Source organism: Hibiscus syriacus, unplaced genomic scaffold (assembly GCF_006381635.1).
Source record: "Hibiscus syriacus cultivar Baekdansim isolate YM2019G1 unplaced genomic scaffold, ASM638163v2 tig00111427_pilon, whole genome shotgun sequence".
Taxonomy (NCBI): Eukaryota; Viridiplantae; Streptophyta; class Magnoliopsida; order Malvales; family Malvaceae; genus Hibiscus; species Hibiscus syriacus.
This window is the reverse complement of record NW_024063088.1, coordinates 626,467-698,555: the sequence shown is the minus strand read 5'-3', so window position 1 is coordinate 698,555 and position 72,089 is coordinate 626,467. Positions and strand designations below refer to the sequence as shown.

General features: G+C 33.2%; 2 protein-coding genes and 1 pseudogene across 2 annotated transcripts; 2 read left to right on the top strand and 1 right to left on the bottom strand.

Moving 5' to 3' along the window:
- The first annotated feature begins 17,062 nt into the window (after positions 1-17,062).
- Positions 17,063-43,814, top strand: LOC120163101 (annotated as a pseudogene).
- Positions 43,815-52,355: 8,541 nt separating this feature from the next.
- Positions 52,356-58,196, top strand: LOC120163093 (calmodulin-binding protein 60 A-like). Its single transcript, XM_039173105.1, has 7 exons — positions 52,356-52,692; positions 53,521-53,599; positions 55,478-55,530; positions 55,637-56,127; positions 56,528-56,688; positions 57,260-57,466; positions 57,553-58,196. The coding sequence occupies exons 1-7, from the start codon at positions 52,595-52,597 to the stop codon at positions 58,141-58,143; spliced, it is 1,680 nt and encodes a 559-aa protein (XP_039029036.1). The 5' UTR covers positions 52,356-52,594; the 3' UTR covers positions 58,144-58,196.
- Positions 58,197-60,867: 2,671 nt separating this feature from the next.
- Positions 60,868-63,839, bottom strand: LOC120163040 (uncharacterized protein At5g50100, chloroplastic-like). Its single transcript, XM_039173067.1, has 7 exons — positions 63,569-63,839; positions 63,253-63,401; positions 63,037-63,144; positions 62,482-62,538; positions 61,780-61,845; positions 61,586-61,646; positions 60,868-61,263 (listed from the first exon to the last, which is right to left on the bottom strand). Exons 1-7 carry the CDS (start codon positions 63,723-63,725, stop codon positions 61,172-61,174), a joined length of 690 nt encoding a protein of 229 aa, XP_039028998.1. The 5' UTR covers positions 63,726-63,839; the 3' UTR covers positions 60,868-61,171.
- Positions 63,840-72,089: the final 8,250 nt, after the last annotated feature.

Sequence of the window (72,089 nt, the reverse complement as noted above, 5' to 3'; positions counted from 1 at the left end):
TACAATTTCTTTATCAAAAATTTATTTTTTTTTCTCTTTTTTTCTTGCTTTATGTTTATTTATTTATTTTATTGATGGGTTCAATTTGTCACAAAGTATGTAGCTCAACAACCATAATTGATGCATGCACTAAGGCCCATGATCATAATGGATCGATAAGGAGACAACCCAACGCACGCCTATATACTTCCAAAGAGAATTGAGTCACAAAGTCACAATTGGATCTCTTAATTAAGACAAGAACAACAATAGACTTGTGATGACTTTTTGTATGGGATCCAAGTGTTTTTTGTCAACATGTCTTCTGGAAAGATGATCGATTGTCTCTTAGCCTTTCAACGTCTCTTGAAACGCCTCAATCCGATGTCAAGAACTCAAAATATGTCAATTTTAACAAAAGCAACGCATGCACAAGTTCCTATATTGGATCATAATGAGATTTTGTAAATATTATAAATTTTTAATATTTTATTTATTATTTGTAATATAAATTAATATAGGATGATACATTATATTTTAAGATTAGATTTATTATTTTATTAGGAATTAAGATAGAGTCAAAACATTATCTTTAGGAATTAAGATAGAATTAAAACATTATATTTTAGTTTTTAATTATTTTATTCATTAGTTGCATATAACTTTGGAACTCATTCCCTATATAAAGAAGGCTTCATTCACTTGTAAAGGAACTTATTCTTGATTATTAATACAATGTGAGTACGCTTTTGCAAGTCCTGATTATCTTGTGCCTTCGAAGCTTTCTTCATCACGAAGTTCTATGACTTCAATGTGAGAGATCTTTACACTTGGGGTTGCGTTAATATTGCGGTTAGGAGGGCAGTTAAAGCCTATTATAACGGTTGTCTAGTTAATTGCGATTAGGAGGATGATTACTGCTTAGGACAAATCTTTATCAACATCATCGTTATCATCAATTCACTCTAAATACATCATACAAATCCTGGTCACGCCATCTCCATACTTACTAGAAGGAATTTTTAAATTCATTTTTTTAATATCTTTATTTATCTTTTTGTTTATCTTTTTACATATTTGTTATCTATTCATCATCATCTTTCTAACGTATATCTGCTAGTTTCATTATGTGACAGAAAGTTTTCGACTAAAACTCTAATTGTCCTGACAGGAGAAGTCATCTCATCTGCTAGGATTTGGAGAATTTGGGCTTAACTGAAGCAAGTCTGGTTTGAGTGTAAGAGGGTTAAGAGTTTCTATTTAGATTGAGCTAATCTGTAAAGCACAATCTAAGTTGTTTAATGGGATGAAGTTATTGGGTTATCTAAATAAATAAAATATTTATTTATTTGTTTTGTTATATATATATATATATATATATATATATATATTAACGTTATTTTTGGTTTGAAAAAAAAGGGAAAAAAATAGGACTTTACAATATCGTTTATATCATTAAACTTTCAATTGATTCTGTTATAGCACTGAACTTTGATTTTGGCTTCAATTATAACACAAAGTTGTCAAATTTTAATGATAAAATGATATGGATGGATTTTTGTTATTGTGATTACTTGGACAAAATTAAATCGTTTTGGTTCGGCTTTTTATGCCCAAAATAACGTCATTTTAGGAACTGAACTTTTAAGAATATATCGATTTTGCCACTAAACTTTAAAAAGATTCAATTTTTAGGCAGCAATTTTTTTGATGGCTACTAATAATGAATCATTGCACATCACCGGTTTCTATTTGCGATAAAATCAATAGGATGAGTTTATAGTGCACGTCGCACGCTGAAACATATCATTAATGTGATACATCGGTGAGCACCATTAATTAAATTATCTTTATTAAACTAAATATAAAAGGAATATAATGATCAATCCATAATTAGTTCTTTTTATTATTTAATTTAAATTTTAATAGGAATATAATTAAATTATATTTTTTATTAAAAATTATAATTATTTAGAAAAACTTTATTTATTTAAGATTGAAACACTCGACTAATATAAACTTACAAATTCATCCCAACAATAAATCATCAAAATAAACTGTCAACGACTCTATCATCGACGCCTTATGTTAATAATGGTGGTTCAATGTTCCACCGTCAACTCCTTACCAAAATCAGTGTTGTTGGTGTCCCATCCTCTTCCCGTGCTCCCTTCTCTTAGACACCCACCCCTATCCCTTCCCTGTTCCTTGAATTCTCTGGCTGCCGGTCGACTAGGTTTGTCTCAAAAATGCACCTGGGCTGGCCCAAGACCACCGTCAACACCCGACACAGTCATGTAGCTGAAGATTTCCTTCAACTCGTCTTACATACTGGCCAAGCCAGTCTTGAAAGCGTTCTAGTCTAGTTCAGGTCTAGGCTTGCGGCCCCGGTGACTACAATTTCTTGCTTCGCGAGCTTGGGAACAGAGATGAGCATGAAAAAAGTAATTAAATATTTTCAATTTGCTTTTGGAAGAGAGAGAATGAGAAGGAACAAGGAAAATTAGCTAGTGCCATGATTAGCATTCTTGGTAGATTGGGGAAAGTTGAACTTGCCAACGGTATTTTCAAGGCTGCAGTAAGAGAGGGTTATGGAAATACTATTTATGCTCTCTCAACTTTAATTAGTGCTTATGGGAGAAATGGGTATTATTCTTGGTAGATTGGGGAAAGTTGAATTTGTTGTTAAATGATTTTTACAACGGCAAGTTGGGCGATCTTTGGTGAAGAGAAAGATCAATTTCTTCTTGGTATAGCTTTCGACGGTAGTGCATGTTGAATAACACCATTTTTTTGGCCATGAATATAATTGTTCGCAGTTAGATTTAATGGTTGCTGTTGGGATAAATATGTAAATTTTTATAAATTAAGTGTTTATCCTAAATAGATAAAAGTTTCTAAAATAATTATAATTTTAATAAAAATATAATTTAATTATATTTCTACCATAATTTAAACTAAATAATAATAATAAAAGATTAATTGTGGATAAGTCGTTATATTTTTTATATTTATTTAATAAGAACAATTTAGTCAGTGATGTGTATTAGTGCGTAATATTAGTGGTGTGTTTCGGTGTGCGACGTACATTCTAGAAATTTCCATCAAAATGTTCATATTTCACTCATATTTCTTTGCATCGGATTAGTTTTCTGGGAAACTCACTCAAAATCAACGAAATTACATCTAAATGTTTAATGTGCTAATACTCTAATATCTTTCGATGATCGTCTGATGAGGACAGTTTTGGAGGTATATTATTTTTCTTCTTGAAATAATACTTCTCATCATTCAATTTTTTGAACAAACACCCCCTAAAACTCTCAATTTTAAGAAATTCCTAAATCCCTAAAATTGGTGAATTTTTTATTTAATTTTATCATTTTTGAGTAGATTTTATAAAAATAAATCTTAGAAGAAAAAGAAAGATGAGTGAAATATAAACGTTTTGATATAATGAGGCCACGAATGACAATCGGTGACGAGATGCGATTTTCTACCAACGATGGTAAAAAAAATATAATCCCTAAAAATATTCCTTTTAAAAGTTTAATGGTAAAATTAATACACTTCTAAAAGTTCAATGACTAAAACCACATTGATTATATATATTTTTAGATAAAAGTTTCATTTAAGTATTTAAAATAAAAAATATAATTAAAATATTTATTTATCATTTAAGCAAAAGATAATTGATGAAAGTTGAGGTATAAAATTGGAGTGTTTCTTGTGTTTTTATCAGTTCATCAAACTATTCCTTTCCCACTTCTATTTTTATCATCAGTTCCGTTTTATGGATATGGAATCATCTTTTCCAAATACCAACTGATTGGACATCAGTCACAATATCTGATTTTATATCCATATATGGACGACTCATTTTTAGTTCTTTACGTAGACGATTGTAATTATTATAACTTTTGATATTTTCCATTTTTCGTTCTGTATTTGTAAAAAGGTACGGAAGAGAAGTGGTATGCTCGATTAAGATTGTAAATTAGACATAAATCGTGATTATTTAAGTTTGATTAAGTTAAAGTTTGGTTAATACTTAAATTGAATAGACTTGACTCGAGTTGAAGCGAGCTTAATGATACCCTACACGAAAAACCCGCTACCAACTTAAAAATATAGTATTTTTTAAATACAATATAAGACTTTCATATATTTAAAGTTTATGTTCAAATTCGAGTTCTACCTTAAATCAACCTTAAATTTGAGCTTCAATTGAGTTAAATCTTTTCGAACTTGAATCAAGTTTCAATTTTTTATTTAAAATTAAACATAAAAATTTTAAACTCAAGAGCTTTTAAATCAAATCGAGCTTAAATTTTTTATTTTGAATTTACGTCTAGCTTAACAACTAAAGTCACAAACTTTTGAATCAAATCACATTCAATTTTCAAATTAAGTGGAAGACGAACGTCTCGTTTATATAACCATGCTTGATTACAATCGTGTAAGGTGGGGTCTTTCTTCTAAAAGTTGGAACAAATCCCTACCCCACTTTGTTACGTGTATTTTTTCAAAATGATTTTTTTAACTTTTTCTTATTTTATGTTAAATCTTGATTCTTTGAAGTTTTATTATTAGGGATAATATGGTTGAGTTGTGTCGGATTCTTAGTTATCTAATTCGACTTAAAAATTATATATCATTCATCAGGTTTAAAAAATATACATCTTTTACTCGATTTAAATTTGATCTATTTTTTTAGATAAAATTTAAACTTGACCTGACCAGAATCGAAATAATATATTTATAAAAAAATATTTTTATTTAATAAAAATAGGAAATTTAATTAAAATAATAATATATAGAGCGATACAATTATCTCTAAATTTATAAAATAAAATTATATTTTTCGGATCGAGTAAAAATAAATATTTTTTATCATAAACTCGAATCTGTCTCGATCCAAACATAACCTCTAAAAAAACTTAACTCAACCCAATTTTTTTATAGAAAAACTGATCTAATAAAATTGAATCAAGTCGAACTTTGTGGAGTTCAAATCTCGTGTCGATCTCTATTTGTACCTCAAAACCGGGGGAACATAAAACAAATACAAGGAAAGTGAAACCACATTTTCTTACCAAAACTCTTCCCAGTTGACGCCTTGAAGAAAATCGGATCTATTTATTTATCAACTTACAAATAGACATCATGATCTAATATAATCTTATGTTTGACACTAACATCAACGATTACTATAAAATCATTCAATCAAGATTAAAAAAGGAAAGTGAAACCACATTTTCTTCTCTCATCCTCTTTTAACATTTTACAGAGATAATGAATTTGGACATCGACCAATTGTCATATTACCACCTACTATGATTCTTCGTTTAAATTAAAAAAAAAATCGTTAACAATAGATATAGTTACCTTGTCCCATCAACATGACCGACCTAACTGAATATAGAGAAATTTGATGCTCGTGTCTCTTGGATCGAAGCTGGGGGTTTCTCAATCGAATAGCAGTGGCAGGCAAACTACATTGCTAGAAACCATCCCATGTCCACGTTTAGGGTGTGAGTTTATGAAGTTCAATTATTTGCAAAACAGACCTTTGGTTGTTCGCATTGCGATCAAAGGTTAAGGTTACGGGTGAATATCGATCAAGTCGAGTCAAGTAAATTTTTTTAAGTTATTCAAGTTCACGAATCCTATTTTATCATTTAAATTTTATTTGAAACTTTTTCAAGTCGAATCAAATTTATAAAATTCGAATCAAATTTATATAAATTTACTTGTAAATATTTATAATATTATAATACTGTTTGATTCTTATTTAAACGGTTTTCTATAACCATATTGTCATAACCATTTTTTTGATAAAACAATTAAATATTATTTTAAAATTTTTATTTTGAAAAATTGGTGATTTGGAATTGATTTGGATGAAATTGGATAGGAGTCGCCATCGACCTTTGGGTTAGGTAGGTCAAATACCTAAAAACGTCTTTTAAAAACAATTTTAAGAAAAATCGTTTTTAAGACAAAAAACTGGTATGCGATTATGAAGATTCGATGTAACAGGTCCGAGAGTCTGTTACATGTGGGGAAGGATAAGCACCTCACAACGCTCAAAATTGGTATTGTGTCTACACATTGTCGAAAATGATAGAAATCATAAATCGAATATAAAGTTAAATTATGATCAATTTATTGAAGTGTGATTAATTTGCTTCGAATCAATTAATTTAGAGAAAATTCTTTAATTTGAAAAGAAATCTTGAGATTCACAATCCTCCTTTGGGAAAGCTATTTCGACTATTTCTTATCTATAAAGAATATTCCCTCTTTGATAAAAACACGAATCGAATATAAATTAAAAATCGACATTTGTGTAAAATGGTAAATTAATAAAAAAACACATTGAATCACTCACATAAACATATTCAAATAATAAAATAAACTAGATTTATTTCAAGTCTCATTTCGTTCGAACGTCGTATCGGATTGTAACACTTCGATCAGGTGATACTTTCCACACACGTTCTACAAATATGCGTTCTTGAAATATTCGAATAAAATACATTTATGGTGCAAAGGTGACTAATAATATTCATTCAATTTATATACACATACATATACATGAAACTATAAATTGTAAAAACTGATAATAAACAAGGTACAAATTCGAACTTAAAAAATATATCTACAAATGTGACGAGTTAAAAAATAAAACTATTCATGCTTAATAAAAAGATTAAAATATAAACATAAAAAATTTGAGTCCACAACAAAAATATACAAGATTTCATATATGACAGCCTCAAGTACTAAAACAAAATGAAATAAAAATACAAACCCCATTATGTAATAATTTCAAGAATTAAAACTTATTATGATCAAAACACAAGGATTAAACTTGAAATAAAATAAAGATGAAAAAAATAACATCAAGTCAAAATCAGTGATTAAAATGTGTTCATACAAACATGATAGGCTAAAGTGCAAATAATATCTAACAGGGGTACTACATCAAAAATAACACCAAAGTAACATGTAGGACTAAAACGAAAAAAAAAAATTAAAAATAAAACCTTATACCAACAGCACCAATTGAATCAAAACATAATGATAATGAAAAGTGACCAGAATGAACTAATAAGAACTTATATTACCTAAATATAAATGAGTTAAGATGCAGTGGCCAAAGCATGAATATAACCGAAGATATATATAAGGGAATAGGGGTAAAATGAAATATAAACAAATAAAAAGCCTACAACGAAAGAAAACAAAAGTTTCATTAATGACAAAAGTGTAAGTATTACAAATGAAGAGGACCTAGTAAGCAATAAACCCAAAACATATCATACAATAATTTAAAAAAATAAAAAATGATAAGGATTAAGTGGATAATAAACCCTAAACATTAAGCACTAGGATAATGACTAAAATGACCTCAATCACAAATCAGGGCTCAAACCAAAGTATTTACCTTAAACATATTAGTGAACAAATAGTGATCAAAACGAAATATGAATAAATATTGTATCAACAATGAAGCAAACAAAAACATAATGTGATGACCAAAACGAATATTACACAATATTAACAACCAAAATCCAAATATTTAAACATATAAAATACTAATATAAATAGGATTAAAATGAAATATGGAACAGACACAGAGCCATAAATGAAAAGATAAAATTTCATTAAGATGATCATATTACAACCATTACAAAACTATTAGGACTTAAACTACGATTTGCCCCAAAAAATGAAAAACACGGTGATATATCAAAAAGGCAAGGACTAACAAGCTATTTTCTCTTTTCTCAAAACAAGCTATTTGTTTCATTTTTCACTCAGCTAAAGAGAGAGAGAGAGAGAAGAAAATCTCTTAACCTCTCCCTCCCCTTTCATTCGCCTCATCACCGTAAGGGAAAACAGAAAGGCCATGGCCACCGTGAAGCGACGACGATGGCATAGGAAACCGACCCCATAATATCCCTCAGCCTCCCTCTCTCTTCTCCCTATGAAAACCAACCTTTAGACTACCCAAGACCGAGCCCCACCAAACCTTATCAAAAGCCTAGATCTAACAAACACAGTGAGGATTTACTTTCGGTGGTAAACTCTCTTAACTCCGATGGTACTACCGACGACTGAAGCTCGATAAAAGGTGAGTAGGCTTAAACCCGAATCTCTCATCTCTCTCTTTCTTATATATATTTCTTTTTTCTTCTATTTTGGGTTTTAATATCTCTGATTTTTTCTGGTTTCTTTCTTTTATCCCTGAATGCCTGATATTTCCTCTCCTTTCTTCCTTTATGGTTACATATAATTGGTCTTGTGTGGTTCTCGATTCTTAGGGTATGAGTGCCACTATTTTGGTTACTCTGATATGGTAGATATCCTTGAGATATCTGTGTACTTGCCTTTAATTGATTGATTTTTTTAATTTTTTACTATTGATATGATTCGGTCACTGTTGGTATGGTTCGAGGACGACGACGGCTCGAGAAGTATTCGGCGGCAGCTCACGCGGCTGGGGCCACGAGCGGTGGAGTGCACGCGTCGACTAGAAGCTATGTAGTCACTGATATTTTAGGGTTTTAAAACCCTAATTAAACTGGGTCATTGAGTTGGGTCGTTGGGCTTCAGTCGGGTTTGTAGTTTGTTGAGTTAGGTCGGGTTGTTGGGTTGGCTGCTTGGTCTAATGTTGTAGTTGGGCTTGTAACCCGGACTCCTGGTGGGTTGTTGTAATTGGGCTCGAGTTTAAGCTCGCAAAATATGTAATATTAATAACAATAACAATAATAATAATAATATATAATAATATTATAATTAATAATTTTTTTGTAGACCTTGACAAAAACGGGTGTCTACAGCTTCCCCTCTTTGCACATTCTTGTGTTAACAAGAATAGGGCAAAGATGAAAAAAGTAATGAGTTTTTGTTCTGTTTATTTTTTTTGTTTTGGAAACTTGATAGTGTTTGGTGTTGGGGGATAACATGGCTTATACGTGATGACGAGGTCTAGCCATCTTTAGGAAGGGTGATAACACGATTCCTACGTGATGATGACGGCTGGTTATCTAGGGGTGACACGGCTCCTACGTGATGAGGAGGTCTAGTCGGGGGATGACACAGTTCCTATGCAATGAGGATGGCAGGCCATCTTTAGGGATGATAACACGATTCCTACGTGATGAGGACTGTTGGTTATCTGGGGGTGACACAGCTCTACATGATAAGGAGGTCTGGTAGGGGATGACACGGTTCCTACGCGATGAGGATGACATGTCATCTTTAGGGATAATGGTTTCAAGGGAAATCGACTCAAAGATGATTCTTCAAGAGAAGCTGTCTAAAGGGAGACCAAATTTGTTTCAAGGGAAATGACTCAAAGATAGGTGTGTTGTTTCAAGGGAAACATAAGCAAATATGGTTTTGTTTCAAAAGAAACATACTCAAAGATTTTGTTTCTCAAAAGAAATTTTCTCAAGAGAGACAAAAATTTGTTTTCAGAGAAACAGACTCAAAGATTTTTTTAAAAGAAACTATCTTGAGATACAAAATTTGTTTCAATAGAAACAACTCAAAGGATTTTTCAAAAGAAATTATCTCAATAGATAAAACTTTGTTTCAAGGAAACAGACTCAAAGATTTTTTTTTCAAGTGAAACAGACTCAAAGTTTTCTCAAGAAAACTTTCTCAAGGGAGACAAGATTTGTTTCAAGAGAAACAGACTCAAATATTATAAACTTTGTTTCCCGTAAAACAATTTCAGAATTTGTTTTTGAGGAAAGACTGTCTCAAGTGAGGCGAATTTGTTTTGAAAATCTCAAGTGAGATCAACTTTGTTTCAAGTGAAACAAACTCGAAATTTTTATCTCAAAGGAAAAATGTCTCAAGCGAAACGAAATTTGTTTTAAGAGAAAACTATCTCAAGCGAAACAACACTTGTTTTTAAGAAAACTGACTCTAGCGAGACAACACTTTGTTTTGTTCTTTTTTAATCAAAAAATCTCGAAAGCTCATAGTCTGTCTATCGGTTCCTGCATATTGAGGAAATATCTTCAGAAGATCCGATTGTTGACTTCAGGAAGTCAAATCTGTGAATGCATTGTTCTTTCAGGTTGAAGACATTTGGTCACTTCCAAGCTTTTATTTCATGAAAGATCGAAATGATGTATCATTGAATGCATATCTTGGATGTTACGATGGATGCCAATATGAAATTTATTTGATGTTTGATTTGATGAATTATTGAGTTTGTCCTCAAGAGAGGAGAAAAATGTCTTTGATGCACATGATGATGAATGCAAAAATGCAAATTTCATGTGTCATGTATATATGTGTTGATGTATATATATGTTGATATGTGAGGAGAATGGTTGCATGAGCAGTCTTCATTCTATCATTGATTCAGTTTGTATTCATTTCCAATGTGTGTACTCTTGTAAACTTCGGCCTGAGACCATTTGTTTTCCATGCCCCATCAAATTTTGTCCAAAAAATTGGCTTCCCTTTCCCCCCATTCGATCTTGAAATTCGTAGAGATATTAGTTGAATTCCAAGATACTTTCGGAGAACTTATCTTGTTTGAAAATGTTTTTCTTCCTTTGGATTTTCAAAATTTTGAAAAATATCAAAAGAGTTTTGAAAAAAATATTGCCTCATTCTAAGTTTCATAATTGAAACAAATCATAAACAGGAGTTCATTGGATATCAAAAGAATCAAATGCTCTTTTAATCTTTGATAACTGCAAATCTTTGATTAATATAGAGATTGAAAGGTTGGTTTCGAGGTTAGCTACCTAAACTCTAAGGCTCGTTTCATAGATTCGGTCGCCTTGAAGATCATGGCATGCCCCTCTGATAACTCCATAAAAAGACTCAATTTCTAGTCTTTTCACTTAAGTTATTGCTCGTCTAAACAAAGAATGCACATTATTTTAGTTGTATTTAAGTTATATTTGTTTGTGGTGGATAAGTTTTGCTTCGGCAAAATTTATTTAGTTTGACTGATGCTGTTGAGGATAAAGGGTTTGTGTGGATTGTGTATGTGCATGAAATTTACAGAGAAAGAACATTTCAGTCACGACAACATAATTTGTAAGGGCCAATGGAACTGAGAAGTTAAAGAACACGAGGAGCAGATTTATCTCGCCGAGACAAGGTTTATCTGGAAAGTCTGAAGCGGATATGACTAAATCGCCTATGTCACATGCAAGTTGGACAACTTCTCTCACGTGCAAGCAAGCCCTCAAGATTCTGATAACCGCCAGCCGACTTTCCTTTTTTAGCCTGGACAAGACAATAATGGGTATGTAGAGAATCTTCACTTATGTGAAACCCTAGGAGATCTCCCTCTATAAATACCAAACCATAGCCGCCAAAGAGAGGAGGCAAGGAAGTTAGAAGAGCATTACTGAAAGTATGAGAAAGCAACTGTAGTGCTTCCCTAACGTTTACCAACCGACCTTCCTTGGTGTTGTCCATAGCCAGACTGTAGAAGAATGGTGGTCAGGTCTCGAGAGAGGTTAATCGCCAAGGCAAGCTCGTTGTTGATCAGAATTGTCACGGCATAGCCCCTAGTTTTGGGAGTCGTTCTTCCTTTGTTCTTAATTTCTTTACGTATTGGGGTTGTATTAAAACGATGATACTTGGATGAATATTTTATAGCACCATGAACTGTCTTACTTGCTGTTAGTCTTTGTTTTGCCTAAACAATTATTTTATGCTTTATGAATGATAAATTATAATTCCACTCATGATTGTTTTGTTCATTGTTTGAATATTTTACCTTGACATTGCAAGAGCTTCGAGAGATTGACTGGGGTCTTAGTGAAACATGTCTTGGCAATGTAAGATCATCGAGAGATTGCCTTTTGTCTAGATATTGATTCTTAGATTCGAGAGAATTAAGATAGATCAACGTGAACAATGGAATGGATCTAGGATGGTGATGTTCTAACTTGTCTACCTTAGAGATAAGGAGTGGGTTTTAATTGACTAAAAGGGATAGAAACGAAAGTAGGATAAACAACGACTATAGTTTACGCTGAGAGGTATTACTACAACAACAGTCTGACAAACCTAGTGTTGTAGTTAATGCTGCGGAGTATTGCCATAGCAACCATCTAAGAATACTTAGTAATCCTTTCGGGCAGTTTAAGCATGTCATAACAATTCATTATGGACTTAGAAAAATTGTTTGTCAATACAAAAGATTAGCATGAGTGCTCTGTGATAAGTCTGAATATGTGAGGTTATTTTGAATATATTTGAATCAATGTTTGTCCTTGTTTTGTTTATTTTATTTCGATAGTTTGCATATTTATTTTGTCTCGACCAAACTTTTCTGTAATCATACTTTACAGTATTTTCTTATTATATTAATGATAGTTTTCTAGTTTGACAAGATAATAAGAATTAGCTTGTGACAACTAGTTCTGGTTGTGGTGAAGCTTAAGAACTTTCGACCAATCCCTGAGGAGACGATAACTCACTTACCCCATATTACTTGATTCGATTGTGTATACTTGCACAAAATTAGTTGCCTTAGCATATACATTTACAAGCGATCAAGTTTTTGGTGCCGTTGTCGGGGATTGGCAACTGACGAAATTTTTATTTTTCGCCATAACAAGTTTTTCTTGTCACCTTATATTTACTTAGTTTAACGTATTTTATTATTTTCTTTTGTAGGTTTTTATTATTACATGACCCTGAGATCTGCTGGTAAACCATTGGAACCATTCAACCTTGAAATTGAACACTCGTTCAGACAGAGGCGAAGTAACCCACGAACCAGAGAGTATATAAACCAACTACAAGTACAAGGCAACAACATGTGAGATCCTGATACAACAATTAATCTTCACGTTGCAAGACCACGAGCAATACGAGCTCATTTGAATCCAATTCTTGATGATCTCAATCCAGGCATTATGGCACCTGAAATACAAGCAACTCATTTTGATCTTAAACTGGTGATGTTTAACATGTTAAATTCTATTGGTCAATTTGGTGGTTCACCTAATGAGGATGCAAGACAACATATTCATGCATTCCTTGAAGTGTGTGATTTATTCTGACAACAAGGAGTGCATGAAAATGTGCTAAAACTAAAACTTTTCCCTTATTCCCTACGCAATTGTCCGCTCGGTATGAGTACTAAATATGAGTGCGGATATATGTGCAAGTATACACAATCGAACAAGTAATACAATGATAAGTGAGTATCGTCTCCACGGGGATTAGAGGAAGTCGAATAAGTTCTATCAAAGCGCTTTACTTTGTCACCTAAGTAAAGTTAGTGATCGTATGTACAAATGATAATGTTGTGGAAAAATGAGATGGATGTTGTGGAAATGGAATGGTGGTATGTTAGCAAATGGATATATCATGGCAAAGTGGATGTAAATGTCGTGGCAAATTAAATTATGTGAGTACAAACAAATGGAAATGTTAAGGCAAAATGAAATCTAAATATACGATTTGATTAATAGGACTTTGTCTTTCTCGCACGACAAGCTACTATATGAATGAGTGATGGGAGTCACTCTGGAAAACCTAAGTTTACTTCTCGGAATGATCTTATCTCTATGCCTCTTCTGCCCGACAGAATATACTAAGGTGCCCTATACTATCTCTAGTAAGAGACTCGACAGATTGAAGATGCCCTGGCAAAATCGGTTGGCGTAAACCCATACAGTGGTCCTATTAGTCCAGATAACAGGATATGTCTCGGCAATACCTTTTTGCGGCAGCATTAACATCTAACCTATCGTTTATGCACAACTTCTTTTAGTCGAATGAAATCCTAGACTTATCTCTAAGGTGGATTAGGCCTAGTTAGTACCTAGAACCCCTTGTTTATGTAGTTCCTCCCTAGTTTCTCTCGGACACTAAGGATGTGTTATCTCGGTATTCTCTCGAACCCAAAAAATCTCCTAAGGAATGGCTACTCTCGTAGCTCCTACAACCTTAAGGCACTAAGTCTCATAAATAAAACATAATATAACATAGAAAAGCAACCATTCATTGAAATAAAACTTAAACATCCAAGTGAACTCCCACCAAATAGGTTTAGTTCATGGTGGGGTTCGAAATAAACAAGCACAAAGCAAGTTTCATACGTTCCTTACAACCCAATAACAAAATATAAAAGTAAAAAACTAAGGGAAGGAGAAAAATCCTTCGACGTGCACTTTCAGAGCTTCCCTCGGCCACCACAAACTGCTCCCAATGAACTAGCTCTCCTCGGATGTCTAGAACGCCACTCACTCAAGCTTGTCATGGAGAAATGCCACAACAAGTAGGATTGACGGAGAAAGATGAGACCTTCTCTCTCTAACCCTTTGAAGCTCAAATCTAGGTGGAACCAAAGTCCTCTTCCATATGGCTTCATCCTCTATTTATAGGGGAAAATAAATCCTAGGACTTGATATTAACTTTCCTAGAAAACCCCAAAAACCATGGTTAAGTGCTTAAGAGTTGAGTAAAATAGGCTATGATGCAGCCTGGGTAGCTGACTGATGGACCGGCCAAATCCCATTGCAGGCGCCCAAGGACAGACAGGATCTACAGGGTCAGACGGCGTCATCAGCAGAATTAGCGGTTACAGCACCGATCCCTCTAGGCGGATCTTCAAGGTGGATTTCTCGGGCAGAGGACACGGAGAGTTGGGGATAACTGGCTAGAAAATATATTCTTTCACCTTGTGAGCTCTCAAAATTCCAGTCGAACTTGGCATTTTTATTTAGCTCAACAATCTCCTTATGTCATGTCATTTTCATTCCTTTTTTTCTTGCACTCAATACCTGCACATCATCAGACAAGTACCTTTCCCATAAGGCAGCACCGCTATAAAAATAAAATGCCACGGCAAATCGAAATCCACTACATGCAACTAAATGCTTCTAAATGTATCTACATGGTCCTAAATGAGCCTTTATACATTCAATAACTTAAGTAAAAAGGTCCTAAAATGTGGCCTTTTACAGAGTTATCAGCGATACAGTGAGAGCTTGGCTCAGTGGAGTTCCTTCAGGCTCAATGGAATCTTGGGCATATTTATGCAAGAGTTTCCTACTTTGATACAATCCACCCAATATGAATACACAGCTTCGTAATGATATTGAAAGTTTTCACCAAGGAGACGATGAATCAATGTACGAATATTGAGATAGGTATAAATGCTTACTTCGCAAATGTGTCAACCATGGATTTCATGACTGAACTTAATTAGTGATGTTTTACAACGGAGTTAATGCACCAACTCGAATGATGTTAGATGCAGCAAATGGCACCTTACTTGACAAATCACCCGAGGAAGTCTTTGATATCCTCGATAGGATAGCAATTAATGACTATCAATTCCTGAATACAAGATTAGGAACCAATAGAAAAACATATAGAGCATATGAATTAGAGGGTAAAGATTCAGTAACTTCTTAACTTTCTACCATAACTAATATGTTGAAAAATTTCCAGCGTCCTAATGAGGTAAGAGAAGTCAAGGCAACCAATAACTCATTCATATTTTGTCACGGCAATCATCATGAGAGTGAATGTCCAAAAAACCATGAGTCTACCAATTTTGTAGGCAACTACAACCGAAACAACAATAACCCTTAATCAAATACATACAGTCATGGCTAGAGATAACATCCGAAATTTTCATGGGGTAATCAAGGAAACTATAAGAATCAAGTAACAAACTACAATAAGCTATAGCAGAGTAACTCAGACCATTAACATTTCCAGAATCAGCATCATCAGTTGCCCTGGTAAAACACTAAAGGTATAGCTTTTTCCTCTAATACTAATTCCAATACTAACTCCTTGGAGGTTTCATTGCAGGAATTTATGGCCTCGAAAAAAGATTTTATAGCTTCAACAAAAACCTTAATGCAAAACCATTCTTCAACAATAAAAAATCAAGGAAATTTGTTGCAAAACCAAGTTGCACTTTTGCAAAGCCATAGTTCATCCCTAAGAGCGTTGGAGAACAAAGTGGATCAAATCGCCACAACATTGCATTCTCGCCCACAAGAAAATCTCCCTAGTGATACTGAAATCACTAAGTATCATGGAAAGGAGCAATGCAGTGTACTTACACTAAGGAGTGGAACACAGGTTAACCAAAATGACAAGTTTGGGGGAGAACAACTGAACAATTCTTGCCAAGGCACAACACAACTAGAGGATCAAACTGAAGATGAGGAACGGGATGAATCGCCCAAAGAGAAAGAAAAGGATGGAGGCTCAGAAAAACATTATCCAGATAATGAAAAATTCATGGCCAAGGCCAGAAATTCCTCAGCACCAATAGCGGATAATGTGAGACATCCACCACCATTCCCTCAACGATTAAAGAAGAATAATGATGATACCCAGTTTAAGAAATTTGTTGATATTCTAGACCAGTTGTATATCAACGTGCCCTTACTTGAAGCTATCGAGAAAAATGCCTTTTTATGCCAAGTTTCTAAAAGACATCGTTACAAAGAAGAGGAAAGTAGAAAATGTTACCACGACAACATAAATATGTTATGCAGTAATCAAACTCCCACCAAAATAAAAGGACTCCGGCAGTTTTATAATACCATGTTTAATTGGTAACAACTTTGTAGGATGAGCTCTCGTTGATTTAGGATCAAGTGTAAATTTGATACCAAAGTCCATATTTCTGAAATTAGAAAGGTATCACGCTTGTCTGACCACAGTCATCCTACAGTTGGCTGATTGATCTTATGTGCGACCGGAGGGTAGAATAGAAGACGTTATAGTGAGGGTGAACAAATTCTTCTTTCCTTCCTTATCTTGGCCTACGAAGCCGATGAAAACGCACCTATCATCCTGGAACGACCCTTTGTAGCCACTAGAAGAATCCTAATAGATTACAAAAAAGGTGAGATCATAATGCGGGTAGGAGAGCAAAGCGTCACAATCAATGTATTCAACTCCATGAAATATGTGGACGACTTAGAAGAATACCAATGCATTAGATAATTGGACTCAATAGAAGAGAAAAAAGGCAATTCTTGACCACGATGAATTTTTAAAACTAGATGAATACAATTTTTTATGCCACGACCCAATAATCATGACACATGAGCAAGAAAATCATGGCCCATGCGAATTATTTTTAGAAGATGATTCTGAGAATTATGGCCCTGACAATCGCAGTCTGAATAAAGAACAAAACGAGTTTCCTGCTAACGACACCAAGACAAAGTATGAAACAAAGTTAGAAGCACAATCTAGTCTCCTTCATACTAGATCAGGTACGAAATTTGAACCCTTAGATTTTAATGAAGTAACCCCGCAGAATCATATTTACAACATGAACCTAAATTGGAACTTGGAACCTTGCCATCAAATTTGAAATATGCCTACCTCAGTAGTAATGAAACTTTACCAGTGATAATCAACAAAATCAACCATTTGTGTTTACTAATGATTGTTTGAATGCTTTTACATATTTAAAGAAAAAACTTTTAGCAGCATCAATCGTTGTGCCATCTGACTGGATCGAACCTCTCGTGCTCATCTGCGATGCTAGTGATTACGCAATCGGGGCAGTTCTAGGACAACGAAAAAGTAAAATCTTTCATGTTATCTACTATGCTAGTTGTACTCTTAATGATGCACAAGTAAACTATACCACCACTGAAAAAGAACTTTAAGCAGTAGTATTTGCATTTGATAAGTTTAGGTCATATCTCATAGGCGCTAAAGTAATTGTGCATACATATAATTCTGCCATTAAATATTTTATCCATAAAAAAGATGCAAGGCCTAGGCTAATCAGATGGATATTATTACTACAAGAGTTTGATATAGAGATCAATGATAGAAATGGTACAGAAAATCAAGTAGCAGATCATTTGTCTAGACTAGATAACAAAATTGTTTGTCATGATATAACAGAAATTCAAGAGGATTTCCCTGATGAGAAAATTTTATTTGTCACGGCTGTGCCGTGGTATGATGACATAGTTAACTTTCTTGTTAATGGTATTGTTCATCTTGATTTATCTAGCCAAGGCCGAAAAAAGTTTCGAGATAATGTGCGACATTACTACTGGGATGAACTGTTCCTATTCAAGCAATGTGGAGACCAAATAATCCGAAGAAGCGGAGAAAGTTCTTCAATTCGGATTCTATTGGCCAACCTTGTCCAAAGATGCACACAAATTCTAAAAGTCATGTGACAGATGCCAACGAACGGGAAACATATAAAAAAGACATGAGATGCCATGGCAAAACATTCTGGAGGTTGAAGCTTTCGACATATGGTGAATAGATTTCATGGGACCCTTTCCCACATCTTTTGGAGATATATACATCCTCTTGGTAGTAGATTATATATCCAAGTGGGTTGAAGCCATTGCAACACCTAAAAATGATTCCAAGACTGTGCTCAAGTTTTTGCACAAGAACATATTCACACATTTTGGAACACCACGAGCTATCATTAGTGATGAAGGCACACATTTTGATAATAAATTAATTGTCAAGGCATTAAAACGATATGGAGTACGACATCGGATAGCTATGGCATATCACCCTTAGACAATGGGCAAGCCGAAGTCTCTAATCGGAAATCAAAAAGATCATTGAGAAAGTGGTCAACCCAAGTCGAAAAGACTGGTCGCCGAAGCTAGATGAAGCACAATGGGCTTATCGCACATCATTCAAGACACCGCTAGGAATGTCCCCGTTCAAACTCGCCTATGGTAAAGAATTCCATTTGCCTATGGAACTTGAACATAATGCCTACTGGGCCAATAAGAAGTTAAACGTGGATACTCAGCTTGCTGGAGAAAGAAGACTCTTGGAACTAAAAGAAATTGATGAATTCAGAGTAAACACCTATGAAAATGCCCGCATATACAAAGAGAAAACAAAACGATGGCATGACAAAAAAATATTGCCTAGACAATTTTATTCTGGGCAACAAGTATTGCTCTATAATTCGCGACTCAAATTATTCCCAGACAAGCTAAAATCACGATGGTCGGGACCGTATCGTACATCAAGTTCATAACAATGGAGCAATAGAAATCAAGAACCGAGATGATGGATCTATTTTCAAGGTGAACAGAAAAGACTAAAGGAATTCAAGGGAGCACCAGTCATGCGCGACAAACCGGTATTAACAGCACATGATGCCTAAGAGTTTGCCTTACTTACTTGAACAAAAATTCGTTACCTAGGCAACAAAAATCTGAATTTCGTACATAAATAAATTAAGTTATTTTATGCACCCATTATCCTTTTTTATTTCAGTTTTCTTTATTTATTGTAGGCATGTAAAATTCACATGAAAGCATGGAGAGAAAGTTCACATATGAAAGGAAGAGAAACCCTAGGGCAAGGAAAATTTGGGCGACAGATTTAAAGAGGGAAAGTATCTTTCCCCCCGCTTTACGTCCAATCAAATATCAAGAAATCAATGCAAAATATTTTCCCCTCTTGTTTTGACCCAATTTCCCTAAATAAACCACCGATTAATTTTCCAAAAAAAAACACCCTCAACTCCATCTTCATCATCGTGCTTCACACTCTCTCTACTTCAAGAAAAAAATTTCTTCAACAAAATTTCCCCCATCTCCTCCACTTAACTCACTGTACCAAACAAGTATCATGGCTAGATCGAAGAAAAACCAGACCCAACACCATGCTTTGAGCGTTTCCAGACAGCCAAAATCGAGGCATGCTTCAAGAGCTTCCAAAAACGATAGGTGTATTTGGAAGACGATTTGTTTTTCCATCACATAACGAAAAACCATTTGGATTGGAGATCATGGTTGTGATTCAAAAGAACAACTGGGAGAAGGTTGCTCACTACCTCAAAGCCATAGCATATATGATAGTCAGAGAGTTCTACGCTCGTCTAGAAGACCGCTCCAACCACACTGTGTATATCAGAGGGAAACTCATTCGATTTTCCCCTTCAACACTCAACAGATATTTCAAGTTAGAGAAAGTGGAGGATTAACATAAGAGGTTTGTGGCTGAGGCAAACCAAGAGACTTACGATGGAGTACTCAAAGATCTTTGTTTCGGGTGGGCTAAGTTCTAGAGGAATGCACCAACAAGGAAAAGGGTCTATCGCCGAGCACTCAAGTCAGTTGTAAAATTGATGAACCATTTTCTCAAAGGAAAACTTATCCAAACCTCTCTTAATACAACCGTGCTAGTGAAAAGACTGGTGCTTTTAAACTAAAAAAAACACAGGAGAAAAATCAATGTTGGAGAACTCATTTTCGAACAAATCCATGAATGAGCCAAAAGGAACCGGGTAATCTCTTATTTCCTAACTTGATAACTGCTATGTGTAGGAAAAAGAAGGTCCCCGAGGAACCATTTGAGGATTTCATCAAACCCAAGGAGGGAATCACCAAAACAAAAGTACCATAATTGGTGAGTTTTGACGACAACGCCCCGCATGAAGGTTTGGAGAGAGGAGCAAAATATGTTGCTGCGACTAGGATGGCAACAGTGGTCACATACACGCGAGAAACATGTGAGAAGATCGAGTACCTAGATATTCACATGGAGCTCTTCTTTGGGTATCTCAAGGCACGGGACGCACAACTCAACGCCTTTTTCAAGTAGTTGCTCCCGATCACAAAGGATAATCTGCCGCCTTTCCCAATGTCATTCTGAAGTACACTGCTAGTCGCATCTTATTTTTTTCTTTTCTTTTAGCATTTGCATATAGATACATGTAGTTTAGTTTTTCACGCATTGAGGACAATGCACCCCTCAAGTTTGGGGGAGGTATTGTAACATACTTTGTTAAATAACAATATATGATATTTAGTTGAAAATTGTGGTTGTCGTGATATAAGCATGTTAAGTTTATTGTTTGGAATGGATTATGGATGCCCAATGATGAATGCATAATTGAATTACCTAGGCCAGAATTATTGTTAAAGACTATCTAAAGAAGAGAACCAACCCTAGGCATGAGTCCTTGAATATTTACAAACACGATTGTATGTTGTCTCTACTTAAAGTAATCAGTAAAATTTGTAGGAAAGAACTTTATGCTTGCCAAGACATCGAAAAATTTTAAGGTTAAGGTTGAACTCCCTAATATTTAAAACTTGAAGAATAAAAGGGACAATCCTTTATGCAAGGGCATAATCAGAAAACTCCATAAAAACTAAGAGTTACCGAGGCATATGAGTGAATGAAAGAAGTCACATGATGACTCTACCGGACTAGCTTGGGGGTGGAAAGTATGCTCTCTTTCACCTAGAGTGTGGGAAGGTATGTGTGATGAGCTGACTCCAAAAAAAGAGTTGATAAATAACTTGGAGTAGAAACTAAGTCTGACAAATAATTTGATGCCTTGACAAACCAGAAGAACTTCCTTTAAGTTTTATAATTACTTTAATGGATAGACTGATTATAATCACGCACACACAATAGCAAGGAATCTTGACTAGGGAAGGTACTTGACTGATATGACAGTCAAACATGTTGAGCCCAACTTTTTTACTGAGGGCTGAAATCTCAAACCATATGATTTTCACCACAAAGCCCCTGGTTTTGGGAGTCGTCATTCTTCCTTTGTTCTTAATTTCTTTATGTATTGGGGGTTGTATTAAAACAATGATACTTGGATGACTTTTTGATAACACCATGAACTATCTTACTTGGTGTTAATCTTTGCTTTGCCTAAACAATTATTTTAGGTTTTATGAATGATGAATTATGATTCTGCTCATGACTGTTTTGTTCATTGTTTGAATATTTTACCTTGACACTGTAAGAGCTTCAAAAGATTGCCTGGGGTCTTGGTGAAACATGTCTTGGAAATGTAAGAGCATCGAGAGATTGCCTTTTGTCTAGATATTGATTCTTAGATTTGAGAGAATTAAGATAGATCTACGTGAACAATGGAATGGATCCAGGATAGTGATGTTCTAACTTGTCTACCTTAGAGATAAGGAGCGGGTTTTAATTGACTGAAAGGGATAGACGCTAAAGTAGGATAGAAAATGACTATAGTTTACACTGCGAGGTATTACTGCAATAACAGTCTGAAAAACCAAGGGTTGTAGTTAACGCTGCGGAGTATTGCCATAACAACCATCTAAGAATACTTAGTAATCCTGTCGGGCAGTTTAAGCATGTCATGACAATTCATTCTGGACTTAGAAAAATTGTTTGTCAATACAAAAGATTAGCATAGGTGCTCTGTGATAAGTCTGAATATGTAAGGTTGTTTTTTAATATATTTGAATCAACGCTTGTCCTTATTTTATTTATTTTATTTCACTAGTTTGCATATTTGTTTTGTATCGACTAACCTTTTCTGCAATCATAATTTACAGTATTTTCTTATTATATTAATGATAGTTTTCTAGATAATAGGAATTAGCTTGTGACAACTAGTTATGGTGAAGCTTAAGAACTTTCGACCAATCCCACAGGAGACGATAACTCACTTACCTTATATTACTTGAATTGATTGTGTATACTTGCACAAAATTGCTTGCCTTAGCATATACATTTACAAGCGATCACCCTCTTTCTTGGTTTGGCATTTTGATCGGAGGCAGACAAAATATCACAACTAGCATAGTCAATTGTTGGACTCTTTAGAACACTTTTGTTTCAGTTCTCTGAAATCTTCAATTTGTTCAAGTTTCGTAGACTCCTCTAGCCAAGGTAGTGTAGAAATATCAATCTAAAAATGAGTTTTTCGAGTGCTTGTGTGAGTTCGACTATAATAGGTGTTCCTCAACTCCCTTAGTCCATATTGACCGAAACTCTTTATTTAGTACATTTTATTTAATTTGCCAATGTTTGGCTAGCTGAATTTAGCTTTATTGTACATATATTTTATAATTGCATTTATCAGGCTAGCTAAAGGATTCATGTCGTCACAAATTCTTCGACTTGACAACCACAATGGAGCATACACTGGATTGCCAAGTACTCGATCAATGTTATGGTTTGAATGTAATTTATTCATAAAGCTAGGGCTTTCGAGTTTCCTCTATAACCAATTGCTTTAGTGGAATAACTCAGCTTTATTATATACATATATTATAATAATAATATTTTGGGTATACGGAATCTATTTCTTAAGCTTGCTGAGGAAAACATGTTATAGTCTATGTGTTTGTTGAAAGTCAAGAAATCTCATCGTTAGAGTTCAATTTCCAAGAAAATAACTTAAACTAGATTCATCTACTTGGCCATTCAATCTAAGAAGATCATGATCATCATTGAACGTCACTAAAAAAAGTGAAAACCAAAAAGTTTTGCAATTTTATGTGCTAGTTGCCCCATTTTTTCCACTTCTAACACATACCTGAATGTCAAAATGATTGACTGTACATTGGAGGAAAGAGTTAGATTGGTTTCTTCGAGAGAAGGGTATGGATTCTGGTGCATATTTAGATTAGGATCAAGGGGTCCTTGTTTTACAGTGGTTCAATCTTATTATTTGTCAAAGATTTACAACCTCAATTATTGAAAAGCTTTTAATTAAAATAATATTCAAAGAATTTCAAGATTGAAATTTGCTCATTGTTTATTTCCTAAGAAGGAAGCATTTTATTAAAAATCTTCTAACGTCAAGTGACTTATAAATATTTAAACAAAAGAAGTATAAAAGAAAAACAAGTTCAAACAAGATGATATGCATGAGAATGCAATAAAACTTTTGATGGATGCCCCAGCCGACTCTCGATCAGAATGCCCCCGTCACACATTGAACGTCAATGCCCCTGAATTAATCAGATCTTTGACCTTACGCTTCAATGCCCCACAATTCTCAATGGTATGGCCTGAGCTCCCAATATGATAGATACATATGGCGTTAATATCATGGCCTTTAGGATATGAGGCCTCTCTTGGTTTGGATTGAACTGGAGTCAGAAGGTTCTTCTCAACTAGTGTTGGGAGTAATTCCTCATATGTCATTGGAATTGGATTGGTGCAACAGAATGCCTTATGAGGTTTAGTCCCCATATTAGTTAGATAAGATCCCGCTATGTTTATCTCAGCTCCTTCCTCACTGTCAGTATTGTTAGTGCTTATGATCTGGCCATTTTTTATAGCTCTTTCGATCATTTCTCCACACATGACAATGTTAGAGAAACTCTTAGTGGCAGCTCCTATCATGTAGTCGATATAGGGAGACTTCAACATATCAATGAATAGAGTGATGAACTCTCTTTCAATCATCGGCAGATGCACTTGAGATGCAACATCTTTTCATCGTTATACGTGCTATTGAAAGCTCTCATCATTCTTCATCTCCTTATTTTGAAGCGTTGTTCAATCGGGGGCTATATCAGTCATGTGTTTGTATTGGGCCAGAAAGGCACTAGCCAAACCCTTCCAAGATCGAATTTGGGCACGACTCAATTGGTTATACCACCTACAAGCGAGTCTAGTCAAACTATCTTGGAAGTAGTGGATCAACATTTGATCATTGTTGGTATACCCAGTCATCCTTTGAATAAACATCGTGAGATGAAAATTAGTACAACTGGTTTCATCATATTTTTCAAAGTCGAGCATCTTGAATTTGGGTGGAAGCACCAAGTTAGGAACTAAGACTAGTTTGGTTGCATCCATTTCATTGTGAGAGCTCTATTCTCTCATTCCCTGGAATATATATTTGCATCACTGTTTCAAATTCTCCGGGATCTCATTATTGGCTCTTCTCGTTGCTTCAGGAGTGAATATGTTATGATCAGTAGAATTACCTTGAGGATTTAACATGGTTGCTTACATTTTAGTGGCGGAGAAGACTACTTGGTGACTTGGAATCTAGTAGGGAGAAATGAATAGCTATTGATTAGCATGGGCCATTATACGTCGAAGGTTCCTAAGGTTGAGCAAATCTTCTCTTTGCCTCTTTCATGGTTGAGCCCATCAAATTTTGCTACCATTTGGTCAACTAGGTCTTTTTGGTGTTGCAAGATACGATCCATGGTGGCCTTCTGTGCCTGCTCTATTTTGACATCCCACTCTACTTGCATCTTTTACAAATTATCTTCCAACTCTTTCTTCAGTTGCTCAAATTTTTCTTCCATTCTCAGTATTGTGTGAATGCAATTGCACAATTAGAAGCACTTCCTCAAAGTCCCCTACAAGATATGATTAACACATGTAAAAAAATGCTTAAATGAATGTCATGCAAAATGCAATGATGAAAATGCAGATGCAAAAATATTGATCCTAACGATGAATATCGTACAACAATTTTCACCATAGATAAAAGCCTCCACATTACAAAATAGTCCACTTTATAGGCATGCCTTCATTTAGGTATTGAGTCTAAAGTGGATCACTGCTTCGTCTCAGATCTTCGCCCTTGAAAACGATGCCCCTCAATCATTTTGTAATATGACTTCGTTAATGCCCTCAACGGTGCTGAAGTCAGTGAATCGTTCCTTGATGACTAGCAATGAAATGGTCGTAGATGAGAATCTACTGCTAGATTACTCCTCGGATCAATGGATCATTGTATCAGTCTTGAATACTTCACGATCTTTGAGCAAGTCTCATTCTTGTATTCTGAGCTTCTTTTAACCCTCAATGCATGTATGTATATACGACTGTTTGATTGAAAACTTTCGACTCTTCTTATGAAAATTTCTCTCGAATATCCCCTTCCGAATCAACACTTTTGCATTATGCCATGACGATGCAATGTAATGCAAAGAAGGATGAAAATGACACAAACAAAAGAAACGAAATAAGTTAGTGTACACAAGCAAAAGAAAAGAAATTAGTTAGTACAAGTAAGACAAGTGATACAGATAAAAATGTTATTCAAAGATGAATATAACACCTACCCCATCATGATATGTACCCGAACATGCTTTAATTGAATAACATTCCTACCCGGACATGCTATCAACCCAAAATGATTTTTTTCAAGAAAATAATCCTAACTGCATGGTATCTAGTTCGTATGTTTTTATTTGAAAAGAACAAATATATTCTACGAATCTTAAAGGAAAAAGGTAAGGATTTAGAAAAGCTACTCCTTTGTGTACACTTTTTCGAGTACCTACTGACGGAAAGAGGTTCGATATAACTATACCTAGGGTGACCATTCTACGGTTCACTATATGCATGGTTTTGGCTCTAACATGAAAAAGGGACTCGAATTATCCTTGATGTCGGTGCCCCTTGGGCTGCTAGACCCTCGATCCTCACCCATTACATGTTTCAAACGGAATAAGTTCAATTTGAGGGGATTCAAAGCCTTATACCCATATGAGGAATAAATCCCTACGAAGGTATAAGGTATGTATCCCATGGGTTATTTGCTAAAACTCACACGAAGAATAAATTCTTATAAGAGTAAAGCAATCACCCCGACTAATTTGGATTGAAGCTCGTGTCTAGAGCTTATGTTATGCAAATGTTCGTGATTTGTGTGAGGAGGAGAGTACCTACTTTTGACTAAAAATGGAAAAGAGAAAAAAACTTCGACAAAAACTTGGACAAAGATGAAAGAAAAATTGAAACGTTAGTACGATAATTAAAAATAAAGCAATTAAAAACTTCAATAAATGGATCATAAGTTAACTAAAGACTCGAACTCATAATTTTAACCAAAAGAACAATGTGTCAGTGACCTACAGTCTGACTCTATAAAAAAAGTCCCCAACAGAGTTGCCAAGCTGTCATAACCATTTTTGATAAAATAATTAAATATTATTTTAAAAAAACAATTATCACTTTTATTTTGAAAAATTGGTGATTTGGAATTTATTTGGATGAAATTGGATAGGAGTCGCCATGGACCTTTGGGTTAGGTAGGTCGAATACCTAAAAATGTCTTTTAAAAACAATTTTAAGAAAAATTGTTTTTAAGACAAAAAATCTGGTCTGTGATTACGAAGATTTGATGTAACGGGTCCTGGAGTTGGTTACGTGTCGGGAAGGATTAGTACCCCACAACGCCCAAAATTGGTATTGTGTTGCTTACACATTGTCGAAAATGGTGGAAATCATAAATCGAATATAAAGTTAAATTATGATCAATTTATTGAAGTGTGATTAATTTGCTTTGAAATTAATTAATTTAGAGAAAATTCTTTAACTTGAAAAGAAATCTTGAGATTCGCAATCCTCCGTCGGGAAAGCTATTTCGACTATTTCTTATCTATAAAGAATATTCCCTCTTTGATAAAAACATGAATCAAATATAAATTAAAAATCAACATTTGTGTAAAATGATAAATTAATAAAAAAACACATTGAATCACTCACATAAACATATTCAAATAATAAAATAAACTAGATTTATTTCAAGTCTCATTTCGTTCGAACGTCGTATCAGATTGTAACACTTAAATCAAGTGATACTTTCCACACCCGTTCTACAAATACGCGTTCTTGAAATATTCGAATAAAATAAATTTATGGTGCAAAGGTGACTAATAATATTCATTCAATTTATATACACATACATATACATGAAACTATAAATTGTAAAAACTGATAATAAGCAAGGTACAAATTTGAACATAAAAAATATATCTACAAATGTGATGAGTTAAAAAAATAAAAGTATTCATGCTTAATAAAAGGATTAAAAATAAACATAAAAAATACGAGTCCATAACAAAAACATACAAGATTTCATATATGGCAGCTCAAGTACTAAAATAAAATGAAATAAAAATACAAACCCCATTATGTAATAATTACAATAATTAAAACTTAATATGATCAAAACAATAAGGATTAAACTTGAAATAAAATAATGATGAAAAAATAACATCAAGTCAAAATCAGTGATTAAAATGTGTTCATACAAACATGATAGGCTAAAGTGCAAATATTATCTAATAGGGGTACTAAATAAAAAATAACACCAAAGTAGCATGTAGGACTAAAACAAAACCAAAAACAAAAATAAAACCTTATACCAACAATAGCAATTGAATCAAAGCATAATGATAATGAAAAGTGACCAAATGAAAAGAAATTATATTACCTAAATATAAGGAATAAAAATGAAATAATAAAAAGAAACAACGAAAGAAAATAAAACTTTCATTAATGACAAAAGTGTAAGTATTACAAATGAAGAGGACCTAGTAAGTAATAAACCCAAAATATAGCATACAATAATTTAAAAAAATAAAAAAAAAATGATGAGGATTAAGTGGATAATAAACCTTAAACATTAAGCACTATGATAATGACTAAAATGAACTCAATCACAAATCAGGGCTCAAACCAAAGTATTTACCCTAAACATATTAATGAACAAATAGTGATCAAAATGAAATATGAATAAATATTGTATCAAAAATGAAGCATATAGAAACATAATATGATGACCAAAATGAATAATACACAAAATTAACAACCAAAATCCAAATATTTAAACATATAAAATACTAATATAAATAGGATTAAAATGAAATATGGAACAGATACAGAGCCATAAATGAAAAGATAAAATTTCATTAAGATGATCATATTACAACCATTGCAAAACTATAAGGACTTAAACTGTGATTTGCCCCAAAAAATAAAAAACACAGGTGATATATCAAAAAGGCAAGGACTAAACAAGTTATTTTCCCTTTTCTCAAAACACGCTAATATCCCTATCCCCATATGCGACGTCATTTTACGTTATGTATATGGTAAAAACTCAAGCCTAAACCGGCCAAGCTCTCATTTATTTCATTTTTCACTCAGCTAAAGAGAGAGAGAGAAGAAAATCTCTAACCTCTCCCTCCCCTTTCCTTCGCTTCATCAATGTAAGGGAAATCAGAAAAGGCCATGGCCGCCGTGAAGCGATGGCGATGGCATGGGAAACTGACCCTATAATAACCCTCAACCTCCCGCTCTCTTTCTCCCTCTGAAAACTAAACTTTAGACTACCCAAGACCGATCCCCACCAAACCTTATTGAAAGCCTATATCTAAGAAACACAGTGAGGATTTTACCTTTGGTGGTAAACTCTCTTAACTCCGATGGTACTACCGACGACCGGAGCTCGATAAAAGGTGAGTAGGCTTCAACCCGAATCTCTCATCTGTAAAACACATCTCTCGTATACTCTTTCGTATACGAGATACAGCTGTCACATCACTTTTAAAAATGTTTGTCATTTTAAAACTTGTAAAAATTTGTTTCAATTCTATCTACTACAAAATATAATATTTTCTAAAAGCAACATACTAAAACTATTACTTAATTACATTCCAAAATATTTTCATAGTTTAAATTACATGCCAACTAATTTTAAAAGGAATAAGATTGTCCTAACATTACTGACGGTCAACCTTAATTGATGAACGATGCTACTACTGCTGCACTCCCTACGCCTCTAATCTTTATCTTTACCTACGCGTAAAATAAACACACGATAAACATTTACTTAGTGAGACATAATACTGCTATGGTATTACAATAATACTTCAGTATCTTATGAATATTGAATGAAGAATTTAATTGCAACATTCCTAGGGACTAGTTAATCCCTTCTCAGTCAAAACATATTTCTTTCATATCATCATGGAATTTATTCTTAGTATGCCCATTATACCTATCCTTCTGTATATTTTTCCCTTTCATTCTTTATTTTCCCAATGTACATTTAAGGTGAAAGTACTATACAAGTATTTCACCAAGGTGCCAATTGATCATGTATCTTTTATAATCATTACGTCAGCACCTTAAATACTGTTATTACATCGCTTTGTATTTTCATTTGGGCATCCCTTGATGCCCATTTTTTCCTGTTTACGCTTTTTCTTTATTACCTCTTTCCTATCACTTATATGCCATTCATATATTATTCTTCTACCACAAAGTATTTAGCTTTTCATTTAACTTGAATATTCGGCACTATTTTATCAAATGCACAGCTAATCCACCGTTCTTTTATTCAACAGTGTTTAACCTTTCGTCTTTTACTCAACGGTATCTAACCGTTCATCTAACTGGCATAATTGGTATATTTCTACCAATTGCACAGTTAGGCCATTATTCTTTTATTCAACGGTACTTAATCGTTCATCTAACTGCCATAAATGACACATTTTTGTGATATGCACAGTTAGGCCTCAAAGGCACTTAGCCTTTCATCTAACTGCATAAATGACACCTTTCTATCATATGTACAGTTAGGCTTCAAAGGCACTTAGCCTTTCATCTAACTGTCATAGATGAAACCTTTCTGTCATATGCACATTTAGGACTCAAAGGAACTTAGCCTTTCATCTAACTAGCATAAATGACATCTTTCTGTCATATGCACAGTTAGGCCTCAAAGGAACTTAGCCTTTGATCTAACTGGCATAAATGACACCTTTCTGTCATATGTACAGTTAGGCCTCAAACGCACTTAGCCTTTCATCTAACTGGCATAAATGACACATTTCTGTCATATGCACAGTTAGGCCTCAAATCTTTTAACTTTAGAAGAATTTATAATTTAATAATTGTTTATAAAAAATCACTGAACTCTCTCAACTCATTATAATCTCTATAGTTTACATTGGTAGTGCAAATATGTCATTTCTTAACCTTACTATAATTTACGTGAGTTACATAACCAATACCAATACGTAAATTCACTTACTTAGAATGAACTTCTTATATTCGTATATATATATATATATATATATATATATATATATTCCCATAAAACATTTCTTACACTTAATATGAATTTCTTATCATTTTAGCACATGAAGTGCCCTATATGAAAATTCATACAGTTAGTATAAATTTCTCATCATTTCAGTACACCAAGTTCCCTATACGGAAATTCATACACTTAGTATGAATTTCTCAACATTTTAGCACTCGAAGTGCCCTATACTGAAATTCATACCCTTAGTATGAATTTTTTATCATTTTAAAACACTTAGTGTCATTTGGTAATCACCATTCATACATCAATAAATCATACAACTAGGCCTACCATAACATATATGTACATAATTAAATATACTCACCTGTTACTCCTTGCTAATAAAGTGTAGAGGCTTCTGACTGATCAGCAACTTACTCTTTATCCCTTTTCTTGATAGATTCAAGAGCTTGGTTCTGATCTACTCAATTATCCATTATGTACACATAACATTCTAATGTTAGTATACTCCTTACTTGTACTTTAAGAATATTTAAAATATCATTATTTCTATTTCTATAACAATTTCAACATAATAGACCGTTCCCAAGCTTAATAGTATCGATACTACTACCATAGTACCGATACTTCTATAATATGGTACCGATACCCCTTCCAGTATCAATACCAATTTTAACTTCGATGTTTCTTGGTATCGATACTCTTACTATGGTATCGATACTACCCTACTATGCTACTGATACCCCCTTACGGTATCGATACAAATTTTATATTCGATGTTACCGGGTATTGATACCCTTACCATGGTATCGATACTACTTCATAGGTATCGATACTGATTGAATCAGTATCGATACTACACATCTAATTCATCCAATTTTAGCCTATAGTATCAGTACTGTTCTATCAGTACCGATACCCTTGCCCAGATTTTCTAGTTTTTAACTTGATAATTACATAAATGGGGTCAAAGTTTACTTGTATGTACCCCATTAAACACTATTAACCTATTCTTTTACAATCCAAACTAATATTCCTTCATTCTAATACTTCAAAATCTAGTACCCCTCATGATCATTGGATTCAAAGAATCACACCAAATTTTCTAACTTGTTTTTAAACTCAACCAATGCTTTTAATCTCTTATTTACTACTTTGACAAGTCAAAACTGCTAATAATCATCAATAAACACTAATATACAAACATATCATTTAAAAACCCATTTTCTAAAATCCCCATTATTTCCTTCATTTCATAGTTTTAACCTCATTTAATCCTTCCTTAAGCTTCTATATCACTTAAGGTTACAAGGACTACCCATAATCGAAAGGAAAAATCAAATAATTAAAGTTTACCTTTAGAGCTATAGAGGATAGGAATCCCACGGGAAGAATGAAGAAGAAGCAAAAATAGTTTCTTTAGCTTACTTTCCCCTTTTTATTTAAATCCCTATAATTTAAATAGATTTTAAATTCATTTCACTTAAAAGGAACCAAATGCCCTTTTATTATTCTATCTCTTTCACATTGGTCTTAGTTAAGTCATTTCTTATATTTTACCCTTTTATTCAATTTAGTCCTCCAAATTTTTAATTCTTTTTAAATTAGTCACTGACCTATTATTTGGGGCTCCTTAATAAAATTTGTCCTTGAATTTTAAAACTTTATGTGTTTACCACAATACTACAAATATCTGTCGAACCTGACCTCCCAAAAGTCATTAATTCTTCACTTTCTACTTATAACATTCCTATTCATATATTTTTACATCTTTCTTTTGTAATATAAACAATGATCACCTCATACACATTTAGAGGTTTTGAACTTCTTTTCTATCTCATGATCACTCTCTTCAATTTCCACATGTATTTAAGGCTCGTGTGATTAGTACCACTATAGTACAACTCACTATACCGATAATGGCATCAAATATTTTAAGGCAACTCGACTACTGTCGTCTCTAAATCACACATAGATAATTCCTCTTGATTCGGTGATACTGAATCATAGAAACATTTTCAATACTCTAATAACCAACTACCTTGAATTCCGTCTTTCGATCTAGAAGTAACCCAATATTTTGATCCAATTATCCCAATTTGATGAAATTATCTGACAATCCTATTTTTCTTATTTGAGTATCAATCACTAACCAACATCATTCTCTTCATAATTATTATAAATATCACTTTAAGAAATGATCTTAACACATCAATTTGTAATTCCATAAGATTCACCCAGAACATAGTCCCTGAAATCTTTATTAATTGTCTACTACCTTTTAACTCATACTTTTACCATGACCCATTAATGTTTACAGCTACCCTTTTACTCAAGATTGGTTCTACATGAATCTGTCTAGCTTTAGCCAACCTTGTACTACCGTACGAGTGCATAGATCAAGGGTAAACTATTTCCAATACAGGTTTATCAAAAGATGAAAAGTACATGTTACAATTTTTGGATCTTCCCGATCCTCATTGGTCATAATATTATATATTCTGGCAACCCCCCAACTCTCTTGTCGCTGCAATTATTCATCTCTTCCCCTTGATCTTCCACTTCCTCTATTTCTATTATAGGTTGCCATAGATCTTTCAGATTGCATAAAATTATCCCCAAATTTTCTTGGACAATTTTGGGCAAAGTGACCGGTCTCACCACATTGAAAGTAAGCTCCACTAAGAAGTCTGCATAGCCCAGGTGCGCTCTTCCACATGTCTGACATACTATTCTTTCTCCAACTGCTCTACCAGAGCTAGTAGCAACTAACCGAGATTGTTTTGTTTTCTATGAATTTGCAGCAGAATTCTCTTTGTCTAAATCTCTCGAACTGGAGCCTTTGCCTCTCTTAACATAATGGGGAGTTGAAGGTGTTCCAATTCTTTTCCCCATCTATAAACTATGTTATGCTGCTAATGTCTCCTCTTGTGCTCTTCGATAGCTTTAGCTCGGTTAATAACTTCTTGCAAGTTAGGTAAACTCAAAGCCTATATAATTTCTTTTAATTTTGGCCTCAACCCCTCAATAAACCAATCGCGTCGGGCCTTATCATTTGGAACTACCTCCGTAGCAAAATGGCTTAACTTATTATACTCATTCTCGTACTCGTGTACTACTCGATCACCTTGTTTCAAATTTAAGAACTTTAACAGCATTACCCGTTTGAATTGTTCAACCACATACTTGTTCTTAAATTCTTCCAAGAAGAATTACCAAGTGACTTGCTCCGATGGTGCATACATCGTAGTGTTGGATCACCATACTCGAGCTGATCCTCTAAGTAAAGATACAACTCCTCCCAATTTTTCCTGATCTGAGCATTGTAGGCTTTCAAGCATTAACAATACATCATTTAACCACATATCGGCCTCTATAGGACCCTCACTTTCATCTCCTCTAAACTCTGGAGCTCCCAAACTCTTCAGCTCCTTTGGGATCAACATTTTAGGTACTGGAAGAGCAGGAGGAGGTTGAAAACGAATCAACATAGCGTTAAGAGCTTGCATAAAAGCTCCATACTCTGGTATCGGTATCCCTTGATGTGCATGAGCACTAGTATTTTCAAATGGAACCAGTTGCTCATTATTATCTTCATAACTTACACTATTAGTCCTTTCTCTCATTTCATGTTCCCCCGCTCTACGCGAGTTTGAGGATTTTGACATCTATTAGAAAATACATAGTAACAACATTACTGCTAGTAAGGAGTGTCATCAATTACACTCTAATGACACCTTCTCAGTAACTTTGACAATCTTAATGGCATGTAATCCTTTTTCTCAGTTTAAATTCATATGTCACTTCGCTTATAACACTTCTCGTGTGTTCATAAAACATGTATGTCATTGCCATCTCTTGTTTACATATGTTTCCCATAGATCACATATATCATGTAACACATATATCATGTAACACATATATCTTTTCACATGCCTTATATTATATACTCATGTAATCATATCACTTATGTTCACATATTCATATAGTCATCTACTATTTCATATGTTCATATTTGTCATATAACACATAAATTCTCATTGCATAATTTACATCCACCCCTCTTAACTTATTTTACTTTTCACTTATTCTTATAATTCTATTATACCAATTCCTATACTTTATTACACCATCATATACTCCTTTTTATATGGCTTATACATCAATACTATATAGTTTATAATTTATTCTCTTGTTATCACATATACCATGTAATATATATAATCACATATTCTCATATCACTTATTCTTGTATTCATAAATTCACATATATCAGGTAACATCAATAATCTTCTATCACATATTTATATAATCCCTTGTGTTCATATCATATAACTTATACCATATTCTTATATACTCACATAATTTAATTATATTATTTCCCCTGATTTATTTCACTAACATGTATTCACACATATCAACACATATACTCATGCATAAATAACAGTCATGCCAATCATATACTTGTATTATAACACCCCCAACTCGTACTTGACCCGGATACGAGTCTGATGTGTCACATTGACTTTTCAAAACTTGTCTCTTATAAAAATCATGAAAATATAAACTTTCATTAAATAAAATTCGTTATTTTACATAAATTAAACCATTTGGTTTTACAAAACTTATCAGAGCATACACAATACAAATCTTTTATCTTACACGCCAACTATATTTCATATAACAAAATACATATAATTCTAAAACTCTTCTGATATGATCTTTAGGAAGGAGAAGCTGACCTGACTTGCTAATCTTCGATCCCTTTTCCTCTTCTCGGAACCTACGTGTGAAACACTCACACGCTAAGTCGATGACTTAGTGAGGCATGAAACATATAATAGAACTCTAACTCGTAATCATGCATGAACAATTTCTACTAACATATTATATACAAACATAACACCTATATATATATATATATATATATATATATATATATATATATATATATATATATATATCAATTCCATACTAATTCCTAATATGCACATTTCAAGTATTCATTCTAAATTATCTAACACATTATTCATCAATATATAAATACATTTATATTCATTACAATTACCCATATGCACACATATCATCATTTAAGTTCATCCCTTTATCATCTTATTATCATACTTTCACATACGTACACATCATATTACCAAACAAACATATAGCATCACATAGAATTTATCTCATATTATATTTTTCTATTGGCCCATGTACACATGTGAGAACTAAAGATATGTGAGTACATAAAGGTTGTGCACTATACTGTCACCACAGCTAGTATGGGGTCCCACTAGGGGCATATGAATTTGTCCCGAATGACCACTATGAAATGTCCCGAAGGACCACTATGTCCCAAGGACCACGTAGAACCCTCGACTCTTGGCATCCAACTATACCTCTATCCCTCATGATATATAACATGGGCATTATTATTTATTATTTCATATATTCACATATACATATCACTGTTCATATGATTTCATATTCATATGTCACACTTATCTTATAATACTTCCCATGTGTTCATATAACATGTATATCATTTTCATCTCTTGTTCACATAGGTTTCCCATATATCATATATACACATCGATCATTTTCATATTCACATATCACATGACTGATTTCTTATTCTCATATTTTCTCATATACATATCAACACCTATTTTCTCATTTTATAACTTATATTACATATGCATATAATTTCATGACTTATTATCAAGTAGCTCAGGTAGCATTCTTGTAATGTTTCCTAGATCATTATCATATACTATAAATCATATAAATGCAGATCACATAACATGTAATACAAGCAAGGCATATTCACATAGTACACAATCCTAATCATGCTTTGAATTATACTATCATATATTCAAAATATTGAAACAGACTTATCACAAGTCTAGTTTCCATGTAGAAATACATATATTCTAAGAGTATGCACTCACCTGGCCTCACTAGTCAATACCAATCCCTTATTTTTCCTCGATGACTATTACTTGACACCTTGTCCGGACATTGCTCTCGATTGATATCTACACAAGCATACATATAATATACATATCATCATTCCACTTGGCATACTCTAATTTTCATTTCTTAAACCAAAAGAAAGATCTATTTTCATTTTCCCTTTGAAGCGTATCGGTATACACTATAGGGCATCGATACATTCTTTAACGTGTGTATTGATACACTACCTATGTATCGATACAAAAATTACATTCGATGTTTTTTGTTGCAAGGGGTGTATCGATACATTTCTAATCTATCGACACACTTTGAATATTTTCTGTATTTTACTCTTGATGTATCGGTACATATTGAATGTGTATCGATACACCTTACCCAGAAATCATATTTTGAGCTCGAAAATTCCCTCAATTCCTTTCAAATACTTTATGTATCAACCCTTTACATATTCATAACTCATATACGCATGCTTAAACCTATTAATACTCATTTACCATCTCTTAAACCTCAACATCCTATCATCCACATGGATTTCAAGAATCATACAAAATTTCCCACTTGTTCTAAATTTACTTCTATTACTTCATATCTCTTACTTTAACCATTGATAAGTCAAATTTAGCCTCCAATCTAACTTATCAACTCTTCTTCAAAATTTCAATTAAAAACTTCTTAATTTTAATCTCTCCTAACTCTTTCTTTCTTTGTTTTAAAGCTAACTTATTTATTACTATCCCAAGAACAAAATCCAACTTTAAAACGAAAGAAAATCTTAATTAGGTACCAACTTACCTTATGCAAGAACCCACGGTGGAGAGGAAGAAGAAACCGAAGAAGACTCTAGAGAAATTATCTCCTTTCCCACGTGTTTATTACCCTTTATAAAGGGAAATAAAAATCTTCCCTATATAATTACCATAATACCATTATTACTTTCTAACTTTTTTATTAAATCCAACATCAAAATTTTTCCATTTAAGTCCCTGAACTATCAATCTTTTCTGAAATTGGTCACTAAAATTTCAAAAATTCCATTTTGGTCATTGACCCAACTTTTGGGATGTTATAAATCTCCCCTCCTTTAAAGAAAATTCGTCTTCGAATTTTCACTGCACATATCGATAGAAACATTATCTACATATACCTTCAAATTTTCCCCTACTACTTTCACTACTTTAATCTTTCGAAGTTGCACTTAATAACTTGTCCCTAATTCCCAAAAACTCCATCTCTAATTACCTTATAATAATAAATAAACTTTTCTTTCATCATCATTTAAATGTCTCTAAACTTCCTTAATATATATATAATTCATTGTTCATTTTTCTAACTACGCCTACTTGACCAAACAACATAACTTTAAATCTTCATCATAGATGATTAAAACATACATTTTGCATCATCAAACAATCTCTCGTATCACCCGAATTACCTTTCTTATTTCTAATCAAACTTATAATATATACCTTAACATAACCTTTATCATATATGGTCCTTTAAACTTCATCCTTTTATTTTCTTAATCCATTATTCCTTTATTCATTCAAAATTAAAATCTCCTTATACAAAAATTATATCTTTTCTTTCATGTTCACATACTCTTTTCCTATCACTTATGCTCATCTCTGATCACTGATCTTTATCACCTCTTCATAACTTTGATAATCAACTTCACTTATATAGAACCTCATTCTTTATCATCTCTTGTACTTGTATTTTTCTTCCTCAAAACTCCTTTTAAAACATATAAATACTTATCTCCTCACCTACATCATATCTACATGATCAGAATACACAACCACATCCAGATCCATATCATACTTGATTAACTTAGCTTTATATATTTTCAACTCCTACCACTCTATCACCTTGATTACAGCTAATCAATAGCAACTGCTTAATCTATGGAGCAAGCCCTAATCAACCAATCATATACATCCTTTCTAATCATAATTATCTCAACAATAGTTTACTTAACTTATCAAATCCACTTTTATTCTCATACACCATGTAGTTTCCGTTGTTCTAACTTAACATTCTGATTTTCTTTGTCTTATAAACTGATCACTGATGTATTCATTCTTAAACTCTTCTTTTCAATCCTTAACTTTACTCAAACATAAAAATCCTCACTTCCTTCACTATACCACATTACTATGATCCAAATATACAACTGTATCCAGATCCACTTTATATTTGGTTATCATAACCTATCATATCTTAAAATCTCATAATTTCCAGTACATTTCATCATATACTCTTGTTAGCCAATGCTAACTCTTTCCATCTAAAATACAAACCTTTATCATATCCACGCTTTTTCTTATACCCAGTACTATCCCTTTGTTTCAAACTCATAAGCTCTGACTTTATATATCTTATACGCTTGTCAATGATACACTTATTCTTGAACTCTTCTAACAATTCTCACTGCATCATTTGATCTTTTAACGCTCTTATGGTGACACTTGTTCACCATATTCTATCTTATCCACAAAATAACAAAACTACTCCATATCATTTTTCTGATTCAAAACAGTGAAAACTTTCTATCACTATTCTGGTATGATTTCAACTTTTAGAAATCAACCTTTAATCTTACGAGGCACTTGATGAGGTGTCCGCTCTTCATCCTGCCTGACCAGGGCAGGTGAATTGCTATCAAAATCAGGTTTACCTCTCACTTCATTTCGAAATCATCATAATCATACTTCTATTATAACTTAACAATCTAATTCTATTAGCAAGACAACATACTCCTTTCACTATCAGATCAGAAATTTTCACTCTATGTTGGCATGAACACATTATTAAAACTCATTTACCTTCGGTTTAAGCCTAGAATCGGCTAAACCTTAGCTCTAATACCATTAAATGTAATGCCCCCAACCCTTACCCGACCCGGATACGAGTCTGAGGTGTCGCATTGACTTTTCAAAACTTGTCCCTTATAAAATTCATGGAAATCTAAACTTTCATTAAATAAAAGTCGTTATTTTACATAAATTAAACCGTTTGGTTTTACAAACTTTAGCGGAGCGTACACAATACAAATCTTTTATCTTACATGCCAACTATATTTCATATAACCAAATACATATAATTCTAAAACTCTTCTGATTTGATCTTTAGGAATGAGAAGCTCACCTGACTTGCTAATCTTCGACCCCTTTTCCTCTTCTCGGAACCTACATGTGAAACACTCACACGCTAAGTCGATGACTTAGTGTGGCATGAAACATATAATAGAACTCTAACTCGTAATCATGCATGAACAATTTCTACTAACATATTATATACATGCATAACACCTAAATATATATATATATATATATATATATCATTTCCATACTAATTCATAATATGCACATTTCATATATTCATTCTAAATTATCTAACACATTATTCATCAATACATAAATACATATATATTCATTTCATACCAACTTATATATTCTTTTATGAAACAATTACCCATATGCACACATATCATCATTTACGTTCATCCCTTTATCATCTTATTATCATAGTTTCACATTCATACACATCATATTACCAAACAAAAATATAGCATCAAATAGCATTTTTCTCATATTATATTTTTCTATTGGCTCATGTACACATGTGAGAACTAAATATATGTGAGTACATAGAGGTTGTATACTATGCTATCACCACAACTCGTATGGGGTCCCACTAGGGGCATATGAATTTATCCTGAATGACCACTGTGAAATATCCTGAATGACCACTATGTCCCGAAGGACCACGTAGAACCCTCGACTCTTGGCATGCCAACTATACCTCTAGCCCTCATGACATATAACATGGGCATTATTATTTATCATTTCATATATTCACATATACATATCATTGTTCATATGATTTCATATTCATATGTCATTTATCTTATAACACTTCCCATGTGTTCATATAACATGTATATCATTTTCATCTCTTGTTCACATAGGTTTCACGTATATCATATATATCACATATACACATCGATCATTTTCATATTCACATATCACATGACTAATTTCTTATTCTCATATTTTCTCATATACATATCAACACCTATTTTCTCATCTTATAACTTATATTACATATGCATGTAATTTCATGACTTATTATCAAGTAGTTCAGGTAACATTCTTGTAATGTTTCCTGGATTATTATCATATACTACATATATTCTAAGAGTATGCACTCACCTGGCCTCACTAGTCAATACCAATTCCTTATTTTTTTTTCCTCGATGACTATTACTTGACACCTTGTCCGGACATTGCTCTCGATTGATATCTACACAATCATACATATAATATACATATCAACATTCCACTTAGCATACTCTAATTTTCATTTCTTAAACCAAAAGAAATATATATTTTCATTTTCCCTTTGAAGTGTATTGGTACACACTATAGGGTATCGACACATTCTTTAATGTGTGTATCTATACACTACCTATGTATCAATACACAAATTACATTCAATGTTTTTCGTTACAAGGGGTGTATCGATACACTTCCTATGTATTGGTACACTTTGAATATTTTTCTGCATTTTATTCTTGATGTATCGGTACATATTGAATGTGTGCTGATACACCTTACCCAGAAATCATATTTTGAACCCAAATATTTCCTCAATTCCTTACAAATACTTCATGTATCAACCCTTTACATATTCATAACTCATATACACATGCTTAAACCTATTAATACTCATTTACCACCTCTTAAACCTCAAAATCCTATCATCCATATGGATTTCAAGAATCATACAAATTTTCCCACTTGTTCTAAATTTACTCTATCACTTCATATCTCTTACTTTAACCTTTGACAAGTCAAATTTAGCCTCCAATTTAACTTATCAACTCTTCTTCAAAATTTCAGTTAAAAACTTCTTAATTTTAATCTCTCCTAACTCTTTCTTTCTTTGTTTTAAAGCTAACTTAAGCTTTACTTAAGCTTTCTTACTATCCCAAGAACAAAATCCAACTTTAAAACAAAAGAAAATCTTAACTAGGTACCAACTTACCTTATGCAAGAACCCACGGTGGAGAGAAAGAAGAAACTGAAGAAGACTCTAGAGAAATTATCTCCTTTCCCACGTGCTTATTACCCTTATAAAGGGAAATAAAAATCTTCCCTACATAATGACCATAATACCCTTATTACTTTACAACTTTGTTATTAAATCCAACATCAAAACTTTTCCATTTAAGTCCCTGAACTTTCAATCTTTTCTGAGATTGGTCACTAAATTTTCAAAATTTTATTTTGGTTATTGACCCGAATTTTGGGATATTACATGTATTCATGACTTCATGCACTATGATCATAGAAAATAAACTTATTGTAAGTCTTATTTCCATTCATCATCATATAATAACTAATATGCACTCACATGTGCCTCACTTGCTATCAATTACTCCTATGGCTTACTTTCTCTTCTTGATCAATTTTAACCTTTCAGTCATTCCGGAACTTTCTTACGCTTGATGTCTACATAATCATACATTTATACATATTAGTATTCTAAATATCATACTTTAATCCTTCATTTATTAAACTAAAAGAAAGACGAAATTCATTTTCTATTTAAAGTAGGTATCGGTACCCCCATAGGGTATCGATACATCCCTTAACTGAGGTATCGGTACACTGTCTAGGTATCGATACCCAAATTACATTCGATAATTTTTCATTTCAAGGGGGTATCGATACCATCCTTAAGGTATCGATACCCTTTGAATATCTTCCTGAAATTTACTCTTGAGGTATCAGTACTTGATGAATGAGTATCGATACCTCTAGCCCAGAAATCACTTGTTAAGCCCGAAAACTACTTCATTTCATCTCAAATACCTCATATATCATCCCCTATCATATTCTTAACTTACATACACATACTTAAACTTACTTATACTCATTTATCACATCTTTAACCTCAAAATCTCATCCTCCATATGGAATTCAAGAATTATACCAAAATTTCTACTTATTCTAAATTCAATTCTATCACTTCATATCTCTTAATTCAACCATTGACAAGTCAAATTTAGCCTCCAATTTATCATATCAACTCTTCTTCAAGATTTCATTTAAAAACTCTTTAACTTTAATCTCTCCTAACTCTTTCATTCTTTGTTTTAAAGCTAACTTAAGCTTTCCTTAAGCTTAAGTATCACCTAAGGATAATAAAATAACCTTAAATTCAACCAATAAACAACTAACAAGGAAACTCAACTTTGCTTTGGCTCTCACGATGAAGAGAAAGAAGAAGAAGAATGGAGAGTTTTTTGGAGACTTTTTCCTTCATTTCCCACGTGTTATATAGCCTACAAAAGAAAGATAAAAATATTTTTTTCAAATAACCATTTTACCCTTCTTTCTTTCAATCTTTACTAAAACATCCTTCACAAAATATTTCCAATTAAGTCCCTTAACTTTTAATTTATTTCAAAATTAAACAAAAAGTTTTTAGAATTTGCATTTTAGCCACTAGCCTTGTTTTGGGATGTTATATATATCATCACTTGAAGGTTGTTATATAGAAGTATGGATAAAATGCTACAAGTGTTGGTGATGAAGGTGGTTTTGCTCCTAACATTCAGGAAAATAGACAAGGACTTGAGCTCTTGAAGCCAGCTATAGAAAAAGCAGGGTACACTCGAAAGGTTGTTATTGGAATGGATGTTGCTGCTTCAGAGGTTTAGGATAACAAGGATAAAACTTATGACTTGAACTTCAAGAATGAGAACAATGATGGATCACCAAGAATTTTAGGCAACAGTTTGAAGAAGAATGTTTACAAGTCATTTGTGACTGATTATCCAATTGTCTCCATTGAGATCTATGCAGAATTGACTAGTGAAATTGATGAACAAGTGCAGAATTTTGGTGATGATCGAATCCTAAGCGTGTGGAGAAAGCAATTAAGGAGAAGATATGCAATACTCTTCTATTGAAGCTGAATCAAATTGGTTCCCTAACTGAAAGTATCGAAGCTGTAAAAATATCTAAATCTGCTGGTTGGGGTGTCATGTTAGGCCACTAAGGATGCTTTGACCTTTCTATTGGGTTAGCATCATGCCAAATCAAGACTCGGGCTCATTACAGATCGGAACGTCTTGCCAAGAACAACCAGCTTCAGAGGATCGAAGAAGAACTTGGACCTACTGCAGTTTATGTAGGAGCAAAGTTCAGAGCTCTGGTAGAACCTTATTAGGTTCATTGATGGTTTCTTATGTTGCAATCATCGAGTGGTTGAAGTAGGAAAAGAGGCGATGACACAATTGAACACATGTTGTTTCAAAGCTATCTGGATTTTAGAGAGCATTTCTCTTCACAAATTGGTGTTCATGATCTCAAAAGATTCATCCCTAACTTTGGATCCCTTTTAGCCTCATCGATTGGGTATGTGTAAGCATGATATCATCTCTCTTTAGCATTAATGCTTTGGCGCTTTCCTTTTTCTTTTCTGTTAACTTTTCAACAAGTTGTTTTTCATGCTTTTGTTTTTCTCCTCAGCACTAATATTCTACCCAAGTTTATCTGTGAAAATCAATCCAGTAGTAGAAGAAAATATTATCTTGTAAGGGTTTCAGATTATTTTAAAAAAAGAAACGGCCATGGAATTCTAAAATGTTAAAGGACTCCATCTTTCCATAAAAAACAAATTAAGTGATGCAGATGTTACTAAGATCAAAATAGGATAGTTAGTGTCAAAATGGATTTTATGTTAGATTCAATAAACAATCATAGACGGATCCAAAAACAAACTAAAAGCACACAAGTTGAAAATTAACCATGTGTAATCTTCAACTATATTCCTGGTTAATATTATATGCGAAAGTGATGAAATAAAAGACAATCTAATTTTTAACTATAGCTTTTAATTTATATAAAAATTGTATCTTCGAGCAACTTATAATAGATCACAAATATTTTTTTCTTATTTCTAAAAACTTCACTTATATTGGCAGCCTGAACTTGGTCAATTGGGTTGGTTCCTAGTGCTCCCAGTTATGGAGAGAGATTAGCTTGGTTTGGGCAAAAATTGAATTGGCCTTGTTTGGAATTTGGGCCATGGTTGATTTTTGGACCTTGAAAATCGCATGAGATTCACTTCTAAAAGTGCATATAATAGAAGGGCAAACGAGGATTCCGGCAATAGTTCTCTATAGGGATTAGTTTAGAATTACAAGGGCCTTCCACGAGTTAAAACACTACTATGATTTATTTGTCAAGGGAGTCTTTAACCAGTTCAGCGATATATATCATCAGATGCTAGATGTGTGATTTATGGATAGTTTTGTTGTGCGGCAACTTAATTTAAGGTTAAAAACAGTGATTTTGGGACACAATTGAAAATGTGATAAAAATTATAATATTTTAGGTTGAGTGCAATCTAAAATATTATATTTTTACTATTTCAGGGTCGAACCTAAAATGTTACGAACAATATAACATTTCGATTGCCAATAGAAAATGTTATAAAGAAAATAACATTTTCGGTTCAACCAAAAATATTAAAAAAAATATAACATTTTACGTTGCGCTCAATCTAAAGACATTTTACCTTTTTAAATCACCTCTTAGCAGTAATCTCAAACTATTAAATTTTAAATTACATTTTTCAAAAGTACTTTTAAAAGAATTTTTTAGGTTACAATTTTTCAAAAACAATAACAAACTGGAATGCTTTCATTAAGTCGGTTCATATAGTATAATTCTTTCAACTTGATTTGGTTTCTGGACCGATCGCAACCTACGCCAACCAAACTACTTTTTGCTCAATGAGGTTGATTGGGATCTTCTTTTTGGTTTGATAATCTGAAACCTCTAGGTGTGGCGCAACAAAGTATTGTTTGATCTAAATTTGTCGCCGATGAAAGTATATTGCAACAAAACTTGCGCATGCAACAAGGAGCTATGCATGCTCGGATGTTGCACGTTCCTTTGGATGTGGGTCGTGCGAGGAGTGCTGAACGTTCCCTCCTTTGGCTTCCTCTACTGATGGGGTGGTTTAAGTTAAACCAGATGAGACCAGGCGTTCTACTTTGGGTCTAACTGTGTGGAGGCGCGTTGAGGGATCATTTTAGTGGCTTACTTGTTTCTTGATGCAGAGCTATGGGGTATATTTGAGGGGCTGAGGTTGGCTTAGGATTTGCGATTGTCGGTTGTCATTATAGAGACCGATAATAGGGAAGCTTTCTCCGTGCTTGGATGGGGTACGAAACCGAGGGGGTTCGTCCATGGTGGCGTACGTCGCCGAATTTACTAAATGTTGTTGGAATTTATATTTCACTTATGCACATCGCGAATACAAGGAGGTCACTGATAGGATGACCAAACTATCATGGTCTATCCCTTCTTTTTTTTCTTTTTAAATAAACTAATATATGTAGAAAATTACTTTATGAACAATTTTTAATGTTTGATCATTGTAGTGCTATATGTTATTTTTTTAATGAAATGTATACAATCAGATTTAGAAAATAAATAAACAAAAAGTATCAAATATTTATCATATAGTAATAAGTTTACGAATAATATCATTTTAACCTAAAGATTTTTGAACAATTTAATTGGTATATTTTTTTGTGTGAGAGGATTTACCAATGTTTTCAAAACCGGACCGGACATTGAACCGGTGAAGGTACTGGTTTACTGGTTCAACCGGGTTCAACCGCGGTTGAACCGGATTTTATATAAAATAATATATTTTTTTAATTTTACATAATATTCAAAGCAATATTTAATATATATGTAACATTTTTTTTTTAAGTTTACAATATTAAAAGGTATAAAAATATCACAAGTCATAACATGTATAAATGAAAAACCATAAAATCAAGTGAAATAAAATGATTCAAATCAACTACAACATAATATTTAAGGTAAAACATATTAAATAATAAATATAATTATATAACTATAATCAAAAAAATAAAATTGGGGCTTAAAAAATCATAACTAATGATGTCATTTGGTTTAATTGTTTTAAAAAAAACAATCCCACATGGCTAAGAAACATAGAAGAGCATCCCAACTTACTTCTATAAATAATAGAGGTAATTTGACATTCAAAATCATGGAGCCTTTTGGTGAGCACAAAGCGAACTATTCTTTTGCTTCAATTGAGCTCAAATTTTAGGCTTCAATTGAGCTCAAATTTTAGGCTTCGATCGAACTTCTAAATTTTTTTTTGAGTTCGAGCCTTTTCGATTTCAAGTTTTAATATTATATTTCGAGTTGATAATTTTTAGCTCGTGAGTTTTTGAGTCGAGTTGAGCTTACTTTTAAAGTTTTCGAGTTCGAGTCGAGCTCAGCAATACTCGAATTTGACTCGGCTCGTTGAACAAACGACGTCGTTTGGTTTAATTTTTTTTAAAGAAAAAAAGTGAACCGGCAGTTCAAACCGGTTTTGCCGGTTTTCAGCCGGTTCACCCCGGTTTTCATCCGGTTCTTCCGGTTCTGTGCTAATCCGGTTTTGGGAGTTAACCGGATCGGACAGGCCACCGGTTCACGGTTCAACAGGTCGAACTGGCTGGTCTGGTTCGGTTTTAATAACATTGGGATTTACTATCATCCGCTTCTTCTTATTTGTTAGGGTAAACTACATCAGTTACTACTAAATTTTAGGCATTATATCATTTATACCACTGGACTTTTAATTTGTCAATTATAGCACTGAACTTTGATTTTCATTTCAATTATACCATTGAACTGTTAAATCATTAACAACACGATGATGTGGTTGATGGATGTCGACATGGCTAATAGTTGTTGATATAGACATCTCACCAAAACAATGCCATTTTAACCTGGCTGTTAACGATTTAACGGCCTAGTGATATAATTGAAACGAAAATCAAAGTTCAGTTCTATAATTGGTAAAATTGAAAGCTCGGTGGTATAAACAATATAATGCCTAGAGTTCGATGGTATCTAGTGTAGTTTACCCTATTTGTTATACTAACAGCAGCATAGTATAGATCTAATGTTCTATCTAATCGTTAAATACTTGAAGATTGGTATTGCATCAATAGTTTATCAATACACATATCTTGGTTATAATATCAACTGCCTAAATTTGACTAAAATTTCTAAAGTAGACCCTCAATCATGTGAAGTTGTGGTATGAACTCTAAACATATATTGGCTATCATTTAAGCCCCTATTTGTGATTGAAATATTATGAATGTCGTTTCTTGTTTGAAATCGAGTTATACATGGTTTCACTTAGTCAATGTGATATCACCGATTTGGTTCACGGTTAGATTGGATTGGGGGTGTTACACTTCAAGTTTATCTTCTTTTTTATCCCATTAAATTTGTCCCTTACTGACTTTTTTGTCATTTTTTTAACTTTGACTCATTATTATTAAAATTTTATTATTGATAAAAAATAAAAAATAAATATTTTTAAAATCTTAAATCAAGTAGTTTTTAAATATATATTTTATAAAATTTAATTGTTTAAAATATTTAACATAATCATGGTTAAAGTTTTAAATTATTGACTTTAAAAAAAATCAATAAGGACATATTTAGTGGGATAGAGGGAGTATTTTCTTCGATTATGGTTTTTGACATTTTTTGTAAGGTAAGTTTGAGATCTAGGGCTCATTCAAAAAAAATATTTTTTTGGAGGGGTGTCGAATATTGGAATTTTTTTTTTATCTAGGATTGTTTTTGCAAGGATTTCAATCTCAATTTTATAGAGGGGTTTAGGGTTTTTTTTATTAGGATGTTCAAAGTTCGGTTTAATCGAATTAAGTGATCGAACCAAAGTTTTCTTCGATTAATCGGTCGGTTAATTTTTGATTAGGTTGGATAGTGATTAAGGACTTTTCAGACTTCGTTACCGGTTAATTCTATTTGAAATCGGATAATTAACTAAATTTGAATTTGGGTACGGTTGGTTTATTGGTGGTGGAATTGGAGTGGTAGGGAAAACTATCAGTAGGAGGTTAGAGACAAAGAAGCAGGTAAAATTCGGGTAGAGAGATTTTGGATTCTGTATTTGAACCTTGGGCTTGGGTTCGGACAAATTTAAGTATATACACATATATCAAGTGAAAAATCTCTCTAATATTTCTCTCTTTGTTCCTATCTTCTTCTCTCATTCATTCTTTCATGAAATTAAGTAAATAAGTCTCATTCTTTCATGGACTGAAGTAAAAAAAATCTAAACTATATATTACATTTTCCCTTTGTATTCTTAAAATTTAAATTCATCGTCTAAATTTCTAATTTCAATTGATTTGTTATCTCAATTTCATCTATTTTACCAACAATTCTTTTCACCAAACTTACTTTTATCAATGTCTTCTTGTTTTATATTCTTAAGTCGATTTTGATTTCATAAATATGAATTATTTAAAATTTTAACATTTTTAAGTTTCAGTCCTCTATTTTTGCTCGAATCAGAACGAGTCGAGATAGATGAAAAGTCTTAAAAACTCAGATTCGGGACGAGTTTAGTTAAGATCATTTACTTTTCAGGTTAGAGTGCTAAAAAATCCGCACCACCTTATTTTGTTGCTATCCTTATCTACCATCAGTGTTTAATAATAGAGTGACTAAAATAAGTAAACTACCTACAATAATTAAATTTGTAATTCTTTTAGTAATAAAAAATAAAATAAAAACTCACTAAAATTAGAAGATTATCCAAGTGGTTTACTTTTTAGACATTTTTTTATAAGAAAATCTTATAAGTAGAATATTAAAGAAATTAAATATTACATAAAGCAAGTGATTTTTGTGAAAAAATAATTGTTGCTATTCCTAAAGACTCAGTTCGAGTACCATAAATACCTGAGGTGTGAACGCTCAATATCAAGAGATTAAAAATTATATTTAAACATATATTATCTTATATTTACTCTAAATTAATTAAAATAATATCGAAGAAAATGACAATCATGAAATCAATGAATATTTGATGAAATCCTTAAAGAATAATGTCATATGATGATCGTGTACGTATAACCTTTCTAATTCTTTTTAATGGCCTCTCATCCGAGGCACGTGGATGTTGCTGTAAGATATTAGCATACCATTGTAGATTTGTGGTTACATAATTCATTTAATTTTGTTATTTATTTTTTCTACAGTTTTGTTATCTGACAATTTAATTTAACTAATTCAAAATGATTTTTAACTTAAAATGTTATCATATTTAACTTAAAATATTATATAAATTTATAATATTTTCGGTTATAACCTAAAAATTACGATTTTGATAAGAATTTAAGTTATAACTGATTTCTATAATTTTCTAATATTATATTAATAATAAGTTATATTTTAGAAATTTTCGATAAAGGTAGATTTGTTATAAATTTAGAAAGGACAAGTATTGGTTTGGCAGGTTTGGGAAGGTTAGGTTAAGGCTGGAGAAAGGAAGATTCGAGGAAGTGAGAATAAGGGATGAGCCATTGTCTTGTGATATTGACATTCACCTTCCGCTTTCTTCTCTTCTTTTCACCATGATGCTGATTGTTTAAGGATTTTTAATTTTCAAAATGATTTTATTGAGATGAGGCTCAACTCAATCATCCATTCAAAGAATTTAGGATATCGCCGTCTATTTTCGTAATTTTATTTTGTTCATATAATTATTTTTTTTAAAAAGCATATCTAATATTATATTTGAGCTTTGTTTTAGTTATCCTTCGTTAAAATAAACAAAACTACGGACGTGATAAATTTTTTTCAATAAAGACGTGTTAATATCTTATGATGACATGTCAGTATCATCGTTAATTTTTTAAAGACAGTTGATTAAAACAGAATCAAAATATAACGTTCGGTATGATTTTGAAAAATAAAATAATTGAATGACCAAAATAAAACATAAAAATAGGTCGATAACATAATATGTAATTTACCTGGAGTTTATTTTAGTTGGTAAAAGGAGCAAGTTAGTGTTAATCTATTATTATTGAGAATCTTAAAAAAAAACTGTACAATAAACAAAGGGGGAAAAAGAAACGTTTCAAATCAGAAATAGATCGAGAGGGTGAGTGAAGACATACATCATTTTTAAAAATTTAAAATTATTATATATTTTAAATTCTTCTTATTTATTTTTATTAAAAATATAATTTCGTCCCCTTAAAATATTATAAAAATTTGCGTCCGTTCATACTTCGAATTACATGTAATATTCTTTTTAACAAAGATGCAGCACTGCAACCATTATTATTTAAAATTTACGATAAATTACACTATTATTCCTTTAACTTTTAGAATAGTTTCATTTTAGTCAAAAGTTACATTAACGTCATTTTAATTTACTTTCATTCTGATTATTATTTACTGTCATCTGACATATCCACGTATTTTTTTCTTAATCAATTAATGTATCATCTAATAGAATAACAATATGTATCATCATCTTATTGTTAAATTAAAAATTAAGAAATATTTACGTTAAATTGTAATTAAAATTAAATTTATTTTATGAAAATCTATCAATCATAATATAAATTATAAAATAATATAAATACATAAATTTATAAGATATTTTATGTTTTTATGTGTTAAAATACATTCTTATACTAATAACCAGTTGGTATAGTGGGATGAAACACTAGATTCTTTAAGCAATGTCAGGGGTTTGAATCCTGGCGTTTACGAATGGAGTAAACTAGGTTGGGAGGATTGCCCTCGTCTCTACAATACACGATCTGAATTAGTCGGTCAATAAATAAGATACTAGTGATTTATTCAAATATATATATATATATATATTGTTATATTATTTTATAATTATTATCAATATATTTTTATAAAATAAATAAAATTAATTTTAATTACAATTTGACGTAAATATTATTTTTATCAACATCATCACAATTTCTTAATTTGACCTGATGGTTAGACGTTAAATTCTCTCTTTAAAATCCATGGTTCGTTCACCATCTTATTGAAGTGAATAGTTTTATAAGGAAAATGATAAAATAACCTAAAAATTCAGGGACTATTGATGTAGTTTTGCTTTGTTTGTTCATTTTCTATTAAAAGCTTATTTGTGGGGTCATAAACAAATTTTCCTTGGCGTAAACTCTATCTATGACCACTTAATTATTAATCTTTTCCATTTTGGTCATTGCTTTCAGTTTTATCAATTAGATGATCTAACTATTTAATTGTTGCCAATCAAGTCATTGGCCCTTAATATTTGATGGAGATGCTTACATGGTAGTTAACAAAATAATTCTATATTTGATCCTCATTACTTACATATTCTATCAATTTACTCCTAATTTTAATTTAATTCAAAAATTAACCCTCTAATCAAGAGGTGACATATTTCCACAAATGTAAAAAAGAAACTCTAATTATGTCAATTTTCCTAACTATTGTGTCACATCTTCCGTTAAATGTTAACGTCCAGTGGCTTGATTGGCAACAATTAAATAGTTATGTAGTTTGATTGATAAAATTAAACGATTGGTGGTCAAAATGACAATAAACAATAGTTAAATAGTCATAAGTATAGTTTACCCACTTTGTTTTGTTGCATAAACACAGAAAACAAGATGAAAAACACAACTACTGGTCCACTACCTAGGCAGTTGAAGTTTTAAACTCAGTGAGAATAGAGAAGGAGAGGGAGAGGGAGAGGGAAAGGGAGAGGGAAAGGGAAAGGGAAAGGGAAAGGAACAATCAAAGACAATGAAAGAGATTCAGGTTAAAGTAGCATCCCAGAAACAGCCAAGTTCAGACATTGGATAGGAAAGTGAGCTGGGAAACGGGGTTTTCATTGTTGGTTTCCTTTTTCTTTTTTTCTTTTTGGATTTTACTCGTTGTTTAACACTTGTACTTGATGAGTGAATCAATAGTATCTCCTCTTGGCGGTTCCGTTTTCAATTTAAGTGCCGCATGTTGGGTTCTTCGGCTGTCTTCTTCTTAGGGTTTCTTAACGAACCTCATCGCCATCGTTTCCCATCATTCAAACGGCTTAACTCTCGGGGAGTTTTCGGTGTTTGAGTTAATAGTTTTACTAATGTCACAGAAGAGGCCCCAAGAAGATGGTAAGGCTCGACCCTCTGAAGCGTTTAGTCCTGATCAGGATAAACGGAGAAGGGTTCCCACATTGAGAAAGTACACGCCTTTCCTTTCTTACCTTGATTTTTTACCTTATTAATGCATAATTGGGTTTTAGGGTTGGGTAAAATTAATTTTTAAATTTGGTTGGTTGGTCCTCGTTATTTCTGTGTTTAATATGATTGAAAATTCTTAAGCTGAAGTGAAAACGTGCAAATGGATATTTTTATTGAGTTTATTTATTGGTTAGCGAAGTTGTTATTGGCAATTTGTAAAGTGATTAATATTACCTTTGTTAATGTTGAAACCAACTAGAGAACTGAATTAGGTATTTGTTTTTGCTTAATTGAGTATGGTTTGTCCTCATGGACTTCACTTTGTTGTGATTTGTTATTGTGAACTTTGATATGCTTTTTTGTTCAATGGGGTCTTTTTTTATTTTTGGATTGAACTTTGAAGTTCTATGTGGTCATTTATGGGTTTTTTCTTCCAATTTCTGAATGATATGTTAGTACAGTAAGAGATGATCAAAAGTTGTTATCTCACATGTACATGCTTTAACAATAGATCCGAGGTTCCGGAAAGTGTTGGTATATTACCATGGAGATTTCACTTGGCACTATATGTTCCCAGAAAGAAATACTTTATTCTTATATCTGAGGGGATAAATATGAGAACGAAATGATATTCATGGTCATAGAAATAGATTTTCTTCTCTTGGTGTTGGATATGGTGTGGTTTTTCTTGAATACGTTTTCGTTATCTATTAATTGAATCTCGCTTACACCTATGCGTGTTTTGTGATGATAGTTTAGTCCATCTAATATTATGCATCATTTTTACAGTGATTCTTTTGGTTGCTAATCTGTTTTTAAATGATGGTAGTGTGGTTCAGGAGGTGATGAAGTTGCAATCAGTCCAGCATTTGCTGGAGCCAGTTTTGGAGCCACTAATTCGTAGAGTGGTATGTTTCTTCCCTTCATCATGTTATTTCAAAAGTGCTCTTAAATTATTTATCATCTTCCACCATGAAACAGGTTTGATTTTTATTTACATAGTAAAAGAGATTTTTAATGAGCTTTCCTTTCTATCCAGCTTGTCATATTTTCTCATTTAACATCAAGTTACAAGTATATATTCATAATAGATATTCTCATGTGATGGTGCTTCACTGCCACAAAAAAGGTTGTAGGAAAAGGGGTCAATTCCTTTATCAAGCGTTGAAATCACACTATTTTCATGTCCCATGCTTAATGAGTTTTTCTTCAGCAGTTATTGTTTTCTATGCTACTTGGACTCGGGAGTGAATAATTTCTTATACAATTATGCATACAGCATTGACATTGGCATATTCAGTTTTTTCCTTAAGCTTTTCCTTATAATTGGAAGGTGTAAACTTATTACCCATTGTTGGAGAAATAAGCCAAAGCTTTAGGTCTTCGAGGGTGCACATCCAAGGGGCCTATACATACATGTTGGACACCACTTGAACCCAAAAACCTTAGGTTCTTGGATCCTTCATGTATATTTGTTAATTTTACATCCAACTTCTTAACTGGAGTGCGATATTACACTCACATGTGAACCTCAAAACCCACGTCTTCGAAAAAGAAAGTGTAGGACATGGGTATTTCACGAAAATATGGAGTCAGAGTGATATGTCTAGCACTATCTCCAACGGATTCAATCATTTTAAACTTCACATGGTTTATTGACTAACAACTTCGAAAATGAAGTGCAAGAACTTTCAGGTCATTGCATCTTTTCAGTTACTCTTTTATCCTTTTGGATCTTAACAGATGTCCAGATTCCAGATTTCCTCGCTTAAATCAAGAACATGATCTTTAATTTTAAAACTGTGGTATAATGCAAGTGGCATATCTCTTTCAAGTTATTTATTAAGTTCAAATTTCTTGTAATCTTATATTCAAATTTGGGCCTCTTCACCTATTGCCTACTATTATTAGGCTGGATGTTTAATATGATATGAGAACCTAGATGTGCTATGTTTTTCCTGCCTTAATCCATGTGAACTTGGCCATCTTCTTAACAGGAGTGTTTAGTGGTGTTAACCCCATAAGTCTAGGGTTTCCTATGATCTTATATTTTGGTTGGGCTCTCCACTTATGCCAATTAGTTTTAGGTTGGATGTTTAACAATATTATTGAAAATTTGTTTTCTGTCTAATGATCATAACATACATGTTACCCCATTAATATTTGTTGGGCTATGTGGACCTTAATGGATAGCAACAAAATGGTTGTGTTTGCTTCTATTGGGAACATATTTCCTCAGCTTAACTGTATTTTTCCTTATTTATGCACACTAGCTTTCAGATCAGATAATAAGCATGATAAAACAAAACCAAAGGTGTGAACTGAATTTGTCATAGTAAATGGACAGTTGCCCATTTAAAAATAATTTGAACTCTTGATACTCGATTCTAGGTCCGTCATACAGAATTGTCATTTATTCTTTTCAGTTCTACAAATTCTTTTGGTATCTTCACTCAACCTTTCTATGAATGTTTTTAATGAATTATTCTTGAAGCATGAAATGTTATATCAATGCTATTTTGCTTCATTGATGGCATGCTGTCAAATAATGTTGCGTTTTTATTTTTCTAAAGTTATTCTATTTCTTTGTAAATGGCAATGCTATTGTGTCTGACATCTAGTTTCGAAGTTTCTTTTTTTGGGAAAAGCCAGCAAAAACTTGTATTCTTATCTATCGGTGGCAAGCTCCCATAGTTTTTAGCAGTTGCTCTTTCTGCACAATACTTTTTTAAAAAGATTGAATATGTCAATTATCGGATGTACATTAACTATCCTATGTTTTGTAGGTCAGAGAGGAAGTTGAAGCGGCTCTTAGAAAGAATTTGAATAATATGAAAAGGTATTTTATTCAATTCAAAGAAGAATAGAGATTAGAAATATTTCCACTAGAAAGCTGTGTTAACTTCATAGTCTATGCTAAACCAAACAGTTGTTTTTTTTTCAAGGAATGGAGGGAAGGAGGTAAATTCTACCGAATCAAGAAATTTACACCTCCAGTTCTTAAATAATCTCTCTCTTCCGGTGTTCACTGGAGCTCGAATTGAAGCAGAAGAATGTTCTGCCATTAAGGTGGCCATAGTCGATGCACTTACTGGACAAATAGTTTCCTCTGGCCCCGAGGCTTCTGCCAAAGTAGAAATTGTAGTCCTCGAGGGAGATTTTGATGGTGATGAGGGGGACAATTGGACACTTGAAGAGTTTAAGAATAACATTGTAAGAGAGAGAGAAGGAAAGAAACCTCTTCTTGCCGGAGATGCATTTCTAACTCTTACTGAGGGAATTGGATTAGTGGGTGAGATATCGTTCTCAGATAATTCAAGCTGGACGAGAAGCCGTCGTTTCAGACTTGGTGCAAGAGTTGTGGATGGCTCTGATGGAACTAGAGTAAGAGAAGCAAAGATGGAATCCTTCATTGTCAGGGATCATCGTGGTGAATGTAAGTACTTATTTATTAATTTGTTTCTGATAAGTAGGTACATATTTATTGTATAGCACAAGATATATAATTTTTCAGGCCACGAAATCGGATGCTTGTCACTTTTATTAGTTGCTTAGTATAGTCACCAATTGATGATGACATCAAGATGTTGAATGAATTTTAATATCATTTTACTTCTTAACTTTCTCCACTTTTTTAATTTATTCTTAAACTGCAAAGATCAAAATAAGCTTCAGGATTCCAATCACAAGAAGAAAAATAAGGTTACATTGACCTTTTTTCTTTTTGTTGGCTGTTTTCTTCAGAATTTCTGTATGCATTGACTTGGTTGTTTGTAAGTCATTATGAGAATGAGATAGAAGCTAGAAGGAACTAAACTTTTGCTTTCTGGTTGCAGTATACAAGAAGCACCATCCTCCATCTCTTTCTGATGAAGTATGGAGATTAGAGAAAATTGGCAAAGATGGGGCTTTCCATAAGCGCTTGAGTCGGGAAAATATCAACTCTGTAAAGGATTTCTTGACCATGCTCTTCATAGATCCTCCAAGGCTACGGCATGTAAGATTCGACGGCTCTTTCCTTTTGTATGCTGCTTAGAATTTTTCTGGACTGTTTCCAGTTTCCTTGCATCTCCCTTCAAATGTCCTTTGGCAGTAGCATCAAAATTAAAAAGAAGACAAACTGATTCAGTTCAGTTACGTAACTGTGCCCAATATGTTGGTTGCTTCTTTATAGTTAGAAGGCTCTAAAATTTTATGGTTTTTAATCAGTTTTTAGACGGCCCTTAAGTTTGAGCATGTTCGAGTAGCTTTTCACAAAGGAACTCTGTTGTGTATGGTATGGGATTAGACCACAGGAATTTGTGCTGAATTTTATACCTCAAAAAAGTTCCATAGTTGGACATGTATCAACATAATCTTTTATTACATTTAATTTTAAACGTCTTGTAGTTTCTGTGCAGTAGACTGTTTGTGTTCATCTATGTTCAATTTGTACATCAGTTATAATGAAACCTAGCATCAGTAGAGATTCATGGTTTAAGTTATCGAGGTTTCATGTTGTCTATTAATCAACAATCAGGATTTTGCTGGTGTTAATATGCTAATAGCAAGAATATATGTTTATGCAGATCCTCGGCACAGGTATGTCAGCTAAGATGTGGGATGTCACCGTGGAGCATGCTCGAACATGTGTGATTGATAAGAGAGTGTACTTGTACTGCCCTCCTGGTTCTCTACAGAAATCCGGCGTAGTCTTCAACATTGTTGGACAAGTGACAGGTCTACTTTCGGAATGCCAGTATATTACAATAGATAAGCTATCAGAAACTGAGAAGGCACACTTGCTCTTATCTGATTTTGTTTTATCTATTTATTCATTTTGCTTATGTCATTAATGGCATCTGATTTTCTACTCCATCAGATTGAAGCCCAAAACTTGGTGATTTCTGCATTTCAACGCTGGGAAGATGTTCTTTCTTTCGATGATGAGGCGTCTCTTACAGCTGGTTTTTCGAATTTAGCTAATTCTCCATACACAAGCTCAGCGAAGACGGAGATTTCTAATGATACCAAGTATTTGGCTTCTCAAAAGATTGGTGGATTTGATTATGCACAATCAAGTTCTTCTCCGGATATCATTTCAACCATCTATTCAGTTGGGGGTATGAGCGGCTTAGACGATTATACGCTGCATGGTATCGAAAATATGTGTCTTAGATCATATGACCAAACATTGAGTTATCCCGGCCGAGTCGCTAATTCCCTGATATGTGACACAGATATTAGTCAGTCATTTTGCGATGAAGATCATCTTCGGTTTTTCGATAATGATCTCCAGTCCCAGAGCCTTGGTTTGGAATCACAAGTGGATCTACAAGCTGCCGTTGACGGATTCCTTCTGCAACGTACTGCTGTTAAAGCACAGAGGAGATGGACCAAGGTTTTCAGTGTGCTCAAATGGTTCTCCATTAAAAGAAAAGTTAAAGAAAAATTTCGTGGTCTTCAGATATAGCCATGGATTGCCATGTTTTTACCGATTCCATTCTTCGTGTGACTTTCAGAAAATGCAACCCTATACAGCCGCGCTACGCAGAATTTGGCTGATTATCTGATGTAAAAAAAATATTTTACTTCGGTTGATATATAAAAAAATAATTATAATACGAGAATTTATCCCAAAAAAAAAATAGAGTGCTTTAGACATGATTACGAGTAGAGATGCACAGAAGCCGGATTTCAATCCGATCCGGATCGGATAAAAATCGATCCGGTTTTTTCTCCCAACCCAAAAACCGGATTTTAAAAAAACCGGTTCGGATCTTAACCGGTTTGGAGGGTCGGATGGTGTAACCGGTGTAACTGGTTTCGGTTTGCAAAAAACCGGTTTTAAAAAAAAAACCGGATTTTTTCGGTTAAAAAACCGGTTTTTTAAAAAAACCGGTTTTTTATCCGGATAAAAAATCGGTTTTTTATCCGGTTTGAAAAAAATCGGTTTTTAATCCGGTAAAAAAACTGGTCATTCAATTTTTTTCTCAAACCGGTTATACTATCCGGTTTTTAAATATCCGATCCGGTTTAAAAAAAAACCGGTTTTTTCAAAATCCGATTTCGGATATTTTTTACCCAAAATCGGATATTCGGATTTTTTGTGCACCTCTAATTACGAGTGTAAAATATAGGATCAAAGGTACGATGCAAAGGATTGCCTGGTCTATTGATGTCTGGCTCTATGAACTTCAGCAGCCGAAGATTTGAATGGTAATCCTATGCAAGTAGGAAGTGTAAAAGTAAATTCTGCAGTGCTGCTGCTTATATTAACTGAAAGTGCTATGTTTGGAAATATACGTGTGCATACTTCACTCAATTTAATTGGATTTATCAATTATAATGGTTATTTAGTATGACATACATGCATAATTATCTTACATGTTAAATGAAATCTGTTCAATGAAACTCACAAATGTTGATAAAAACCTTTGAAAAAAAGAAGTCTAGCTTAACCCATCAGAAAGCAAGTGCCAGAACAAGAAATAAATTGCAATGCCAGGAAGATGATACCCAGAAAATAAAGAACAAATCTGCAGGTAATCAAGGACTATCCAGGAAGCCAATCTTGGAAAGCAGTATTCCCGAAGCATGTCTTTATAATTAAATATGACAATTACATTTACCATATATAGAAGTTTGGGATTTTAGATCGACTTAATACAAAATTAAGTGCCTAAATTTTACATCGAAAAATATTTTAGTACCTAAAGAAATTTTCGCTAAAAATAAGTATCTAACGTTTTCATCGAAGTTTTTTTAGATGTATGAACCGTAACGATCGTTAAATAACACATGTCATGTTATGGTAATTTTGAGAATTTATATTAAATATATAAAAATATTTTTTATTAAAAAAAACAACCAGCGTCCCCCCTTCTATTTTCTCCCTTCCCATTTCCCCTTTCCATGCTTGTTGACCGGCCATCCTTGACCGTCACCGCCACCTTCACCGGCACCGACGTCGACCCTCGACCATAATCCCGTTGACCTTTCATCGCAAAGTGCCAACGTTTTCCGTAGAGAAGCGTTCAAAGATTCATCGAATTTTAAGCCACTATCATTATTTTTCATCGATTCCGACCGATCTCGACATCCATGAGCCACACCGTCACCACCAATCGAACACCGTGCAATTCCAATCAAAACTCGAGTGTTCAGCAACGATAGTCGCCAGAGATGGCCACGACAGTTGGTAATAAGGGTTGAAATGAAATATTTAAATTTTTAAGAGTTTTTTTTATAATTTCATTAAAAGTTTGAGTTTTTTTATAAATAAATTGTACCAAAACGTTTTTCAAGGCATTGTTTAGTCACTTATTCTTGTATTAAGCCTTTAAGATTTGTACTAAATGTTTGACCAATTTAATATTGTGTATTGTGTGTGTGTGTGTGCAAGTTGGTATAACAAGGATAAAGTTTCACAAAAAGGTAAATATGCAAATAGTTACACTAAGACTTATTATCAGCCATTGATAGGAAACTCTAGCTCTTGCAATTGCTGTTGTCATTGCATATGTCAGCCTGTGAATAAAAAACGAAATAAAACGAAACAGATATGCGACACTGTGAGCATTAATACATGGCAATCACATGCCAAAATCGGAAAAATAAAAATATAAACAAGAAACACTTTTATTCTATTAATGTATTTCCTTTTTCTTCTATTGTTTTGTCATATTCTTCACCTTTATTTGGCAAAAGATGGAAAAGGTCAGAAAGGATTTTTAATCCACTGGCTGAGAATCATCATAACAAGGTATGCTATTGTGTAAATTACTTAAAGGCATTTTAATATAATTTCTCTTGTAATTCCTGATAAACCCTATGTTAATTACCTTTCAATTTGTCAATTTCATGGTCTTAGAATAGTTAGAAGTTTAAATCATTTTGCAGCCATCAGACTGGATTGGGAATACGATATTGATAACTTCGGTTGACTGGTAAAAGAAGGGACCACCTGGTAAAAGAGAAGTTTAACTGCCACAGGCATAGGTTATCACCGGCTACAGTAATGTTTCACATTGTGGTGTTCAAAGCATTTGCATAGGTTAGCTTTTAATAGATCTAGCGATTTTGGACACGAGACAAAAACATGAGAAGAAAATAACTAAATATGTCAAAACACAAACACGTCAACATCTCTGTCACACGAATTACTAGAGTTAGAACTCAAGTATATGATACCTTAGAAAATACAATGATAGTAAAACTAATATGAGCGCAACTTGAATACACGGATTATCCAGTCTAGCTTTTAATAAGCCACGCAGTTAGAGGGTTAGGACATTTTTACTTCCCAAAGGTACGATTATCTGAAAATCTGAGAAGAGTGGATATGGGAATAATAGCAGCTATCAATTCAATTATTTCAAAGACATCTGTTTGTGTTATGAGATAAACAAACATAGAAAAGGAAAACCATATAAGTTTGCCTGATAGAGCAAAAGCCAACCTCTTATGCATGTATGCTACTCAGCTTATCTATTTTGTTGTCAACAATAGAACCTTGAAACCTCATACAGTAACAGAATACATACCTTGTTCTTTCTTCTCATCTCCAAGACATCTTCTAATGGTGGTCGGCCTGAAACAAGAACAGGAACCATTAAAACATGACATACCTGTAAAATTTACAAGCCATCATTTAAAACTTCAACCAAAGAATAAAGAATCTAGAGATAGAATCGCATTAGCTTCCACTCTTAGTGCATTCATTTCAAAAGGCAATTGAGTTTGATATGTAGGTTAAGATGCAAGTGCAACCTGCAGCCAAATATTAATGGCACAAACTAACTAGACTTCACAAACGAAAGCTAAGAATGGAGTCTCAGAAATTCAGTTTCATTTTTTGACCTGAATGGAACTCAAAGTATATAGAATAGAGAATTCCAATTACATATATTTACCAGTAATTTGAAGACGATACTTAGCCCAAACACCATAGATGGAATCAGCAATTGTTGCAATCTGCAAGGCATGGATTAGGATTAGACACTGATGTGATCGCAAAAGGAGATATTTTTTGTTTTTCCTGAAACTACTAGTTCCAGAAAGGCAGGAGCAGATAATAGAACTATAATATAAGGAAGCATAAGCTTACAGGTTCATATTTGGTAATGGCATAAACCCATCCAAGACCAACTTGCTCATACAATTTTCTAAATGCCTGCGAGTCATCAATAACATAAACAATGTTTTAAACTTATTCTTCTAACGAGGAACAAAACTAAACTCAACTAAAAGAAGGAAATAAGGGGAAAAGGTCGCCGGATTCAATTAAAGAAATCTTTCTTTTTTGAAGACTCAATTAAAGATATTTTAAAAATATACTCTTTTCGACTAGTGCTTAAGTATAATAGCATCAGATAGCACTTCAATTAAACTCCTTTTGTACAAATAAGCACACCTTTTATGCCTACAGACTATGATGACCCTCCAAATACATGAAAAACCTTCAATTATTTTTCTAATGCACCCTATGTCATACATATATCCGTATCTGACACTCATGTGTCAAGCCTAAGTCTGAGCCTATACAAACTTGTAGTGATTACATACTAAAATCTGTTTCCATATCTAACAGCATCCAGGACTCCAAATTATGAAAGGAATACTGGTTTGCAACTTTTCAGATTCAATGCTTGTGTACCTAAGTTGTTTTTTGTTTTACCCACTTTATTACAATATTTGTTATCCTTTACTTCCATCTAGATTACAGTCTAACAACTTATAACGCTAAAGAACATTCTCCTCATTGCCACTTTTAATACAGGAGTGCCATTGTATAAATTAAGAAATATACCTCAACATCTGTGACAACAGTTCCATCAGAGAGAATGGCATGAATTCTTCCCATAACCTATAAAGAAAACATAAACAATACATACCATGTTTCTCAAAAGAATAACTCTTGAAATTTATGAAAAATGGGTTCAATAACCTTGGAAAAATTTAAAAGGTGGAAGGGATTTAAATTACGGTTGCAGCCGCGTTTTCGGCCGAGTTGCGTTTATCGTAGTTGTGGATATAACAGATGCTATTGCCGTCGTTGCGGATATTGCGGTCGTGAATTTTTTCTAAAGGAGTTGATTTTTTTTATAAAAATAGCTGATTTTTTTTTTTAATTAAAATTGCGGAATAACAGGAATAGCAGTCCGCTATTGCCTTGATTGGCCGCTATCCGTTAAATTGCGGCAGCGATCCACCACTATTGGTGTGATCACGCTTCACACCGCTATTTTCCGCGACAGCAGTTTCGGACACCGCAGCGATCGCAATATAGCGGCCACTATTGGTGGACTATACAAAATAGCTAACTTCTCATGTGGATTTTAAAAGATGTACAATGTGAACATACAGTTTCGTAGTCCAATCCTTGATTTTCTTCAGGAGAATAATCATCAGAACTTATGTCAACAAACTTGATAGTGCCATATTGCTTATTCCTCTCCCTTAGCATATCAACCTAGCAGCGAAATAAATTTCAACCGAGTGAAAAGAAGAAGAAACCCATCGAATATTATCAATCATCATAAGCAAAACATACACATGAAATATATGCAGTATGATAAACCTCACGCATGCAAAGCGGACAATCTCCATCATAAAGCATTTTAATCTTCCAATTTTGTTGGGATTTTTGTTCATTGTCTTCTTTTCCTTTCTGGGATGTTATGGTATCTACAGTAACTTCCTGTATCGCCCGAATCTGATTCTTGAATCCTGGAAAGAAAACGCACAGCAGTTGATAAAAAATCAAACTCCCACGCTCTTTTAAGAATATGATCAACAAAATGAATGAAAATTAACGCACAGTAGCTAAAGAAATGAATGAAACCCCAAAAAAAGATGATGAAAAAGTGACCCATCAAAATGAAGGGCAGCCATACCAGTTTTGTAGTTAGGAATAGCTGCAAATCTTTGGAGAGAACGGGAAGCGAAATGATGGGATCGTACCCTGAAAAATGGAGAAGATGAAAGGAGAAATGGGGTGGTTCTTTGTTTTCCAATGCAAGCACCAGCAACGGCAGCCCCTCTCAACGCCATACCGCTTATGGAATTGCTTTTTTTCTCCTCAAAATTCTAGCCATCGGTTTGTTTCTTCATCAACATTAAAAGCGACCACCAGCTTCTGTTGTAACGTGGCAATCGCATATTCACCAATATTAATACACATGGTTAGAAGACAGAACCCAGGAAGGCAACAGAGCTAGCGAATATGGTGGTAAATGTGTAGGGTCGGATCCGGCTAAATCGGGTTCTTTTGGGTTTGGTTTATTCTGACTCAAATAAGGTAAAATATCATTTATGTTTGAGTAAATTTTTATATTAATGTTTCAAAATTAACTATTTCATCATTAATATTATCCATTTATACTAAATTGATTACTTGCCCTAATCCGTGGACTAAGGGATGTAGGCCTAGGAAAACTGGAGATTTGTGGGGCTATAGCCCCTCATTTAAGAAAATTATAAGTTAGACTTTTAAAGACTTTTAAAAATTTAATTTCACGCTCTCAAAATTTTTAAAAATTCACATTAAATTTTAATTTTTGAATGGTCTTAGTTAAACCCCTCTCATAATTTTTAAAAATTCTTATTAAACATCTCAAGATTTCAAAAATTTTAATTATACTCTAATTCTTTGAAAAAAATATAAACTAATCTTTCAAAAAAATTTAAAAATTTTAATTCAAACTTTTGAATTTTAAGTTGGTCTCCTAGATTTTATCACCAAATTCATCCACTGATGACAGATAGTTGATATGGCAAGTAAACCTGGTTGACCTGGCACGGTTTCGTCACGTGAAATAGTCTTCTACCTTCAACCCTTCGTCATAATGAATGGGATCCTTGTTTTATAACAATTAAAGCAGTCGTCGCCCTTTCTATTGATGGAAACCACGACAGAGTCTTCCTCTATTAGATTAAAGATAATGACGAAGACACGTCCTTTTATTCTACGTAAACAATCCAGTTTTTTGGTCCACCACCATAAACCGAATGAATGACAGTGGTGTTGAAAAATTACTTGATAAGGTAAACATTACCATAATCTTCGATGTATGCAGGTGGCTTCAGCGACAATTAAGAGCTTTTTATTAGCCATTGAATATGTAATCCAATAGGCTCAGGAGCATAATCAGCAAAGAGACTATGAGAAGCTTCATAAAATATCTAAACTCATTCCAAGTAAACAAGACAACGATTTTGAACAATATGAAAACTAGCATTTCCCAATGTATTTCAGGTACTAATGAGATTCTCGAAAGCTTGTGTTCAGGCAATTCAAAGCCACACTAGGAAGCAAATGGTCTTGAAGCTTGTTGAATGATAAAGGTGTTGCTTATGTGTGCAGTTAGTTTTGTAGTTAGGAAGCTATTAGCAGTAGTTATTAACTGTTAGTTGTTAGCTGTTATGAGTAGTTATAGTGGTTGTAATCTCTTATATATAAGCAGTATTATAATTCAATAAATGATATGCATCTTGGTTTCATATTTCTTCAATGAAGTTATTTCCTCACATGGTATCAATCGCCATAAGTTCCTGGAGCTTCTTGGTTTTCTTGCTGCGTAACTTAGGGTGTTCTTGTTAGTTCATCGTGTTGTTAAGTGTAAAAGGTGATTTCTCAGTAGTTCTGGTATGATGTTTCTATTTGATTAACGGATCTTTATGTGTTTCTTGCTTGTTTCTCTACTGAGTGTTGTGATTCGATCTTCACTAACAAGAAGATCAATGTGGTGTTGGATGAAACAAACTTCTTGTTGTGGAAACAATAAGTTTTACTTACCGTTCGCAGTCATTGGCTTGAGCGTCTTCTCACCGATGGTATGCAATCTCCACCGGAGATGATTGTTGACGAAGATGGCAGTCTTGTTTCCAATGAAGCTTATGATGATTTTGTAGCCCAGGATAGTGCATTAGTATCGTGGTTACTTTCTACCATTAGTCTACATCTTTTATCTCAATTTGTGGGAGTTGAGACAGCTGCATCTATCTGGGCTACGATGTTGTAATACTTTGGAACTAGGTCTTCAACCTTGGTGATGAGTTTACATTGTAAACTTCAGTCTCTCAAGAAGGGAGAAGACAGTATGCGAGTCTACATTGCCAAATTCAAACAAATTTGTGATGCATTGGCTTCACGTGGAAGTCTGATTCCTCTTGTAGGACATATTACTAGCATTTTGAAGGGGTTACTGCGTGAGTATCAGTTGTTTATGGTTGTTATTTGTTAAGATTTTCGGAAGCTCGAATCGACAACCGAAACGGTTTGTAAAGAGGGGTCGGAACGGTTTTGTGTTTAGGGAGTAAGGAGATTGTAAGATAGAGAATTGCACAGCAATTTATAGTGGTTCGACTTTCTCAACCAAAGTCTACGTCCACTACCTTAGCTTCTCACCTAGGATTTTCCAACAAATTCACTAATTTGTTCTTTCTTTTGAGGATAAAAAGTAACCTTACAAACTCCCTAGTTTTTCCAGGCTAAACTAGAACCTTTCCCTAGCTTTTACACGGGCTAAGCTAGAACATTTCCCCTTTACAAAAGGATAAAACATGTAAACAAGAAAACCTCTCTAAGGTAGGTGTTTACAAGATTGAGCTCACAAGAACAAAATATTTATAAGAGAAAGATGAAATAAGATTGAAAAACTCTTCTCTTGTGTTTGATTGCTTGGATAATTGTTCTCTTACTTCTTCAAGTGTCCTTAGCTTGTATTTATAGCTTGGAATATGTTTGAAGTCATATTTAGCCGTTGGGGATGTTTTAGAGCAGTTTGGAGATGAGAATCCATTAATAAAGCAGCTTGGAGCTTGGGGGGAATCGGTACCCCTCATAGGGAATCAGTTCCCTAAGTATAATATGATTTCGACCGTTAGACAGGGGGAATCGGTACCCCCTGGGGGGGAATTTGTTCCCCCTGGGGGGGAATCGGTACCCCCTGGGGGGGAATCTGTACCCCTTGGACATTCTATTTTCTCGGAGCAAAAAACCTGCAGGGGGAATCTGTACCCCCTGGACAATCTGATTTTTCTTGGCTTTGAAACGGTTTGAAATACTTTGTAAAATTGTTTTAAAAATAGTTTAAGTATAAAACACAATTTTACACTTTAGTAAGGATTAAAATGAACTTTGAAAGACTTGGAGTAATATTTTGATATTCGAATAATTACATCGAATATACTTAGAAAAGCTTTTGTAAAATCTTAAAATTCATTTAACTTAATTTGTTATATCGAAACATCAAAATGTTTTCAACAATCTCCCCCTTTTTGATATAACAAAACATTTGAGTAATTTTAAGATTTTGAAATCAAGTTTGAAATTACTCCCCCTTACTTTAACACTTCTCCCCTTTAACACCTTAACACTTTTCCCCTTTGGATGGATCACCTATAATTTCACCATCCTTTACATAGTTGTACTCTCTTGGATAAGATACTTCCCTTTCTTCAATGGTTGGATTCTCGAGAGGATCATGAGTTTCCTCATCTTTTGTTTCTTACTTTGATGATGGTTCTCCAGCATCATGTCCAACGTCATTTATATTTATAATCCCTACATCATCATTCACACAAGAATCCTTCCTTGGAAGGAGATTATCATCGAAAACAACATGTATAGATTCTTCTACAACTAAAGTTCTTTTATTAAATACTCGATAAGCTTTAGAATTTAAGGAATAACCCAGAAAAATTCCTTCATCACTTTTAGCATCAAATTTGCCAAGATTGTCTTTACCGTTGTTTAAAACAAAACATTTACATCCAAAAGGATGAAAATAGCTAATGTTAGGCTTTTTATTTTTGAAAAGTTCATATGGAGTTTTCTTCAAAATAGGCCTAATCATTACTCAATTAATAACATAACAAGTGGTATTTGTGGCTTCCGCCCAAAAATATTTTGGCAAATTGTTTTCACAAAGCATGGTTCTAGCCATTTCTTCTAAAGTTTGATTTTTCCTCTCAACAAAACTCTCAACAACTCCATTTTGTTGAGGGATTCTAGGTTCTGAAAAATTATGGCTAATACCATTAGAATTACAAAATTTAGTAAATCCAAAATTTTCAAATTCAGTTCCATGATCACTCCTAACACTAGTTATAGAGTAGCCTTTTTATTTTGGATTACTTTTGAAAACGTGATGAATTTTTCTAATGCTTCATCTTTAGCATTTAAGAATAGAACCCAAGTATATCTAGAATAGTCATCTACCAAAACAAATGCATATTGTTTTCCACCCAAGCTAGTAGTTCTAGATGGCCCAAAATGATCTAAATGAATCAATTGTAATACTCTACTAATGGATACATCATTAATGGATTTAAAAGAAATTCGCTTTTGTTTTCCTTTAGCACAAGCATCACAGATTTTATCATTATCAAATTTTAGTTTAGGCAGCCCTAGAACCAAATCTCCTTGAATTAACCGTTGCAAAACACTCATACTAGCATGTTCTAGTCTCCTATGCCAGAACCAACTATCATGCTCATCCTTAGCAACTAGGCATAAATTAGTCATTTTTATAGAGTCTAAATGCACCATGTAAATGTTTCCTATTCTATGACTAACAAGCATAATCCGATTAGATGCTATGTCAATGACTTTACAACCCTTAGTTTCAAACATGACATTGAATCCCTTATCACATAATTGACTAATACTCAATAGATTATGCTTTAATCCATTCATATATAAAACGTTTTTAATTTGTATGGAAGAGGTATTACCTATTATACCTATACCTTCAATGTGACCTTTTGAATTATCACCAAAAGTCACTTCTCCTCCATTTTTGGCGTTAAGCTCTATGAACCGGCTTTTGTCTCCGATCATGTGTCTTGAGCATCCACTATCAAGGTACCATGAGTTCGAATTTGTTTCATGTGCCTTGTAGCAATGCTCCTTTTCCTACAAACATAGATTAATTTTTGATTTTTGGTACCAAAATTCTTTTGGGTCCATATTCATTAGTTTCCAAAATCCTAGTCCCCTTAGGTATCCATTTGTGTAGGATATCCTTATCTTTAGTAGTAATGAGTTCTTTTGGAACCCATATACTTCTAATGATTTTTTCATTAGAGGTTCTTCAGGGACCTCTATGATTGTAGTTTTTAAAACTTTTTCTAACAAAGTTGGTTTTTAAATTTTCTCCTTTTTCAAAACGTTTTGTACCAACTCTATCAAAAGAAGTTTTAAGATCATCAATTTTCTTTTAATGATCATCATTGACCTTTGAAAGTAAATTTTGAAAATCCAAAATTTTCTTTTCAAACTCTTCTAGTTTGATTTGCAAATCACTGATTTTACTTTCAAGATCATTGTTGGTCTTGGATATGAGATTCTTTTCATTTTTCAATTTTGAAATATCATTTTTATATTTTAAAAACAACTTCTCATAATCTGAAGCCAACCCATTATATTCCTCTAATAACTCATCATAAGATAAATCATCTAAATCAAATGAGTTAGAGGTTACCTTAGAATCTTCCCCGAATGTCATTAAGCACAAGTTTGCTACTTCTTGTTCCTCTTTATCGATTTTGTGTTTATGGAGTAATGAGATTGAAAGATAGAGAATTGCACAACAATTTATAGTGGTTCGACTTTCTCAACCAAAGTCTACGTCCACTACCTTAGCTCCTCACCAAGGATTTTCCAACAAATTCACTAATTTGTTCTTTCTTTTGAGGATAAAGAGTAACCTTACGAACTCCCTAGTTTTTCCGGGCTAAACTAGAACCTTTCCCTAGCTTTTAAACGGGCTAAGCTAGAACCTTTCCCCTTTACAAAAGGATAAAAGATGCAAACAAGAAAACCTCTCTAAGGTAGGTGTTTACAAGATTGAGATCACAATAACAAAATATTTACAAGAGAAAGATGATATAAGATTGAAAAACTCTTCTCTTGTGTTTGATTGCTTGGATAGTTGTTCTCTTATTTATTCAAGTGTCTTTAGCTTGTATTTATAGCTTGGAATGTGTTTGAAGTCATATATAGCCGTTGGGGATGTTTTGGAGCCATTTGGAGATGAGAATCCATTAATAAAACAACTTGGAGCATAGGGGGAATCGGTACCCCCTCATAGGGAATCGATTCCCTAAGTACAATCTGATTTCGATCGTTAGACAGGGGGAATCGGTACCCCCTGGGGGGGGGAATCTGTTCCCCCTGGGGGGAATCGGTACCCCCTTGGGGGGGAATCTGTACTCCCTGGACATTATGTTTTCTCGGAGCCAAAAACCTGCAAGGGGAATCTGTACCCCCTGGACAATCTGATTTTTCTTGGCTTTGACACAGTTCGAAATACTTTTTAAAATTGTTTTAAAAATATTTTAAGTATAAAACACAATTTTACACTTTAGTAAGGATTAAAATGAACTTTGAAAGACTTGGAGTAATATTTTGATATTCGAATAATTACATTGAATATACTTAGAAAATATTTTTAAAATCTTAAAATTCATTTAACTTAATTTGTTATATTGAAACATCAAAATGTTTTCAACAATCTCCCCCTTTTTGATATAACAAAACATTTGAGTAATTTTAAGATTTTGAAATCAAGTTTGAAATTACTCCCCCTTACTTTAACACTTCTCCCCTTTAACACCTTAACACTTCTCCCCCTTTTTGTTAAATTAAAAAGGCTATAATCTTTGAAGTTCAAAATAACTTTATAGAGTAAGTAGTAAATTTGACATTTTAAAAATCATTTGAAAAAAAAATCAAAGCTCCCCCTCAATAAATGCATTCCAAATAAAATTATGCTTTTAGGATCTTGAAACTTAAACAAAATTGAATTTCAACAAAGAATAACAAACATGTTAGTAGCACATGGAATTCAATATATCCAAGACTAAAATACTTTATGCAATACCAATTGTTGAAATTTGAGTGCATATGCATAAAGTTTTTCAAAAATGTTATGCATTTGAAAAATTTTGATATCAATTGTTATAATGATATCATTTTCATTTAAACCACATGCATAAGCATTCAAATTTAGGTCAAAATTTTAAAATTTATAAAATCAAAGTATTTTAAAAGTTGATATCAATTATTAGAGAGATATCATTTACATTTAAAACTAATTTTAACCAAAATTTTATTATGATGAACTAAAAATTCTTAAAAATTAATATATCTTTAAAATGTTCATTATAATCATCTTTTCAACATACATAAGATTAAAACAATGATGCATAATCATTTAAAACCAAAACTCATGCATGCTTAAAATCAAATGAGCAACCAAATAACCAAAATTAAAAGTATTAAGCTTAGAGGTTACCCATTCCTTTTTCATGTGTGGCTAGAGCATCTTGAATATCATCATTTTCATCACCATTGCTCCCACACACCTACAAGAGACATTTAAGTAGATTTTGGTATCCAAATTGCTTTGGATCCTTGAACGTTAGTTACAATGCCCCTTGTTCATTTCGGAACCTATACTTGCCAAATTTTAAAACGTTTTCCTTTCTTCAAAGGACAAGTATGTTCCAAATGACCATGATAATGACAATGTGAGCATATTGTCATTATTGAACTAAATGAATTATTTAAAATTATTTCTTTTTCTTTTGTTAAGCATTCAAGCTTAACTTTTAAATCAAAATTTTCTTTTTCAAAACTTTAAATTTTTATTTTTTAAAGCTCTAAATCTTTTTTCAAAATTTCATTTTGGCTTTCAAAATCTATTTTTGTTTTCAAAAGAAAATCATTTTCGATTTTAAATTTTGAAATCCTTTTCTTATATTTGGAGTTCATGGTCTCAAACTCCAAATATAACCTATTAAAAGCATCTTGTAACTCATCAAACATATATGAATTAAATTCATTTGAGTTAGAAGATACCTCGGGCTCTTCACGAGCCATTAGAGACACCATATTTGTTGGTTCTTCTTTCTTGTTTCCATGGATTTCCTCAAGCTTATTCCAAAGCTCCTTGGCACTTGAACATGAAGAAACCCCTTCATAGATTTCGTGACCAAATGCATAAAACAACATGTGCATGGCCTTGGCATTAAGTTGAGCTTTCTTCCGTTCTTTGTCACTCATCTTCTTCTCCTTCTTCTTTGGAGAAGAGTAGCCGTTCTCAATTATCTCCCATGCATCAAGATCATTGGATTGGATGGATACCTTCATTAATTTCTTTCAATGACGATAGTTGACTCCATTGAAGTATGGAGGCTTATCTGTTGGTAGGGAGCTTCCATGTGGAACGAGACGGAGGTGGAAGCCATCTTTTCAGTTGTGTCGGTAATTGGTAGAGCTTCTTCTAGGATCGTCTCAAGGTGGTTAAACCTTCTTAACGAGTTAGACTCTGATGCCAATTGTTAGGATTTTCGGAAGCTCGAATCAACAACTGAAACGGTTTGCAAATAGGGGTCGGAACGGTTTTG

Excerpts from the sequence above, each read along its gene's own strand:
- LOC120163040 (XM_039173067.1), bottom strand. The coding sequence starts at position 63,725 with ATGGCGTTGAGAGGGGCTGCCGTTGCTGGTGCTTGCATTGGAAAACAA. Across the intron at positions 61,647-61,779 it reads CCATTACCAAATATGAACCT|ATTGCAACAATTGCTGATTC; the intron begins GTAAGCTTATGC and ends CATGCCTTGCAG. Across the intron at positions 61,264-61,585 it reads GTATCGTCTTCAAATTACTG|GCCGACCACCATTAGAAGAT; the intron begins GTAAATATATGT and ends TTCTTGTTTCAG.
- LOC120163093 (XM_039173105.1), top strand. The coding sequence starts at position 52,595 with ATGTCACAGAAGAGGCCCCAAGAAGATGGTAAGGCTCGACCCTCTGAA. Across the intron at positions 53,600-55,477 it reads AGCCACTAATTCGTAGAGTG|GTCAGAGAGGAAGTTGAAGC; the intron begins GTATGTTTCTTC and ends TATGTTTTGTAG. Across the intron at positions 56,689-57,259 it reads ATCCTCCAAGGCTACGGCAT|ATCCTCGGCACAGGTATGTC; the intron begins GTAAGATTCGAC and ends ATGTTTATGCAG.